The sequence below is a fragment of the Lactuca saligna genome, chromosome 5, assembly GCF_052625555.1.
Source record: "Lactuca saligna cultivar CGN05327 chromosome 5, ASM5262555v1, whole genome shotgun sequence".
In the NCBI taxonomy this organism is placed as follows: Eukaryota; Viridiplantae; Streptophyta; class Magnoliopsida; order Asterales; family Asteraceae; genus Lactuca; species Lactuca saligna.
The window spans coordinates 305969102-306030049 of record NC_136421.1 but is presented as its reverse complement, the minus strand read 5'-3'; the positions used below and the strand labels follow the sequence as shown (position 1 = coordinate 306030049).

At 39.0% G+C, this 60948-nt stretch overlaps 1 non-coding gene across 1 annotated transcript; it reads right to left on the bottom strand.

Moving 5' to 3' along the window:
• Nucleotides 1-11629: 11629 nt before the first annotated feature.
• LOC144999103 (small nucleolar RNA R71) lies at nucleotides 11630-11736 on the bottom strand. Its single transcript, XR_013660627.1, has one exon. It is a non-coding gene; the product is annotated as a small nucleolar RNA R71 (small nucleolar RNA).
• Between the last annotated feature and the right edge of the window lie 49212 nt (nucleotides 11737-60948).

The window sequence follows — 60948 nt, the reverse complement described above, 5'->3', positions numbered from 1 at the left end:
TTGTGAATCAGAGTATATTGCAGCTAGCGAGGCGTCAAAGGAGGCGATATGGCTGAAACTCTTCATTGGAGACCTTGGAGTTGTACCAGCTATTAAAGAGCCAATGGAAATTTTCTGTGATAATGAAAGTGTTGTTGCCTTAGCCAAGGAACCAAGGGATCACGGGAGATCCAGACACATCGACAGAAAATACCATTTCATCAGACATCGGATCGAAGAAGGACTCCTCGTGGCAAAGAGGTTATCATCAGATGAGAATCCGGCAGATCCCCTCACAAAGGGACTGACTCGGGTTAAGCATCTCCAGCATGCTTGGAGCATAGGGCTGAAGGATGATATTAGATTTAGTAGTTAGATAACCTCGAAATTTGTAAAGTGTAATTGACATTTGATGATGAATAAAAAATGTTTTATTTATGAGTAAAGTGTTGCTATCTCTTGTCGATCGTTTACTATATTTCTTTTGCATGTTTTGACTTCCAGAATAATTTTTGTTTGGTATAACATATTATTCAAACCTCCACAGTCAGTCATATGTCGGAAGTAGGTATGAATCAAGACTGTCATGTTTGGTTGTAGAGGTCTTGGACAAGGCTACAGCAATCATGAGTGCTCATAAGTTCTGAGCATTGGACTCAACCCACGCTCACTGGAATCACTTCATGGAATTCTATCTCGAGTGATCGTGAGACGGTAATATCGTATAAGTCTTCAAACCTAGAGATATGATTTGTTACTTACAAGTCGGTTATGCATTGATTATACGAAAACGCATTGGTAACTCGATGTTATAAATCGTGCTCTTGTGTGTAATTCAATGAGTGGTAGAACAAACATATGAGTCGAAGTTTATCTGTTCCTTCTTGGATTAGAAGCTGGTATCTGGGCCCCTCGATGATTTTGTTTTGACCCATGAACCGGGCCCGGTCAGAACTAAGTTGATGTGTTCAATTAAGTTCTTTGTCAAAGAAATCGGAAATCGGGAAACAAACTGTTGGACAATAAGTAAGACATTGTTCCATGTATTTGTCCGACTGATATCTAGAACAGAGTATTATATGATCACTTATCTTAAATGGTGTACCATCATCTTCTCAGTTCCGAGAAACCTTGAAAAGAGCTACGATTGCCGATCGGTTCCTAAAGTCATACTTGCAGTAATAGTTATTAGACTTATCCAAGTGGGAGACTGTTGGATAAGGTGTCTAAGTCCATAACTATTTCTGGTATGTACTTGACCCGACCCGGCATGGTCCATTTGGGTTGCATGGCACCATGCAATTGGATAGACTAAATGAGAGAAATAACACTTGGAGATTATTAATATATTATAAGTTCTAATATATTAATAATATTATTTGATTAGTTTGGTCAATAATTAATTTAGAATTAATTAAGTGGTCAAAAGAGAACTAATTAAATATATAGGTTGATTATGTAAATCATCCATATCTTGTATAGTGGGCTAAGAGGCTCCATGGATTATCAAGTTGGGTTCTACCCATAGGATGCTCCATGGGAGTTACAAACCCATGGGTCATGGAAATGAAGAGTCATGACACATTAGGGTTTACATGGTGTAACCCTAGATGTGTCAACACTATATAAGAATCATATTCTCCACCAAAATCGGCTACACTAAGGAAACAAGAGGGCTTGGCCGATTTCAAGAAGTGTGTGTTCTCTCATAAGTTTTTCCAAGAGCATTTGGTGTTGTGTGAAGCATTTGAGGCATCACACTTGGGGTGCTAGGCTAACAAGGTTTCAAGGAACACAAGCAACAACAAGGTAAGTTATTCTATTTATCATTCAAGTTAAAATTGTTCCCCATGTATGCTAGATAGGAATATAGCCTTGGAATTCAACTTTGCATGATAATTAGACAAACATAGATCCAAGGTTATTAGGGTTGCATGTACACTTAGGAAGTGTTAGAATGCTCAAAACCCATCAACGTACGCTTGGCGTACTCCCCCAAGGCAAATTTACGAAAATGCCACTAGGGCGCTTTTGCACTATTTCTTAAACTTATGGGCCAAAATGCAACATAATTAAATATAGGGTTAAAATTAGAAGTATCTCAGCATCAGAATGCTTCACAACACATAACATTTGGGTTCATCTTCACCAAATAGAAGTATGGAGTGGTTAGCTCATAACTAAAACATAAACAAAAATGAAATCAAAGTTAACTAGAAAAGACATGGTAACATATAGCAAACCGAATGATTTAATGATGATATTCCTTCAATTATATTCAAAGCTTGGGTCCCCAGTATATTGGGCCTTTTCGGGTGATTTCCAGGGTTGACAAGGTTGCTTATAGATTGGATCTTCCTGGGGAGCTCAGTCAGATTCACAATAATTTTCATGTTTCGCAGTTACAAAAGTGCATATTGGATAAGGATGTTGTGGTTTCCTAGGATGATATTCAAGTCGATAAACACCTAAACTATGTTGAGAGGCCGATAGCTATCCTGTATAGGAATATGAAGGTCTTGTATAGCAAGGAAGAACCATTGGTAAAGGTTCAGTGGCAGCACCAGAGGGGCTCCGAGTGGATGTGGGAGCCAGAGACTGAGATGCACGAGCACAATCCAGATTTGTTCGCTACGGAAGACTTTGAGGATGAAGTCAAGTTCAAGTAGGGGAGAATTGTAACATCCCGATATTTATGTACTTCTAAATTATTCCATATACTTCTATTTGATGTCAATTGGTCAGGTGGTAACACCCGTGGGTATAATTGAGGTTCAGACACGTCATGTTGGAGGCACCAACATGGGGTGTCTAGATATGACAAGGCGTGGGTATTTTTTGGGAAACACGATGTGTTCCTCTTGGAACACGGTGTGTTGACCACTAAAATGAAACCCTAATCCTCCACATTTTTATCCATATTTAAAGGAAAGTGGAGGCTAGAGTTTGTTCATACTCAGCCCCCATCAGCCCCTCATGCTCTGAAATAAAACCTAATCATTTTCTCTCCTGTTTGTGAAGCTAGTTAGTGTTTTGAAGGAAGAAGGTTAAAAAATAAACCAAAGATCTAGCAAGCAAGACCCATTCTTCAGTTTGACACTTTGTTGGACCTTTGTAAGTGTCCAAGACCCGATTTTTATCATTCAAGTTGTTAGATATTAAGTTTTGTCCCTTTTGTTCTTAGATGTTGCAATGGATGGATCACATAAAGTTTGCAACTTTATGAATCTCCATGTCAAGGTGACCTAGTAGTGACTTGCATCTGGTCTATAACCAAGTTTTGATGACATTCATAGAAATTAGGTCATAAATCCTCATTTTGACCTAATACTGACTCAAGACATACATTGGACATGCATGTCTAAAAAGCACCAACCTTTAGGATGGTTTAGGTGTTTGAACCACTTTTGGAAAGGATGGACTTTAGATCTTAAGGATTAAGAGTATTTTGGTTAATCCCTTGCTTTATGAACCTTATGAATTGGATTCTTAGGCCTTTGTGGTGGTCCTAATGAATGAAGTTAGAAGCCTTATCCTTTCTAATCACATTTTGGTCTAGATTTGTGATTTGGAGCTCTTGGAGTCGAAAAGGTAGTTGCATGTATTAAGTTGTTGGAACTCTAGCGAACACAATGTGTTTACAAGACAGCACGACATCATGGCTAAGGTTTTCCCGACGTTTTGGATGCTCGCGGAACATGGCGTGGCCAAGAGGAACCCGGCGTGTTGGGTCAACATGGACAGTTGGCCTTAACCATTGACTTTGACCAAGTTGTACATTAAGGGTATTTTGGGATCTTGATGGAAGTGGTCACTTGTTAGATAAAGGTATTGGTTAGAGAATTGAGATTTCAGAGCCGAACCTCATAAGTTCTATTCAGTTTGCGAGGTGAGTTTTCCTCACTGTTCTTGCGGGTCGAAGGCACCAATTCCGGACCACTGGATTGATATACTGTTATGCATGCTATTGCACTTTCGTGATCTGTTAGATCGGTATCTTGATATATAGGATGATGTTATGCTTAGTGATCTATAGATCTATTTGATTGGTTGTAGACTATTATATGATTATATGTTATATGTGCACATGTTTGGTTGGTGGCTGAGGCTTCACTGCTTTGTGCGTAAGCCAACAGGCCGAGGAATACCAACCTGATGGTTGAATGGGCCTGAGGGTATTCCATCCCGAGGATGATTGGACCCATAGTATGCAAGGTTGCAGAACTCGTTACTCGGTACCTGTTCGGCCGACTACCGAGTAGCGAGTACCCGGGAGTACTCGGGAGTACTCAGGGAGTACTCGGATTTGGTAATTCATGTAGAAATATTTTTAAGGAAATTATATATGTCAAAATCATAAGTTAAAATCATAAGTTGATTGAAATATATAACAAAATTAGATACATGTGAATACACAAAAGCTGAAAAATCACATAATGGTCTTACTTCGTGAATAATTACTGAAAATTTAAGATATATATGTAGTAATAATCACATGTATGTGTTAAATAATAAATCATTAAGTATATTATACATATTAACCACTGAGTTGACCATGTTTTACAACACTACTCAGTTTAGTAAATAGGCCGATTAGGGAGTACTCGGTATTTTGTAACTCGCCTCGGTAAGGGGCCGAGTAGCGAGTACTCGGAGGAGTAATCGGCCAACTCGGCGAGTTTTACAACACTGATAGTATGTTGGCATTCCAACCGATGGTTGAGGGCCTAGGGTATTCCAACCCTACAGTTGATTGGACCCATAGTATATTGGCTTTCCAACCCGATGTTTGAGGGGCCTGGGGTATTCCATCCCGATGGTTGATTGGACCCATAGTATGTTGTTATTGTATATGTGTTATTTGTTGTGTGTTAGTACTTTGGGCTTATAGTTTTGGGTTGTGTTTTAGGTACCTCAGAGGATCGCGAGAAGGCGAAGGTGTGATCGTGCACCTCCTTGTGTTTTGTTTTATGATTTTGGAAAAACTATGATGTTGAACATGTTTTGAAAAATATTCTGTAAACAATGATGATTTATGGGTTGGTTTTAAAAGTTTAAAATTTTCATAGATTTTATGGATGTTAAAAGTTGGTATCAGAGCCTTGGTTTGAGTGAATTAGAGGAACACTCACGTGAATCCAGTCTCAAACTAAGGAAAAAGATTTTTCAACAATTTTCAAAATAATCAAGGAGGATGTGATGTGTACGATCAGCTGAAGCCAATAAGTAGACCCCAAATTACCACATATATATATTTGAGATTATGCTTTAATACGTTAGAACAACATGCTAGTATTAGGATAGGGATATTCAGGAATTGTATGATAGAATTGCATGATATATGATGCCTTGTCTCTTATAGAATCCCTGGCTGATTGCAGTTTGACTCTTTCGCGTGTGAAGTAGCTATTGTATGAATATGCTAAGTAACATGCTACATGGTTTAAATGATCTTCAAGGGTAAAAGATTTGGACCTACTGCGTAGCTGTTGTCTAAGTCCAACCATTTTAGGATTGGGTCTTTTAGACTAAGATTGTTTAAACTGTGCGGCATGTGATTGTATTCATGCGATAGTTATCTGGCACCAATGGAGGGCCATGTGGCCGTTAGTGTTGGCATGAGTTATGTAGGGTTAGGCGGCTAGTCTCAAGATGTGTAGTCTTCCTCTAGGATGTGAGGATCTCATTTATGAGCATGCTTATGTGTATCATTACGCTTGTTGTGATGATCCTCTGAGACAAATACGGGTAGGTGTGGAAGGTAGTATGGGCCCATACTACTGGAAGCACAGGAGTCGTACGCGTATCAGGGAAATCACAACCCATAGGGCTTTATTGGGAGTCCCACAGTTGAAACAAGTTTGTCTTTTCATATGAATAATATTGTGACTTGGTCTCCAACTAAAGTTCGTTTCGAAGAACTTCCATAAGAACAAGCACATGAGCATTTGTTAGACTGCTTGAATGATTTTTTTGGTTGAGATATTTCAACAGCGTGAGTGTCATCATCATAGGCTTTTGAAACACTTTCAGTAGACTCATAATCGATTTTGTTCTGCTCACTCCCATCTTGCAGTGCTTCTTTATCTATACATGAAGTAGAAGCATTAGAATCGTTCACCTCAATATTCTCAGTTGGGCCAAATTGTTCACTCTCAACTGAAGTCGGTACATGTGTTTGGCCATACTGAGCAGGTATCTCTACATCATTGGTTTCAAGGGGTGGGGTATAATTGTCATTGAAGGGAGGTGGAACAATGTGATAACCTAGACCCTTATTCTTATTATCTTAAAATTTTAATTGTTTTTCAATCATAGTCTCAAATTTTAAAATTTTAATTGGAGTTCCAGGTTGGTGACCTCGTCATGTTGAAGGTCTCTCCATGGAAGGGCATGATAGGCTTTGGAAAGCATGACAAATTGAATCCAAGGTACATAGGACCATTCAAGATTCTTGCCAGAATAGGTCCTGTAGCTTACAAATTTCGACTACCCCAGGAACTAAGTAACATTCATCCTACCTTCTACGTTTCTAACTTGAAAAAGTGTCTATCCGATGAGACTCTTATGATCCCACTCGAAGAGATCGAGTCAAACGAGAGGCTCAACTTTGTGGAAGAACCCGTAGAGATTCTAGACAGGAAAGTTAAGAAAACCAAACAAAGCCGTATCCCGATAGTCAAGGTTCGTTGGAATGCAAAACGGGGACCTGAATTTACTTGGGAGTAGGAGGATCATATGTAACAAAAATATCCACATCTTTTTCCCTAGTCTTCCTGTAACGCTATAGTCGTAATTTCAGGACGAAATTCTCTCTGATGGGGGGGATAATGTAACAACCCGTTATTTTGAATTTATGTAATAGTATAGATCAATTTGTAATTCTTTTTAAAATAATAAAGAGAAATTTTCATATTCTATGTGCATTTACATAATCGAGCCTCAAAAAATGAAGTATTAAATAATCTTGATTGGTATAAATAAAGTAGTAGAGATTGTAACAAGGTTTCTAAAAATATAAATAACACTAAAACCGAGTTATAACGAAGAAGTTATGACAAATCGAAGATCCGCGACAAAAACCAGCAAAACATTACTCAGCGTAAAAAATGAATTTTCAATAAAATACTTTTTAGCCTTAACTATCTAAATGAAAGTTATAGCATGCGTTAAAACGAGAGTGTCCATAAAAAGAATGTCTAAATCTGACTTCGTATGAAGAAGTTATGATTTTTCTAAGTTTCGACACAGCAGTACACAGCCCGAAACTCGAAATTTCGTTTGATCAACTTTTGGTCAAAACAACCTAAACGAGAATCGGAGATCTTGTCAAAAGAAATCCAACGGTAAAAAGACAGACGAAAACGGACGTCGGATGAAGAAGTTATGAAATTTTAATGGACTTTTCTTGTCCCGGCATGTTAAAAATATAACTTTGAAAATAAAGTCAAAATTGGCCGACGGAGTCTAAACAAAAGATGTAGAGTAAAATCTCACCTACGCATGGATATAAAGAACGTAAAAAAATAGAACTTGCATGTGAGAGATAGGAATTTATGAAGTTCGGAGCACAAACTTCAAGGCCCACGACGTGAACAAAGAGCTTCACGACGTGAGCTAATTGATCGACACATTCCGAAGCTAGAAATACAGATGTCGAAGCTAAGAAGATGATCAAGATTGAGTTCACGACGTGAATCTCAAATTTTCACCCTATAAATAGAAACGAAGGTCTCCAGGCTTAGGTTCTAAAAACCTATTCTCTTACACTTCAAACTCTCGTTTAAGCCCCTTTACACTACCCCGATGCCTCGGTTAAATATCGAACACCCGAAGAAAGCCTGGAGCCCCGAAGTTCCGAAGAAAAATAACTCTTCCACTCGAGACGTTGCCCACGTGAAGCCCAGTTTTTCACCAAAAACTCGTAGTTACATAAGAATGTCATTCTTAAAAACGAAACGATACCCGAATCCCTACTTATCAAGTGAGTTCATACCCCCGTTATTTCATAGAATTTACTGTATTAAGGGGGGGGGGGGGGGGGGGGGATACAAGTCTAACACAAGGATTTTGTGTTACAAATAAATGATGATTTCAAATTATGATAAAATGACATCAAGTCATCAAAAGTATTTCAAAATGTTAAACTCTTTTATAAACTTATATTTTTTTTCCCTAAAATCATATGTGTGTATATATATATATATATATATATATATATATATATATATATATATATATATATATATATATAAGATTTAAAAGACTTAGGATTGATAACTCACTTTATTTCCTTTTCCTTGTTAGGATGTGGATTTAGAGTATCGATTATTTGGCCGACTGTCGTTTCAATTTTAATTTTATATATATATATATATATATATATATATATATATATATATATATATATATATATATATATATATATATATATATATATATATAAGGTTATTTCATTCATATTCAAATACCCTTTGCAACATGTCCAGCAAGGGGTTGCATTCATGAACAGTTAGTATCAATACAAAAAGTACATATAAACTATAATAGGTATAATTTATGATTCAAGAACACTAACTCACGAGTCAAGTATACTAGAGTACACTATTTTAAAAGAGCATAGGTTTATACTATTGTACAAGAACAAGGGTTTCATTCAAAACTAAGCAAGGGTATACAACTTTCAAGTACATTTAGAGTATACAGAACAAGGGAAACTACTATCAACCATTTATTTCAGAATGATTAGGTTTTCATGATACACATAATGTTTATATGCTTTTTATGAGACGATATGTTCAGGATGCTTATTCATCTGAACAATACAGATAAAGTCCTGACATTATAACTAGAGTCTCCATCCGGGGATCGAAACAAGTATGTATATATCTATATTGGGATTGACAACCCTGCACTTGGGCTGCTAGCTACAGTCGGGCATACAAGCATATGAGTGAAAATTGTTATCAACAGTTTAAACACCTTCAAAGAGTTTATTTCAGGCTTTCTAGTCATAGTATGGTTATAATAATTCATTAAAAAGATATTAACAATACGTTAGTGTATAATTAACTAAACATTATTACATTTTCAAAGTACTATTTACAGAGTTACAGTTTACAATAACAGTTGGTGGAGCCAGGCACATTCACTTTTACAAGTTTTACAAAAAGGATACAAACATAGAACAATGGTTTATAAATAGAACGGTTTTATGAGATTAAAACTACTTTTCGTATACAACATAAAATATAGGATTTTCTGGAACAGTTTACATATTCAAGGAACAGAAAACATACTTTTAAACATAAATACTTATGCACTCTGATATGTGCATAATTAGTTAATTATTTAGCATATATTCTTAGTTATTTTTAATTAATTATGTGAATAATGTGGACAAAAGGTACTTAAAATGTTGTGAATTTCGTTTTCAGTCCAGAAGATATGCTTGGAAGTAAAAGGGAGCAAGGGGAAGCAATTGAAGATTAAAGAGTGAAAAAAGACCATCTACTCGGCGAGTAGACGACTATACTCGGCGAGTACACGAGGATGTTCCAGAAGATAGCTACGATTCCTGATTCAAGACGGATAACTATGCATCTACTCGGCGAGTTGGTTCTGCTACTCGCCGAGTACACCCTGTTTTGGGATATCTATAAAAGACGAATCCTTATCTAATGGGACAACATTCCTGGCGATTTTTGAAGGTTAAGCTGCGACTAAGAGCCCTAGAAGACGCTAAGGAACCCTAAGCTTCAATCTTTTGAAGAATTCAAGCAATTAGGTTAATTCTACCACTTAGATTTAGGAATTGAATATGTTTGCTTTAGTAAACCTTGTTTTTATGTTTGTTTCTACTGCAAATATGAACTAAATTCGATTTTGTTTCTGTTTGGGGGATACCAAGGAACTCCTATGGTTTAATTATTAATTTTTGCTTAATTGTCTATTGGTGATATATTAAATTAAGTTTGTTAAAGAACCTTATGTATTAATCACTACTATTTTTTGTTAATTGGAAGACAATTAGGTTGCATGAACATCTCTTAATTGTCAACCTCATATGTCTATGTGAACACTAAACCATATGCTTAGAAGTAATGATTATGAAACTAAGATTAATAAGAAAATAGGAAGATTAATGTGTGAGCTTGTTTGAGAAACCATCAAACAAGAGGTTAATTGAATTAATAACTTAATTGACCATTACAAATCTTACTTAATCCAAATCATTAATCTAGGGAATTAATTAGTTTAAACACTTGATCACCGCTTAAATTAGTTAATTGTCTAATGGTTAGGAGTAATGAACATGAACCTAACTATTATAATTGGTAACCAATAGCAATTAATCTACCATAAACATAAATAACCATAGGAGTGAATTGGTTGAACCTAAATAGAAACATCTTTATCAAATTTGGTGAATAGTTGTTGCTTTAGTTAATTAGTTAATTTAGTGTGCCTAAGTTTCTAGTCTTGCAAAACTAGAGAAAACCCTTTACTTTTATTATTTGTTTTAGTTAAAATTAGTTATTAGTTTAATTTTCCGTTCCCTGAGTTCGACACCTTACTTACTAATCTATACCACTAAAAGACAGGTTCATTGCCTTTGTGTGTTCAATTTATTAATTAAAAGTGGGGATAAAACAAGTGCATTCTACACACATCAAGTTTTTGGTGCTGTTGCAGGGGAACGGTTCTAAATAATTAAGCTAATTCCTAATTTTTTCGATCCTTTGTGTGAGTTTACTTGCATAGAGTTCATTTATTGCAATTTCATAATTAGTAATTAGGTTTTAGTATCTGTTTTAGTTTAGTATTAAATTTAGAATTTTTTCAAAATATCATTGATACTCGCCGAGTGCAATCGCACCTACTCGACAAGTAGCAGTTTATTTAGCAGTAAATTTTATTTTTTTAGTACATTTTTTTGTTCTTTTTACGCTTTTATTCTATTTATTTCAGGACTTTCATGACCAGAGGATCAAACACACCACTGGTACCCCCGTTTGAAGATCCCGAATCCGCATTGAAAAGGAACAAAGGAAAGGACGTGGAGAGTTCAAGTACACCAAAGAAATCACCTTTGTCCAATTTGAACACCGTTTTTGGGAAAAAGAAGAGCAGTAAATCAGGAGCTTCTAGCGCTTCTTTGATAATCAAGGAACCAATTCAAGAAGATATCGGGTACGAGACCGAGGAAGAAGAGGAGGCAACGTACGAGCAAGAAACCGAGTCGGAGGAAGAGTTAGCGTTCACAATGGCTAACATTGATGAAATCCCCATGGGAGAATGGAAGAAGAGGATGCGCGACGACAATGGCCCGGGACTTGTGCAACCCGCAATTCCCGCGACTGCTACCTTCAAGCTAAAAGGTCATATCCTAGCTTCACTCAAAGAAATACCTTTTTATGGGAAAGATCATGAAGATGCCTACAAGCATTTGGATGAAGTCAATGATGTGGCTGATTACTTCAATATTCCAAATGTAACCCGCGAAACTCAACTACTTCGTATGCTTCCGGTAATCTTCAAGGGTGCTGCTAAAGACTGGCTCAAGTCACTTCCCCCCGGATCAGTCACTACTTGGGCCAAGATGAAGGAAGAATTCATTGATCAATTTTGCCCACCTTCCAAGATAGCCAAGCTGAAGAAGGCCATTGCAAACTTTGAACAACAAGCTGGAGAGTCGCTATATGAAGCATGGGAGAGGTACAAGAGTTTGCTAAGAAACTGCCCACACCATGATCTAAACAGCCAGCAAGAAGTCTCCATCTTCTATGATGGAGTCAATGTCACAACCCGGCAGTTACTAGACTCACAAGGCCTACTTACAAAGAAGCCACCCCCGGTGATTAAAGAACTGATTGCAGAATTATCTAAACACTCTAGAGAATACCATAACCCTAGACATGATGTCACCAGGGGAGCCGCTTATGCTGCTACTGAAGACTTATCCGCGGTCATGGCTATGCTAAAAACCATGGATAGGAGAATGGATAAAATGGATCAAACGATCCATGCTATTCGGGTGGGTTGTGGAAACTGCAATGGGCCTCACCTCACTAGAGACTGCGATTTGGATGAGAATGGCAACAAGAAGGCGCAAGCGTGTTACTCGAGCGGAGACCGATATGATGAAGACTGGCACAAATAAAAGAAAGAGTGGCTTCCTTACGAAGAATACAAGAAGGCCAAGGAGGAGAAGTATAGACAAAAAGGGAGAGGATTTTACCAAAAGGAGGAGCGGGTGCAAGAATGGAAGCCAAGCTTGGAAGATATGCTTACTAAATTTGTAGCTGCTTCCGAAAAAAGACATAGTGATCATGATGCTGCTATCCATGAAACAAGAACCATGCTCAGGAACCAGCAAGCATCCATCCACAATATAGAAACGCAGCTTAGGCAACTTGCTCAACAACTTAACCAAAGGTCACCGGGTGAACTTCCTAGCAAAACCGAAAACAACCCACGAGGCGCGCAAATAAACATTGTCATAACAAGAAGTGGGAAGATCATCACTCCCCTGGCCCCCATTCGAACTGAAGCAACCAAGGACTCACAGAAGGTAGGAGCGGAAGAACAAGCAGAAAACCAAAAATTACAATCTGAGAGTCCTACTCGCCGAGTAGGGCCGATCCGCAAGTACCAATTATCCTTGGAAGGCAGATCCGCAAGTACCAATTATCCTTGGAAGGCCTTTCCTCAACACAGCCAGCGCTATAGTAGACATGAGAGACTCCAAGCTCACCTTGCGGGTCGGGGATGATTCAGTAACATTCGGGGTAGACCAAGCTACGAAGTACTCTAGGAGCAGTGACGACACGGCGTTCTCAATCGACATGCTTGACGAACTATTGGAGGAAGACATACCTGAAAATTCCAGCAAGTTTGCAGCTTTAGATGAAGCATTTGATCCAGAAAAGGATTTATTACAAATTGAAAGACTATTGGAAGAAGCGGAGTATGAAGAAATAATGAAGCAATATGACAGCCCTACTCGCCGAGTAGGGATGATCTACTCGCCGAGTATATCTGAAGAGAAGACATAATTCGTGAATGCAGCCGAAAACTCGCCGAGTACCATACCTGCACTCGGCGAGTCCATCACTAAGAACCACCAAATAGAGCTTAAAACATTACCCGACCATCTGGAGTATGCTTTTCTGGAAGAAGGCAATCAAAAGCCAATGATCATAGCCTCGGATCTGTCCAAATCGGAAAAGGAGGAACTCGTGCACGTGTTGAAGAAACGGAAACGAGCCATAGCATGGAGCATCACCGACATCAAAGGAATAAGCTCATCCTATTGCTCTCACAAAATCAATCTAGAAGAAGGAGCAAGGCCGGTGGTGCAACACCAAAGAAGGTTGAACCCGAACATGCAAGAAGTAGTCAAGAAGGAGGTGGTCAAACTCTTAGATGCAGGAATCATTTACTCCATTTCCGATAGCCCATGGGTGAGTCCGGTCCAAGTGGTGCCCAAGAAAGGAGGAATGACGGTCATAACCAACGAAAAGAATGAGCTAATCCCGACGCGAACGGTAACCGGTTGGAGAGTGTGCATCGATTATCGAAAGCTAAATGATGCCACTCGTAAAGACCATTTTCCCCTACCTTTTATAGACCAAATGTTAGAGAGACTATCGGGCCATAGCTATTATTGCTTTCTAGATGGGTTTTCGGGTTATTTTCAAATACCCATAGACCCAATGGACCAAGAAAAGACCACATTCACATGCCCAAGTGGGACTTTCGCCTATAGATGCATGCCTTTTGGGCTATACAATGCACCTGCGACGTTTCAAAGGTGTATGACCGCCATATTCCACGATATGGTGGAAAAATTCATGGAAGTCTTTATAGATGACTTTTCTGTTTTCGGATCCTCTTTCCATGACTGTCTCACAAATCTTGACTCAATGCTTGCTAGGTGTGAGAAAACCGACTTGGTCCTAAATTGGGAAAATGCCACTTCATGGTCAAGGAGGGTATAGTTTTGGGACACAAAGTTTCCAAAAAGGGAATTGAGGTGGATCGGGCAAAGATTGACACTATTGCCAAATTACCCCCACCAACTAATGTGAAGGGCATTAGGAGTTTTTTAGGACACGCAGGTTTTTACCGGCGTTTTATAAAGGATTTTTCCAAAATAACTAAACCTCTAACACAATTATTACTCAAAGATGCACCAATTAATTTTACTAAAGAGTGTTTAGAGGCATTTGAATTTTTAAAGGAAAAATGAACTAATGCCCCGATCATTATTGCACCAAATTGGAACTTACCCTTTAAGATCATGTGCGATGCTAGTGACTATGCATTAGGAGCGGTCCTTGGTCAAAGGGTTGATAAGCACTTTCAACCCATCTACTATGCTAGTAAGACTTTAAAACCAGCCCAAGAGAATTACACCACCACTGAAAAAGAATTGTTAGCTGTGGTTTATGCTTTTGACAAATTTCGCCCTTACTTGGTTTTATCTAAAACTACTGTTTTTACTGACCACTCGGCTATCAAGTATTTGTTTTCCAAACAGGATGCTAAGCCAAGACTGATACGATGGGTGCTGCTTCTTCAAGAATTCGACATAGAAATACGAGACAAGAAAGGAATGGAGAATGTAGCGGTTGATCACTTGTCCAGGATAGAGAACCCGCAATTGCAAGAAGACAAAGATGGAGACGACTTTCCGGACGAATACATTATGGTGTCAGGGGGAGAAGAGCCATGGTTCGCAGACATAGCTAACTATTTAGCTACAAATTACATCCCGAAGGATTATAGCAGTCAACAAAAGAAGAAATTCTTTGCGGAAATCAAATATTACTTTTGGGACGACCCATACCTCTTCCGAAGCTATGCGGATGGTATCATACGAAGATGTGTGTTCGGGAAGGAGAGCCGAAGAATATTAGAACATTTCCATAGCGGGCCCACAGGAGGACATCATGGAGCACACTACACTGCAAAGAATATCTTTGACATTGGGTTTTATTGGCCTACAATCTTTAAAGATGCAGCCCAATTTGTCAAAGAATGTGATGCTTGTCAAAGAGTGAGAAACATTTTATCTCGTAATGAAATGCCACAACATAGTATCCAAGTGTGCGAGGTGTTTGACGTGTGGGGCATTGACTTCATGGGACCTTTTCCCATATCCAAAGGAAACAAGTACATACTAGTAGCGGTCGATTATGTCTCAAAATGGGCGGAGGCACAAGCTTTACCAACCAATGACGGACGGGTAGTGGTGCGATTCTTGAAGAATCTATTCTCACGCTTTGGTGTTCCGAAGGCTTTAATCAGTGACCGAGGCACACATTTTTCCAAAGACCAATTGGAAAAGGTGCTCAAGAAATATGGGGTTACCCATAAGTTCTCCACATCATACCATCCACAAACTAGTGGACAAACCGAAGTGACCAATCGAGCCTTGAAGCGAATTTTAGAGAAATCGGTGGGAAGCAACCGCAAGGAATGGTCGGATAAAATGGATGATGCGTTATGGGCATTTCGTACAGCTTTCAAAACACCTATTGGTACTACACCATATAGGTTAGTTTATGGAAAGCAATGCCATTTACCGGTCGAGATCGAGCATAAGGCGTATTGGGCTTTAAAGAGGTGCAACTTCGACATGGAAGAACTAAAGAGCAACCGGTTGATGCAAATGAATGCCCTTGAAGAGCTAAGGAATGATGCATATTCTAGTTCTTGGCTTTATAAAGAAAAGACCAAGAAATGGCATGATAAAAGGATCAAGAATAAAGACATCCATGAAGGCCAAAAAGTATTGCTTTTCAATTCCCGATTAAAACTTTTCTCGGGCAAACTCAAATCAAGGTGGGATGGTCCTTTTCTGGTCAAGACGGTGTTTCCACATGGGGCTATCGAGTTGTTATCAAGAGACGGCACACCATTCAAAGTCAATGGTCATAGAGTAAAAAAAATATGAAGAAGGAGTCCCCCGGAATGAAGGATTGGAGGAGTTGTTGTTGGGCGGGATTGCAACTACGTAGACGGGGAGGAGTCCAGCTAATGACTCCATAAAAAGAAGCGCTTCTCGGGAGGCAACCCGAGTCTCAAGTTTGCATTTTCTTTCCTTTTCTTTATTTTTAATTTTTTTTGTCATTCTTCTTCATCTATTTTATGCCTATAACTGCTTGAGGACAAGCCATGCTTAGAGTGTGGGGTGGATGGGCTAAAAACATGGATTGATACATTAATTTTTCTAAATACAAATTTTTTTTCAACCTATGACATATACTCGCTGAGTAGAGTCGTGTACTCGGCGAGTAAATGTCCGATTCAGTCAAAAGTCAATCGAAAGCACGTCTACTCGGCGAGTAGACCCATTCTACTCGGCGAGTAGCCAGTTCAAAACAAGTGAAACATAATCTGTAAAAACGTTATTTTTCACCACTTCATCCCATTACTCGCCGTGTACTCTCTCTCAGCCGTCTTTCAAAGAGTTTTCAAGATCTCTCCAGTTTTCTACTTAATTCTCTTCATTCAAGCAAAAAGGTAGCATGGCAAGAAGGGGCCAATCTTCACGTGGGGGAAACCATGGTGATATGCCTGTTGGATAAGGTGTCTAAGTCTATAACTATTTCTGGTATGTACTTGACCCGACCTGGCATGGTCCATTTGGGTTGCATGGCACCATGCAATTGGATAGACTAAATGAGAGAAATAACACTTGGAGATTATTAATATATTATAAGTTCTAATATATTAATAATATTATTTGATTAGTTTGGTCAATAATTAATTTAGAATTAATTAAGTGGTCAAAAGAGAACTAATTAAATATATGGGTTGATTATGTAAATCATCCATATCTTGTATAGTGGGCTAAGAGGCTCCATGGATTATCAAGTTGGGTTCTACCCATAGGATGCTCCATGGATGCTCCATGGGAGTTACAAACCCATGGGTCATGGAAATGAAGAGTCATGACACATTAGGGTTTACATGGTGTAACCCTAGATGTGTCAACACTATATAAGAATCATATTCTCCACCAAAATCGGCTACACTAAGGAAACAAGAGGGCTTGGCCGATTTCAAGAAGTGTGTGTTCTCTCATAAGTTTTTCCAAGAGCATTTGGTGTTGTGTGAAGCATTTGAGGCATCACACTTGGGGTGCTAGGCTAACAAGGTTTCAAGGAACACAAGCAACAACAAGGTAAGTTATTCTATTTATCATTCAAGTTAAAATTGTTCCCCATGTATGCTAGATAGGAATATAGCCTTGGAATTCAAATTTGCATGATAATTAGACAAACATAGATCCAAGGTTATTAGGGTTGCATGTACACTTAGGAAGTGTTAGAATGCTCAAAACCCATCAGTGGTATCAGAGCCTAGGCTTGTTTGCTTTTTATTTGTGCTTAAAAGTTTGAAAAAAAAAGTCGAAAATCTTGCTGTCTACGAATGGACTCGTCGAGTCCATAAGGGGGACTCGTCGAGTTCACGTGTATCTTCAACCAACTCGGCGAGTAAGTTCATGCACTCGGCGAGTAGGGTCGACAAGTTGCAGAATTTCGACTTTAGTTGCTGGAAATGAATTAGAAACATTACCCTAAACTTTTTGGTACTTGAAAACTTGTTTTAGATGGTGTAATGTCTTTGATAATTCATTTACAACAACTAGTTATCAAAATTACAAAGTTTTAAGTGTAATTTTTGATTTATGAATGAGTTCATATTCATGTTCTTGTTCTTATGATGTTTTAGATGATCATAGGAATTATTTGTAACCTATGTGGTAGATTAATTCTTGATCATAATGTGTTTTAATGGAGTCCATAACTTGTCCTCAAGTTATGGAAAACCAAGAGTCACACTTGAATTAAAACCATTAAAAAAAAACACAAGAGTTAGAAAAATGAAGAGTCTTCATTTTATTACTCTATTAAACTCATAAGTTACAAGAAATGAAAAGTTTTGAAAGTTACAAAACTTGCCCTCAAGTTTTGGAACAAGTAAAGTTAAGTTAAAACTTTAGTTCCAACCCCTAGAATTTTAAAAGTTAAAATTCAACCCTTATACTTATATTATGATGATTTAATAATTATATATATATATATATATATATATATATATATATATATATATATATATATATATATATATATATATATATGTATAAGAATAAAGTCGTCTTACCGCTAGTACGCCTCATTCACGAAGCCGGTCTATAAGGTGGGTATAAGGTTGTTGCCTATAAAATGGTGACTTAATGGGTGTCTACTCTCACCCACCGCTTGCTTGACTGGTGGAGGGTCGTTAGCCGAACGGGTAAGACAAGCACTTATAAATTGTCATTCAAAGTATGATGAATATAATAAAGTAACTAAATGTTTTATTAAATTCCCAATCTTAGTTACTTTAGGAAAATGTGAATAAGGTGCTAATCCATGAAATTACACTTTACACTTTGTCTAAGTCGTTGGTGGAGCGTGTGTGGTTAACCGGCACACTAACTTGGACTTAACAAGGTAGGTAAAGGGTGACTTAAGGTTTATTATAGTATCGGTGGAGCGTGTGTGGTTTACCGGCACATCGATTGAGTGATAAACTTTAAGGGTACCAAGTGATTTGCATGGTTACTTCACACCTCGTTTTGTGATCCTCGGTATCCCAGTCACAAAACTTGGAGGGCACACTCGAGATTGAAACATGCCATTGAAAAGCTCATTGAATCTCAAAGAATCTAGGAATTTCTAGGAGTCAAACAAAACCTTATACTTAAATGTTTCGGTTTTCGTGGTGGAAATTGGTGAATCGTCATTCACCTACCTTTCAAATATGGTATAGCTTAGACTACGGCATACCTCTTCTAAGCTATGTTATCTTGTGATTGGATCCTAGCCTTAATATGACATTTGGGTGTCTTATTAAGGACTCTCATAGATCTATACTAAACTTGTTCTCTTCTTTCAGATGTCTTCAAACAATGCTGCTTCTGGCTCGAATCCAAATGGCTCCTTTACTCTTATGAGCTTGTGTGGGAAAGTTACCTTTGATGGATCCAACTTCAATGAGTGGATCAGAAACATCAGGATGATAACCCGCTACGAGGACAAAGAATATGTCCTTGACAAGGAGCTTAAGGAAATTGATGAGTCCACTGCAACTCCCCAAGAGATCGCTGACTTTCATACTCATGAAAGAGATGCGACCAAGGTGGCTTGCATCATATTGGCCACAATGACAGCTGAACTCCAAAAGTCTTATGAAGATTTCTACCCTTATGAAATGCACCAAGATTTGATGGAAAGATACCATCAAAGTGCACGACAAGAGAGGTATGAGATCATCTGCTCCATGATAACAGCCATGATGAAGGACGGGGAATCCGTCACCAGCCACATGCAGAAAATGCAAAGGTATGTGGATCGTTTGCTGAAGCTTAATGTGAACTTCCCTGAGGAGCTTGCAATAGATATCATTTTGCACTCCTTACCATCGTGCTATGATCAATTCCGCATGACATATCACATGAACAAGGAAGAGGTCACCCTCAGCAAACTTCAGGGACTTCTCAAGACCGCAGAAACAGGTCTTAAGGGGAAGTCGGTTGCTATTACTCCTACTCCAGACTCAACTCCGGTCTTGGCAATCGGGCAAAGTCGAGGGAGGAAGAGAAAGAGATCTTCGAAGGGTACCAAGGCTCGGACCCTTGATGGCTCTTCTTCAAGTGGAACCAAGAAAGGTTTCATTACTCCTTCTTCTGACCCAAAAGAGGCTGAATGCTTCTATTGCCATGAAAAGGCTCATTGGAAGCGGAACTGTCCAAAATACCAGCAGGATGTGAAGGATGGGAAAGTCAAACCCAACCATGCAGGTATTTACACTATCATTTCTAATAACTCACCCCATTCTAAATCTTGGGTCCTTGATACCGGTTGTGGTATTCATATTTTGCAGGGACTAAGAAGAAGTGAGGATGTGGAGCATGGAAGAAAAAACGTGATCATGGGGAATAGGAAAGCTTCACCTTTCACCAAGATTGGAGTTTATAATTTATCGCTAAGTAGTGGGTTTAGTTTAGATTTGAATAAATGTTGTTACTCGCCAGGAATGGCAAGAAATATTATTTCCTTTCATGCTTTGTACAAACAAGGTTTTACCTTTTCGTTTAATAATGAAGTTGGTTCTATTGATGCTTTCTTTCATAATGTTCTTTATTTTAAAGCATTACCTTGTGATGGTGTGTATGAAGCTGTGTCTGTTGTAGATAACTTAGGAAATAATGTTTTGTGTATTGATTCTACTACTAATAATAACTTGGATAAAGCATCATTATGGCATTGTCGCCTTGGACATATAAGCAAGAAACGCATAGGCCAACTCCAAAAGGATGGAGTCTTGGAGTCGTTTGACCTAAAGTCAGATGATAGTTGCGAATCATGCTTACTTGGAAAAATGACAAAGTCACCCTTCATAGGATCGTGTGAAAGGGGTGAAGGTTTGTTGGACCTTATACACATGGATGTGTGTGGGCCATTCAACCATGCCACAAGGGATGCTAATCGTTATTATTTGACTTTTACTGATGATTACAGTAGATATGGATATGTCTACTTAATCAAACATAAGTCAGAGACTTTCGAGAGGTTTAAGGAATTTAAATAGGAAGTCGAGAATCAATTGGGCATGAACATTAAGATGCTTTGATCCGATCGAGGTGGTGAGTATCTTAGTTCAGAGTTCCTCGACTATCTAAGGGAATGTGGGATTGTCTCACAATTGACACCTCCCAGGACACCGCAGTTGAATGGTGTGGCTGAGAGGCGTAATCGAACCTTGTTAGACATGGTTCGTTCCATGATGAGTCGAGCTTCGCTACCAATCTCATTCTGGGGGTATGCCTTAGAGACTGCCACCCATATTCTTAATCTAGTCCCTACAAAGAAAGTTGCCAAAACTCCTCACGAGATGTGGACTGGTAAAGTACCTAAACTAGACCACATCAAGATTTGGGGTTGCGAGGCTTTCGTGAGACGCGAGACTCATGATAAGCTCAAACCTCCAAGCGAGAGGTGTATTTTCATCGGCTACCCACAACAATCCTTTGGTTACCTCTTCTACAGACCTAGTGAAAATGTGGTCTTTGTAGCAAGAAGAGGAGTCTTTCGAGAAAGAGAGTTTATAAGCCAAGGAGACAGTGGGAGGCAAATTGATCTTAAAGAAATTCAAGAGTCAAGTGGTGAAGGAACTTCAAACTCTAGCCCTCAACTTGAGGAGGAAACTCCTGTTGAGCCAATTGACGAATCTGTACCTCTGAGGCGTTCCACGAGAGTTAGGAGTGCACCTGAGCATTACTATGGATTCCATATTACTGCGGAAGGTGAGACACTTATTAGTGATGGGACACTAGTAAGTCAAGATGACCCTAACAGCTACGAGGAAGCCATGGCAGGCCCCGAGTCTGGTAAATGGAAAGAGGCTATGGATAGCGAGATACAATCCATGTATGACAATCAAGTTTGGAACTTGGTTGAAAATGTACCAGGTCGTAAGACAGTGGGGTGCAAATGGGTCTTCAAGAAGAAGACCGACATGGATGGTAAAGTACACACTTATAAGGCTAGACTGGTTGCAAAGGGCTTCTCTCAAATTCCTGGAGTGGATTATGATGAGACCTTTTCTCCGGTAGCCAAGATTAAGTCTATTCGGGTTCTGTTAGCCATAGCCGCATTTCATGACTATGAAATTTGGCAAATGGATGTCAAAACCGCTTTCCTTAATGGGAAGTTGGCTGAAGATGTTTACATGAGTCAGCCAGAGGGTTTTGTCAGCAACGAGTACCCTAACAGAGTGTGTAAGCTTGAGAAATCCATTTATGGATTAAAGCAAGCACCTCGCAGATGGAATCTTTGCTTTGATGAAAAGGTCAAGGAATTTGGCTTTTCTAGGAGTGAAGATGAATCTTGTGTATATGTCAAGGCTAGTGGGAGTATAGTTAGCTTTTTGGTATTGTATGTGGATGACATACTACTCATAGGAAACGACATTCCAACCTTGCAGGAAGTAAAGTCCTGGCTTGGAAAGTGTTTCGCTATGAAGGACCTTGGTGAAGCTGCCTATATTTTGGGGATAAGGATCTTGAGAGATCGGAGTAAAAGACTAATTGGACTTAGTCAAAGTACCTACTTGGAGAAGATTCTGAAGAGATTCAGAATGCAAGACTCCAAGAAAGGAGAGTTGCCCATCCAAAGTAACGCCAAACTGAGTAAGACACAAAGCCCTAGCACTGAGGCTGAGATAGCATAAATGAGTCGAATACCTTATGCTTCGGCTGTAGGTTCGATCATGTATGCTATGACGTGTACTCGACCTGATGTAGCCTTTGCCTTGAGCATGGTTAGCAGGTTTCAGGGGAACCCTGGCAAGGCTCACTGGATTGCGGTAAAGAATATTCTCAAGTACCTACGAAGGACTAAGGACTGGGTCCTTACCCTCGGTGGGAGTGATGACTTGAGAGTAGTAGGGTATAGTGATGCTAGCTTCCAGACTGATAGGGATAATTTCCACTCTCAGTCAGGCTGGGTCTTTACCCTAAATGGAGGAGCAATTTCTTGGAAGAGTTCCAAGCAAGAGACAGTGGCAGATTCTACTTGTGAATCAGAGTATATTGCAGTTAGCGAGGTGGCAAAGGAGGCGATATGGCTGAAGAACTTCATTGGAGACCTTGGAGTTATACCAACTATTAAAGAGCCAATGGAAATTTTATGTGATAGTGAAAGTGTTGTTGCCTTAGCCAAGGAACCAAGGGATCACGGGAGATCCAGACACATCGACAGAAAATACCATTTCATCAGACATCGGATCGAAGAAGGACTCCTCGTGGCAAAGAGGGTATCATTAGATGAGAATCCGGCAGATCCCCTCACAAAGGGACTGACTCGGGTTAAGCATCTCCAGCATGCTCGGAGCATAGGGCTGAAGGATGATATTAGATTTAGTAGTTAGATAACCTCGAAATTTGTAAAGTGTAATTGACATTTGATGATGAATAAAAAATGTTTTATTTATGAGTAAAGTGTTGCTATCTCTTGTCGATCGTTTACTATATTTCTTTTGCATGTTTTGACTTCCAGAATAATTTTTGTTTGGTATAACATATTATTCAAACCTCCACAGTCAGTCATATGTCGGAAGTAGGTATGAATCAAGACTGTCATGTTTGGTTGTAGAGGTCTTGGACAAGGCTACAGCAATCATGAGTGCTCATAAGTTCTGAGCATTGGACTCAACCCACGCTTACTGGAATCACTTCATGGAATTCTATCTCGAGTGATCGTGAGACGGTAATATCATATAAGTCTTCAAACCTAGAGATATGATTTGTTACTTACAAGTCGGTTATGCATTGATTGTACGAAAACGCATTGGTAACTCGATGTTATAACTCGTGCTCTTGTGTGTAATTCAATGAGTGCTAGAACAAACATATGAGTCGAAGTTTATCTGTTCCTTCTTGGATTAGAAGCTGGTATCTGGGCCCCTCGATGATTTTGTTTTGACCCATGAACCGGGCCCAATCAGAACTAAGTTGATGTGTTCAATTAAGTTATTTGTCAAACAAATCGGAAATCGGGAAACAAACTATCGGACAATAAGTAAGACATTGTTCCATGTATTTGTCCGATTGATATCTAGAACAGAGGATTATATGATCACTTATCTTAAATGGCGTACCATCATCTTCTCAGTTCCGAGAAACCTTGAAAAGAGCTACGATTGCCGCTCGGTTCCTGAAGTCATACTTGCAGTAATAGTTATTAGACTTATCCAAGTGGGAGACTGTTGGATAAGGTGTCTAAGTCCATAACTATTTCTGGTATGTACTTGACCCGACCTGGCATGGTCCATTTGGGTTGCATGGCACCATGCAATTGGATAGACTAAATGAGAGAAATAACACTTGGAGATTATTAATATATTATAAGTTCTAATATATTAATAATATTATTTGATTAGTTTGGTCAATAATTAATTTAGAATTAATTAAGTGGTCAAAAGAGAACTAATTAAATATATGGGTTGATTATGTAAATCATCCATATCTTGTATAGTGGGCTAAGAGGCTCCATGGATTATCAAGTTGGGTTCTACCCATAGGATGCTCCATGGATGCTCCATGGGAGTTACAAACCCATGGGTCATGGAAATGAAGAGTCATGACACATTATGGTTTACATGGTGTAACCCTAGATGTGTCAACACTATATAAGAATCATATTCTCCACCAAAATCGGCTACACTAAGGAAACAAGAGGGCTTGGCCGATTTCAAGAAGTGTGTGTTCTCTCATAAGTTTTTCCAAGAGCATTTGGTGTTGTGTGAAGCATTTGAGGCATCACACTTGGGGTGCTAGGCTAACAAGGTTTCAAGGAACACAAGCAACAACAAGGTAAGTTATTCTATTTATCATTCAAGTTAAAATTGTTCCCCATGTATGCTAGATAGGAATATAGCCTTGGAATTCAACTTTGCATGATAATTAGACAAACATAGATCCAAGGTTATTAGGGTTGCATGTACACTTAGGAAGTGTTAGAATGCTCAAACCCCATCAATGCCATGGCTATCTTTTCAACAAATTACCTCCAAATTATCAAAAACACGAGCTCTAAACAGATTGGAGGCACGTAGGCAGAAGGAAATTCACCTTCCAAATGCAGTGGATTGGGGATGGATGGGAAATGTTGGTTTGGAAGAAGAACTCACCCCGTACTTGGTAAAAGATTGCAATTTGGGATATGCCAACATCACTTGTGATGGTTGGTTGCAGTTGTTCAAAATCCAAGAGTCGGTGTACGCTGAGTTGTGCTGGGAATTCTTTGCTACCATCTCATTTCGAGGTGGTAGTGAGTTCTACAATCCTAACACAATCTCTTTCTCTTTGGGCGGGGAGCTGCGACAATGCAGCATGGTGGAGTTCTCATGGAGGTTGGGTGTTTATGACCAAGATATGGTGATGACGGATTATTTTGAAGCCTTCTTGGAAAATTGCTACAAAGAACTTCCCGAGGAGGTGGTGGCGTCTACATGGTGGAACACAATTGCCAACCGAGTCTACATTCCTTCCACCGCGCAAGAAGGTCACATTCGTTCTCCGATCCACCAACTCATTCACCGGTTTGTTGCAAGTACGATAAACATGCGGAAGGATGGGAACAAAGTTCCCACCCTTGACATCTTTTACTTGTGGAGCATCATCACTCCAGACGTTTTCTGCAACCTCCCTTACTGCATTGCCAAATTTCTTGCGGAAGGGGCGGTCAAGGAGAAGATAAATTCAAAGATAAATGGAGGCATGTTTATTACCCGACTTGCCAAGTCATTTGGGATCTTGGATTTGCCACAAGCTCAAGCCCTAACGGTTATCCACCCTCCTCCATTCAACACTGCACTTTATAGGAGGGCACGGATAGTTGAAAAGTTTGGTGATTCCTTCACTATTCCGAATGAAGATGAACCGGCGGTCCCCGAGGAGCCGGGAAGGCGGGTCCGACAAAGGAGCGAACGGGTGCGGGAAGATCCACCGGTTATTCCGGTGGAGGATAATGATGGTTGGAACCAAGTAGAGTACCGACACTACTTGGATGATATTGGGCAAGGGGTGAGCTACACTAATCAATCTTTTGAGTACCTCTTTCAACAAATGCAAATTGCCCCGAGACCTAGACCCGGCTACCCCTATATCATGAATTGGGATGAGAGGATGCGAAGAAGAGATGGAGAGGGAGGAAGTGGAGCAGGAAGAGCTGGAATGGAAGATGAAGATTGAAGACTTTGTTTTTTTTATTATTTATGATGTTTTGTTCTAAAACAATTGTTGACACTTTGGATTTTGTTTCTGGTGGTTGGATTATTAGTGTCACTGTTAGTTTTTTTTTTTTTTCAGGGATTGAAGATAGGGAAGCATACTAACTAGTAAGGGTCAAGAGAGGAATGAGAGACTTTTGAGCAATTATGGAGTCTTGTCCTTAGGATTGAGTCTGTGCGAGTCAAGAGTCATATGGAGTGTTGCTGCTTAGGAAATTCGAGTGAGAGTACATTTACATTTATGTTTCGACACCAAAGTCGAGAGATGCAGCCACTAGAAGAGTTCTGGAAAAATACTCACTACTTGCCAAGTGCACTAACTCTACTCGGCGAGTACATACGATTTTACACGATCTGGTTTTGCATCAAGTCCTACTCGCCGAGTCCACGAGCTTACTCGCCGAGTAGCCTGCTACTTGTAGAGTTACTGAATTGCTTTGGCTATTTTTAATGCAATATTCATACACTCTTTATGAAGGATTACTACTGGAGATTTTCTAACGACCCTGTTTCATGGAATTTTCGAGTTATCAACCACACGAGACGTATGACACCCGTGCCATGGATGAGTTGTTCCCATGGCTAAAGTCAATAGAAGAAGGAGCTGAAGAGGAGAGTGTCAACCTAGCGACTTCTACCCCAGGGGAGTTTGTTCCAATTTTCCCTTTATTTGCATTTTTATTTTGCATAATATGCAATGAGGGCATTGCATAAAATAAGTGTGGGGTAGGGGGTTAGTCACATATTAGAAAACTTAGAATCTTAATTTAGGCTAATTTTAAAAAATTGTTGCATACCAAAACACGCTTAGGATTTAATTTAGAAAATTTTGATAAAAGAAAAATTAGGATTCCATGTTAGAATTGTGTTGATAATTGCATGAAAACCCAAATGTTTAGTTGAGCCTATATACGTTCTAGTGTATTTGTGGCTTCCTTATTTCAGTGAAATCATGAGACAAAAACACAACCTTGCTCAGCCTGAGGGATGCAATATGTTTAGCAGCTTAAACCTGAAATGTATCCAGGAAAATTTTTATCGTTAGCCAATAAAGGTTGAGATTGACCGCCCCTGCTTAAGCATGTAGGGTTTTGAGAGAAAAAAAAAGTAAGGAATATATGTAAAAAAAAGAGAGAATTACTAGAAAAGTTGTAATAATTTTGGAGCAAATGAAGTAAAGATCTAAAGATCAAAATTCCAAGAAATCCAAAAAGTTGAAGATACCAAAACTCAATAAATACAAGGTGGTGAATTCAAAGAAATCAAAGATCAAATTATCAAGGAAGTGAAGAATTCAAAGAGCTCCATAGTGGTATCGAAAAGTTGTGATTCTAGAATATGTATGCTTGGGTTGCTCAATTAAAAATACCTTGGGGGTAAAGAGATTTTCTGAGGATGGATTCGGAGGGTTGCATAAAATGAGCATAGTTCGGGGTGAGTGGGCGAATGTTTATGAGGATTGTGAGTATTTGAAGTATGGGGGGTTTTTAGGAGATTTTAGACACAAATGCATGCGTTGCGGTCTTGGCATAATGGTTGGGTTAGATTGGAGTTATTATATGTGATTCTAATATGTTTAAAATTTAGTTTTGCTTGGGGGCAAGAAAAAGTCAAGTGTGGGGTATTTTGATATGTGCATAATTAGTTAATTATTTAGCATATATTCTTAGTTATTTTTAATTAATTATGTGAATAATGTGGACAAAAGGTACTTAAAATGTTGTGAATTTCGTTTTCAGTCTAGAAGATATGCTTGGAAGTAAAAGGGAGCAAGGGGAAGCAATTGAAGATTAAAGAGTGAAAAAAGACCATCTACTCGGCGAGTAGACGACTATACTCGGCGAGTACACGAGGATGTTCCAGAAGATAGCTACGATTCCTGATTCAAGACGGATAACTATGCATCTACTCGGCGAGTTGGTTCTGCTACTAGCCGAGTACACCCTGTTTTGGGATATCTATAAAAGACGAATCCTTATCTAATGGGACAACATTCCTGGCGATTTTTGAAGGTTAAGCTGCGACTAAGAGCTCTAGAAGACGCTAAGGAACCCTAAGCTTCAATCTTTTGAAGAATTCAAGCAACTAGGTTAATTCTACCACTTAGATTTAGGAATTGAATATGTTTGCTTTAGTAAACCTTGTTTTTATGTTTGTTTCTACTGCAATTATGAACTAAATTCGATTTTGTTTCTGTTTGGGGAATACCAAGGAACTCCTATGGTTTAATTATTAATTTTTGCTTAATTGTCTATTGGTGATATATTAAATTAAGTTTGTTAAAGAACCTTATGTATTAATCACTACTATTTTCTGTTAATTGGAAGACAATTAGGTTGCAGGAACATCTCTTAATTGTCAACCTCATATGTCTATGTGAACACTAAACCATATGCTTAGAAGTAATGATTATGAAACTAAGATTAATAAGAAAATAGGAAGATTAATGTGTGAGCTTGTTTGAGAAACCATCAAACAAGAGGTTAATTGAATTAATAACTTAATTGACCATTACAAATCTTACTTAATCCAAATCATTAATCTAGGGAATTAATTAGTTTAAACACTTGATCACCGCTTAAATTAGTTAATTGTCTAAGGGTTAGGAGTAATGAACATGAACCTAACTATTATAATTGGTAACCAATAGCAATTAATCTACCATAAACATAAATAACCATAGGAGTGAATTGGTTGAACCTAAATAGAAACATCTTTATCAAATTTGGTGAATAGTTGTTGCTTTAGTTAATTAGTTAATTTAGTGTGCCTAAGTTTCTAGTCTTGCAAAACTAGAGAAAACCCTTTACTTTTATTATTTGTTTTAGTTAAAATTAGTTATTAGTTTAATTTTCCGTTCCCTGAGTTCGACACCTTACTTACTAATCTATACCACTAAAAGACAGGTTCACTGCCTTTGTGTGTTCAATTTATTAATTAAAAGTAGGGATAAAACAAGTGCATTCTACACACATCACACTCACTCAACTTTATGTTGATACTCTCTTTTCAAATTACTTGTATTCTCAGGGAAACAATAGGCAGGTACTCCCTGAGCTTTTGAGAAGATAAAGTCGTTTTGAGTCATATCTTTTGTATTTTTTTGTAACTATTTTGGTGTCAATATACAAAGATTGAACACATGTAAATATTTATACTTTTTAAATACAATGGTTTTTTATACTTTGATTACTATGATGCATGTGTTATGATACTATAAATGAAGTCCTCCACCCCCGGACGTTTCTGTCGTCTGGTATGGGAGTGTGACACATATGGCTTGGAGTAGAGAAGAAAGGATCATGAGGTGATCAAGTTCCCCGTTTTTAAGCTAGTTGGGCTTTAATGGTTTTTTTTATGTATAAATTAAGCTAGTTATGTAATATTATAGTAAGAAAGCTTATTAGTAGTGTTAAATAAGGTGTTTAGACAAGATTTGTAAGTAATGCCCATGAGTGTGATCAATCCAATGATGGTTATGGATTGAAACCCTAATTAATGAATATGTGAATTGATGCCTTAGAGTAGATTATAATGAATTGAGTAGTATGGGATGCTTAATTCATGAATTGGATTAGATTAGGAGATATAGAATGAAAAGATAGATAAATTATCCATTAAGTAGTCACGTTGACCTTAAGAGCGATTAAGCTCTTAATAGGCTAAGACAATTATTAAGATGCTTGTATGTATTTATGAATAGGCCTAGGAGAAAAGAAGATGGATCCAGATGCCTTTATGGCAGGAAAATGGGACAGTTAGTCTTCACTAGCCGAAAAGGTGAGTTATTACTCTCACTCTCTATCTGTCTAGATTATATATATATATATATATATATATATATATATATGTGTGTGTGTGTGTGTGTGTATGTATGTATGTATGTATGTATGTTGTAACTTGGGGCACTAAGAGAATGTCCCCAAGTAATGAGATAAAGATAGATGATGAATAATATAACATGTAGCTGAGAATCTATGTATATTTAGAGTATGAAAGAGGTATATGCTAGAAGCATGTAGCAGAGCATGCAAATATACTAGATTTTGTTAAGAAGATCAGAAGGGTATTTGTTAATACCCAAGAGATACAGAGAAATTTTGAAGATGATTACATGTAGTGTAATCATAGAGTATATATGTATGTATAGAAATTATTGATATTGTGTAGGATACTAATATGTTATTAGACATGGATAGAGATTAAGTACTTAATGAGTTAAGTACTATAAGAGAAAGATTAGGTAGTATCTTGAAGAGAAAAATATATAGATTTTCCATAAGAGAAATGTTATTTGATGAGTCACATAACAAAGATAGAGATGTAAAGAAAGATGGTTCCTTTGGGGACAAAACATCATGGTTCCTTTAGGGCCAAGAGATAGAGGTTCCTTCAGGGATGAGAGAAAGAGGGGGAGAGAGAGAGAGAGAGAGAGAGAGAGAGAGATTCCTTTGATAACAAGAGATGAAGATTCCTTCAAAAATAAGAAATAGATATTCATATGGAATATGAGTATGGTTATACGAGAATAAGTGTATGGTTCCTACTGGGATAAAGAGTATGATTCATTTAAGAATGAGATGATAGTTACTTAGGAGACATAGATAGATGATCCTTTTGGTACAAGATAAAGACAGGTTCCTCAAGAGGTACAAGATAAGAGAGTTCTTTGTAAGAACTTAGTTGTAACCTACGAGGGATTAAGAGTAAGGAATCTGTGAGGAATTTAAGAGTAAGAAGAAAGATTAAGGATCCACAAGGGATCATAAGAGAGAGAAATAAGATTGGATGAGAATACCCAGTAGAGCTAGTGGGATGTTGTTTCCTTAGAAGATAGAGAAGATTAGAGTATGGTATGAGAAATGATCTTTAGGTCTTGATGAGAACAGAATGTTGAGGCACTAGAGATGGGAATAGAGAAGAGAAGGATTATAGAAGAGACAGAGAAGAGAAGAGAAAGAACAGAGTAGAGATAGAGTAGAGAATAAAAAAAAGTTAGAAACTGAGTTAGATTATGAGCAGAGTATAAAAAGAGTCTAAGAATAGACTAAGAAAAAAGTATAAGAAATAGAGTATATGACAAAGAAATAGATAGTTTAGACTGGAATGAGTAGAAAGATAGATTAGAGAATAGTAGAAGAGACATATAAAAAAGAAATAATAGTAGTGTATGCTATTAGAGAATGATTTAGATGATAAAGTATGAGATAGAGAAGAAAGAATAAAGATAAGAAAAGTAGAAAGAATAACTCACCAGACATGTTTAGCCTAAAAACCTCATTCCTTTAAGGTCCAAACTTCATCATTTAAAGACCAAAACCTTCTCTTGATTAAATTAAAGTTTGCCATTCCGAAATAAGAAACATCCCAAAACCGAATGTTACATCATTAGTATAATTAGTTGTCTTTATAAGATTATAGAAAAGGTTATTGCTATCCTTCTAAAGATGGTAATGAGATCAATCATTTCTGAGTCCCAAAATATTTTCATCAAAGGGACAAATCACAAGCGGTTTGCTTTTGTCACAAATTAATTGGTTGAACCAAAAGTGTTAAAAAATATCATGCTCCTTATAGCTGATTTCCAAAAAACTTACAACTTCGTCTCTTGGTCTTATCTTGACTTCATTCTCCAAAAACTTACAACTTCGTCTCTTGGTCTTATCTTGACTTCATTCTCCAAAAAAGAGGCTTCAGGGTTAGATAAAGAGCTTGGATTAGAGCCTGTGTTTCATGCTCCTTAAAACCAATTTTCAAAAAGCTTATGAGTTTGTATCTTGGTCTTATCTTCACTTCATTATATATAAAAAAAGGCTTTGGGGTTAAATGAAGAGCTTAGATTAGAGCTTGTGTTTCATCTGCTTCAGATTTCGTTCTTATAAATGGGTCCGCTGCCGACGAGTTCAAATTAAAGAAAGGATTAGACAAGGCGATCCATTATCCATGTTTTTCTTTCTTATTTTCATGGAATGATTGAATGTTTTGTGTAGTTGGGAAGATTGGAGTGTCTCACCTTTTATTTGATGTAATTGTAATTCATTTACTGTCTTCTCTATTTTCATGTACTTGGTTTGGGGCCTCTATTAGCTACTTGCTATTAAGGTGTTCCCTTTTTTATATCATTGCTGATTGCTGTTTCAAAAAAAAGAAAAAGATAATTGTCCTATATATAGGTTCAAATTCGGGAACAGTAAATGTGAAGTGTCTTTTCTATGTGAGCGACATAATGTTTGTTGGAAATTACGACAATGAAATTACCAAAAGCATTATCTATATTTTAATATGCTTTATTTAGCCTTAGGACTTCAAAGGAACCCAAATAAAAGTAAACTTCTTGGTGTTGGGTGCGATTTGAAGAAATTGATGAGATGGTCAACTCCATTCATTGCAAACCGAATAAATTAGCATGTATCTATCTTGAGTTGCCAATTTGGGACATTTGTATAGAATTAAATCTTGAGATCCTATGATAGATAGATTTAAAAGTAAACTCTCAAAGGTGAAAAGTCAAAGTCTTGTCGATTAGAGGAAGGCTTATATTAATTAAATTCGTTCTTGGAACTTTAGGCATAAATTTTTTTATTTAGATCCCAAAAATGATTATTAAGGCTCTTGAAAATAAAATAAAAAGAGATTTCTTATAGGGTGTGGAAAAAGACAAAAAGAAGATGGCATGGGTTAAATGGAAGGTTTCTCTTTTCAAGCACAGATGAAATAAGGTTGGACACCGATAAACTATTCGGAGCTAATCGAGGTCTACTTACCAAATGGTTGTGGAGGTTCCTTACCAAACAAAACTCGAAATGGGTCTTGAAAATAAAAGGAATCTATGGTCAAGGAAGAGGTTTTTTCAAGCAATAACTCTTCTAGAAATAACTCCATGTAGCAAATCATCCTTAGTCTTTTAATGCTCTAAACTCAATTAGGGTGAATATTGAACGCATATTGTTAAGAAAGTGGTAAATGACTTAAATACAAGTTTATGACTTAAATACAAGTTTTTGTGATGATTATTAGGTAGGTCGGCTATCTCTTTGATGAAAATTTATGCACATGTTTTCCCTTGACAAGAACCTAATGTTCGGATGTCATATATATATAATTACTCAAGAGGGATATATGCGGGAATGGAGAGAAGACTGATTAGAAGTGCGACAACAATACAAAACATGAGTAACTTTTGAATATGTTAAGAAATGTAATTTTGTCCAATCAAATAGATAGGTAGGGATGGATCTTGAATGGTTCTGGTGATTCTCGATATGATTTATAAGAAATATTGATTGATCTCGTGTATCTTCAAATCATAGGTTTTCTTACTTATTGCTACTCCCTTCTCCCTATCAAGATCAATATTTTTCGTTGTAGATTAGCTCACAATGGGGTCGCTGTGAAAGACAATTTAGACTATAAGGGTCGATGTCCATTCCTTTTATGTCCATTTTGTAATTTAGAACAAGAATCTATTCAACATTTGTTCCAAGCATATGATATCCTATCAGTTAAGGTGTAGAATTGCATTATGTATAATTATCGTGCTCTTGTGCATTTGTCCCTAACTATTTTCAAGAGCTAAGGTGTTGGATGTTGTTTACAACAGATTTGATTTTTTTAGAAGCAAAACAATCTTCTCTACTAATAAACCTAAAGTAGGAGAATTGTTTGATTGGATCATCAGTCATTTTACTGGATTCATGTAGAAACAAAGAATGTAATTTTAGTTGGACTTGGGTTAAAAGCTCTTTCCATTGTAAACTCTTTGTAGTCGTGTCTCTTCTCTAGCTTTGCTAGAGTTTTGGGTTTTGCTATAGATTTGTTGCTGTTCAAGAAAAAAAAAAAACATACTTATTAATTATTACACCTTGTTGAGAAATCGGTTTTTTTTTGAAATTAAATATCTTTTTATCTTTTCTTTCTATTTACTTTTTTATCCACATAAAATAATAACAAGTATCATATTTAGATAAAATTAATTATATTTTAGAGCACTTATCATATTTTTAAATGAATAGAATGATAATTATAAAGAAAAGTAGAAGGATATTTAATTTAATTTTTTTTTTTTTTTTACGAGTGAGCAATGTAAATTATGCATGTACGTAGATATATTCAACATGAAAAGACAGTAGGAATATCCAAGTAATTTACTCCAACCACGTGGCCATCTCCTTTCCAATATACGTCCATATATTTGAATGCTTTAATTACTAGTAGTTGTTTGCTTCTCATCAAATGTGTATTCAATTTCAAAACTTCTTTTCCATCCACTTTTCTTAACTCTCTCTCTCTCTCTCTCTCTCTCTCTCTCTCTCTCTCTCTCTCTCTCTCTCTCTCTCTCTCTCTTACTTTCTCCCTCTCTCTCTCTATCTCTCTCTCTCTCCTTCGGTGGTGCTCAAGTTTTAGCCATTGGGTGTATGCAATTGGTTAATGGATATTGATCTCTTGTGGTCTTTTGGGGGGTGGTTTCTTATTATATTACCTGAAACAATCAACTGCATGGCTAAATTGAGATCTTCTTCACAAATCTCTCTATTCTCAAACCCTAGTTCTTGTTTTTCACTTTTGTGTATTGCACTTTTGATCTTCATTTTCTTTATCATTTTCCTTCAATCCCCTACTTCCATGGCAGCTGCATCATTTCCAGCTGAAGCAACCACTTCTTCCTATGACGAATCCTCAAGAACATCAACAACCACCATGGATTTCCGTCCGAAAAGAACCCATCGTCAATCACATTCAAAGCCAACAAGGTCATTCGAAGCTGGTGCTCATGAAGTTCCTAGTGGGCCAAACCCAATTTCAAACAGGTAAGAATCAGATCGAAGGTTTGTTGAACCGTTGATCAAATGGATTGGTATACCCAATAAAAAAAATCAAGAAATGGTGGTAGCGGCAGCGGTGCTGGTAAAGATACAATCAAAAAGCTAGGTTGTTCGTATGGTTTTATGAATGGTATATGATCAATTGTAGCTCTTTTCTTTTGGTTTCACTTTCATGTTATTTTACCCTCATCGTCATCGTCATCTTCAAAATTCATCTTCAATCTTTATCAACTACCGAGACTATATGTTTTATTTGAGAAACAATGTATAGCAAGAGATACTTTTTATATTTTCTATATATCTATGTATATGTACTCCTTTTCCCGATATATCTACATATCAAGAAGATGATGAAGACGATGATTCTAGCTAGTTCTTAGTTATTTTCTTCTTTCTAGTTAAGTTTTTTTTGGAGAGGTGGGGCCAATTATATACTTGTATTTTTTAATTTAAGCGATTGGTTTGTGTTTAATTGATGTTTCTTACCCTTTCTTTGTTTAATATACTTTACATTTCAATGATTTTAAAGATCGTGATCAAGTACATATACCGACACAATATGTTCATTCTTTTACACGTATATTTACATCGAACAACCACATGAAGCGGGAGGCGGGTATAGAGGTTTTGTTATGAGAGATTATTAGAACATGATAAAATCCTGAAAACTACTCTATTTTTCAAGAAAGAGGTGTGTGTGGTCATTGTGGGTGGGGGGATTAGGGTTTCTCATGAGGTGAGCGATGATTAGAAAAGGATCTTAGGTACTTGAAGGAAAAGGACAATGTAGTCATTTACACGCTATTTGTTGAATACAGAGAAAGGGATAAATAACTATAAAAGGGTCGTTTTCAAAATTTGACCAACACCTTTTGGTTTTTGCAAGAACACAAAATCCGATAAAGCTCTTTCACAATCAGAAACGATCATCATCGTTTCATGATTTGGTAATTACAATAGTTACCTTTGATATTTATTTGAATTATTGCTTTATTTTAAGTTCGCTGTTAATTTAAAAAATAAATGATTAATTGTTTTAATCATAATGTTAGTTTTCTTTTTTCCTTTTTCTTAAATGAGTAATCTTCTTTTATAAAACAATTATATTTTGTAGTAATTAATCAATGATTTTAAATAAAAAGATAATCACAACTACATGGTTATGACAATTACAGAGAAATAACCCAAATTTTATCACTTTAACAAAAAGAACACCAAGTTTCGAAAGATGATATTTGGAATTTCAAATACCTGGAATTTTTCCCTCGTTTGCAGAAAATACCTCTATAAATTTGTCAATTAAATCCGGAGTGTTATTATTATCGTTTTTCAACTAAATGTAGGGGTGAACATTGATTGGATTATGTTGGTTTTGGCCTAAATCGGTTTTAGAAGATTAGAACTTAATCCAACGTACCCAAAACCGATGGGTTCTTTTTTCAATTGGTCAGTTTTAGGTTTAAACTCAAACCATTTGAAAATTTAACTTATGAGAATGATAAGGTGGTGTCTCATATATAAAAGATGAATAGGAACTATGTTTTATTTTCTCGCCACGATTGGGACAATTTTATAATTATAAGAAACAAGTTGGAAAGGGATATAGGATACACAACTGATAAACAAAATAAAACACATATATATCAAGGGAAAGATAGAGAACTCGTTACTTGTGTCTTTTGTTCACAATATCATAATATAATACATATAAAATCAATAGAATGCTATATATAGGTGCAAAATTAAAATACACAAGTCAGAACTAACCATTTCTTTTGGGACATAATGATAATTTTGCTTAAATGTGAAACTGCTAAGTTATATCTTTTTTTTTAAACGGTCCTAAACTACTCATTAAATCTACCTATATCTATGATGAGACTTGAACCATCAACATCAAGGAGGAAGAACGATATCAGATATCGCTAGACTAGAAGCCTTTTGATTGCTAAGTTATATCATATCTCTAAATTAATGTCGAAAACTTTGTATCATATTGTGTAATTATCTATTTGTATACGTATATAAGAATATGTGTTTGGAATGAAATATGAAAGTATCGTATAAAAGATATAAAGATATAAAATATATAAAGGTGTTTGTGGTTGAAGTTGTTGATTTAAAATGTTTATTAGTTTATTAAAATTTTATATAGTTGACAAGCATTAATAAGATATCTTAAGTGTTTGGCGATTAAAAAGAAAAATGTTTTTTTACGTAAATAAACATTTTTCATAAGCTGTTTCCTTTAAACTTATTTGATAAGCTAGCCGTACATGCCATGTACGCATGCAGTAGGTCAAATGTGGTTTTTGGGCCTTAGGATTTTAGGCATGGATTCATTAGGCATCAAGCCCACCTGTGGATTAAGGCCTCTGTGCCTAGGCTTTGTATTTATGGTATCGAGCCTTATTGGACCTTAATGCTTAGTTGGATGGACTTGGACATTTTAATTTGAAAGTTTGGCCTCGGAAGGAAGATGCCCAATAGGGAAAAGATTAGGGAACCTTTGCCTTATGTCATGAATCAGGGTCTGGGCCTCGTGGACAGGTTTATATCCAATGTCTAACTAGGAGGTTTGTTATGTTAAGTAGATGAGTTCTGAGTCGCCCAAGGAGTACGATTTGACATTCGAATTTGAGGTGAGTCTCCCTTAGTGAATGTTACGGGCCGAAGGCACCTAGGCCCACCCTTTATTTATTGTATTGTACGATGGTTGTTTGTGTGATAATTATCATGGTTCACGTATTGCTCGATGATTATGTGATTTATGTGTGATATTACATGCTAGTGGCAGGGGTGAAATAAACCCCGTAACCAGTTGATCGCGATGCATCACACTATGATTTTCCGTAGTATGGATTTTGGGACTTATGCTCTGATAATGTTTTTCCAAGAATTGTCTTGTTTACACACCGTAACTATTTTATGTTTTCCTGATATTGGAATCAATGATGCTTTATGTTTGTGATTTGGTAAAGTTAAAAATGAAAATTTTGAGTCGTATTTTTTGGGATGTTACAAGTTGGTATCAGAGCCTTGGTTTGAGGGATTCAGACACACTCTTGGTGTGTTTGAACTCAAATCGAGGGTTTGATAGATTGTTGTAAGAATAACAATTTTAATTTAGAACTTTAATAAAAGACAAGACGTGTGATGTGTGCAATCAGCCAGACTCAAGTAAGTTTCCCCAAGATACCCATATATGTTATCTGCTATGAAGTGATTATGAATATGTGAATTGCATGCTAGCTAGGGCTAGGGATCTGCTCAATTTTTTCATGATAGAATTCTAGGATAGATTCCTTAAATGCCTGTTGTATGAGCTTATAAGAATTGTATGCTAGCATTTAGCTTTTATTGATAGGATGGCCTGATTAGGGTTTTTTTGCTTTGTTACCTGAAGCCCGAATGTTGCTTGATTTGTGCTTCTAGGGGTTCTAACTAACCTCAGCTAACTAGTGGGTGAATGCGCCAAGTTACATGTTATGCGAACCAAATAATTTCAGAATGTTAGGTTTAGCTCTACTACGCGACTCTTTTTTAGTCCAACCGTTGTAAAGTAAGACCTCTCATTCAAAGAATTATCTGGTTTTAGTAATATGCAACTGTATTTTTGCTCTAGTTAGAGGAAGTTCGTGGGAAATCCTTTCGGCAGTTGAGGGCAGTGTGTGGAGAGAGTTGTGTCCTAGAGGGTGTCTAGGAAGAGATTAGTGCCAGGAGTCTCATCTGGTTTTAATTGTATGTTGGATAGGAAGTGACCTGGAATATCCAAAGCAATCCTCGAGGAAAGTATGGATAGATGTGGAAGGTCGTATGGTTCCATACTACTGAAAGCAGAGGATCCGTACTCGATTAGAGGAGTGCCACGAGGAAGGCAAGGGAGCTTATAGAATGTGAATTCTCGCAATTTGTATTCATGATCCTGATGGTTGTATGGTTTGTTTAAAAATGGTGAAGACACGTCAGGGAGCAGGAGGTTATGTGTATGGGTCTGATTTGGATACGGGTTCCGAGCTGTTTGATGATGGTCTGGGGGAGTTCATTGCATCTAAGAATTAGTAGAGGCATCCTTGACGTGACCTTAGTGATTTTCGGGTCGATCAAAGAGGGTATTATCGAGCTGATGGAGGATCGCCTTAGGGATTTCAGGAGTGATATGGCGCATGTCCAGTATGGAGCTCGCACACTCGCCTTCAAGCATTTCGGGGGTGTGGAGCACCAGACTTCTTTGGGTGAAGGACCTCATCGCGGCTAAACGGTGGATAGAAGACATCGAGTCTGCTCAGCTGAACAACTTCTGCTCAGAGGGGTCAAAGCTCTGATTTGTTGTAGGTTGCTTGAGGAAGTGGGCTAGGGACTGGTGGGTGGAGGTTGGTTATGCTTTGGGAGGTCCGGCCATTGAGGCAATGACCTGGCCAGATTTTGTGACCAAGTTCCTGTTGGATAAGGTGTCTAAGTCCATAACTATTTCTGGTATGTACTTGACCCGACCCGGCATGGTCCATTTGGGTTGCATGGCACCATGCAATTGGATAGACTAAATGAGAGAAATAACACTTGGAGATTATTAATATATTATAAGTTCTAATATATTAATAATATTATTTGATTAGTTTGATCAAGAATTAATTTAGAATTAATTAAGTGATCAAAAGATAACTAATTAAATATATGGGTTGATTAAGTAAATCATCCATATCTTGTATAGTGGGCTAAAAGGCTCCATGGACCATCAAGTTGGGTTCCACCCATAGGATGCTCCATGGATGCTCCATGGGAGTTACAAACCCATGGGTCATGGAAATGAAGAGTCATGACACATTAGGGTTTAACCCTAGATGTGTCAGCACTATATAAGTAACATATTCTCCACCCAAAATGTGCTACACTAAGAAATAAGAGGGCTTGGCCGATTTTGAAGAAGTGAGTATTCTCTCATAAGTTCTTCCAAGAACATTTGGTGTTGTGTGAAGCATTTGAGGCATCACACTTGGGGTGCTAGGCTCACAAGGTTTCAAGGAACACAAACAACAACAAGGTAAGTTATTCTATCTATACTTTATGTTAAAATTGTTCCCCATGTATGCTAGATAGGAATATAACCTTGGAATTCAACTTTGCATGACAAATTAGACAAACATAGATCCAAGGTTATTAGGGTTGCATGTACACTTAGGAAGTGTTAGAGTGCTCAAAACCCATCAGTGGTATCAGAGACTAGGATTGTTTGTTCTTATTTGTGTTTAAAAGTTGAAAACAGAATCGGAAATTTTGCTGTCTGCGAATGGACTCGTCGAGTCTATAGGGGGACTCGTCGAGTCCATGAGTATCTTCAACCAACTCGGCGAGTCAGTTTATGCACTCGGCGAGTAGGGTCGAATGAGTGCAGAATTTCGATTCAGTTGCTGGAAAATGAATTAGAAACATTACCCTAAACTGTTTTGGTAATTGAAAACTTGTTTTTGGTGGAGTAATGTCTTTGCTAATTCATTTACAACAACTAGTTATCAAAATTACAAAGTTTTATGTAATTTTTGATTGTGTTCATATTCATGTTCTTGTTCTTATGATGTTTTAGATGATCATAGGAATTATTTGTAACCTATTTGGTAGTTTAATTCTTGATCATAATGTGTTTTAATGGAGTCCATAACTTGTCCTTAAGTTATGGAAAACCAAGAGTCACACTTGAGTTAAAACCATTAAGAAAACACAAGAGTTAGAAAAATGAAGAGTCTTCATTTTATTACTCTATTAAACTCATAAGTTACAAGAAATGAAAAGTTTTGAAAGTTACAAAACTTGCCCTCAAGTTTTGGAACAAGTAAAGTTAAGTTAAAACTTTAAGTTCCAACCCCTAGAATTTTAAAAGTTAAAATTCAACCCTTATACTTATATTATGATGATTTAATAATTATATATATATATATATATATATATATATATATATATATATATATATATATATATATATGTATAAGAATAAAGTCGTCTTACCGCTAGTACGCCTCATTCACGAAGCCGGTCTATAAGGTGGGTATAAGGTTGTTGCCTATAAAATGGTGACTTAATGGGTGTATATTCTCACCCACCGCTTGCTTGATTGGTGGAGGGTCGTTAGCCGAACGGGTAAGACAAGGACTTATAAATTCTCATTCAAAGTATGATGAATATAATAAAGTAACTAAATGTTTATTAAATTCCCAATCTTAGTTACTTTAGGAAAAATGTGAATAAGGTGCTAATCCATGAAATTACACTTTATACTTTGTCTAAGTCGTTGGTGGAGCGTGTGTGGTTAACCGGCACACTAACTTGGACTTAACAAGGTAGGTAAAGGGTGACTTAAGGTTTATTATAGTATCGGTGGAGCGTGTGTGGTTTACCGGCACATCGATTGAGTGATAAACTTTAAGGGTACCAAGTGATTTGCATGGTTACTTCACACCTCGTTTTGTGATCCTCGGCATCCCAGTCACAAAACCTGGAGGGCACTCCCGAGATTGAAACATGCCTTTGAAAAGTTCATTGGATCTCAAAGAATCTAGGAATTTCTAAAACCAATAAAAACTAAATATCTAATATTTCGGTTTTCGTGGTGGAAATTGGTGAATCGTCATTCACCTACCTTTCAAATATGGTATAGCTTAGATTACGGCATACCTCTTCTAAGTCATATTATATTGTGATTGGATCCTAGCCTTAATATTACATTTGGGTGTTTTATTAAGGACTCTCTTAAATCTAAACTAAACTTGTTCTTCTCTTTCAGATGTCTTCAAACAATGCTTCTGGCTCGAATCCTAATGGCTCCTTTACTCTTATGAGTTTGTGCGGGAAAGTCACCTTTGATGGATCCAACTTCAATAAATGGATCAGAAACATCAGGATGATTACCCGCTACAAGGACAAAGAATATGTCCTTGACAAGGAGCTTAAGGAAATTGACGAGTCCACTACAACTCCCCAGGAGATCGCTGACTTTCATACTCATGAAAGAGATGCAACCAAGGTGGCTTGCATCATGTTGGCCACCATGACAGCTGAACTCCAAAAGTCTTATGAAGATTTCTACCCTTATGAAATGCACCAAGATTTGATGGAAAGATACCATCAAAGTGCACGACAAGAGAGGTACGAAGTCATCTGCTCCATGATAACAACCATGATGAAGGACGGAGAGTCCGTCACGAGCCACATGCAGAAAATGCAAAGGTATGTGGATCGTTTGCTGAAGCTTAATGTGAACTTCCCTGAGGAGCTTGCAATAGATATCATTTTGCACTCCTTACCATCGTTCTATGATCAATTCCGCATGACATATCACATGAACAAGGAAGAGGTCACCCTCAGCAAACTTCAGGGACTTCTCAAGACCGCAGAAACAGGTCTTAAGGGGAAGTCGGTTGCTATTACTCCTACTCCAGACTCAACTCCGGTCTTGGCAATCGGGCAAAGTCGAGGGAGGAAGAGAAAGAGATCTTCGAAGGGTACCAAGGCTCGGACCCTTGATGGCTCTTCTTCAAGTGGAACCAAGAAAGGTTTCATTACTCCTTCTTCTGACCCAAAAGAGGCTTAATGCTTCTATTGCCATGAAAAAGCTCATTGGAAGCGGAACTGCCCAAAGTACCAGCAAGATGTGAAGGATGGGAAAGTCAAACCCAACCATGCAGGTATTTACACTATCATTTCTAATAACTCACCCCATTCGAAATCTTGGGTCCTTGATACCGGTTGCGGTATTCATATTTGTTGTGACTTGCAGGGACTAGGAAGAAGTGAGAATGTGGAGCAAGGAAGAATAAACTTAATCATGGGGAATAGGAAAGTTACACCTGTCACCAAGATTGGAGTTTATACTTTATCGCTAAGTAGTGGGTTAAATTTAGATTTGAATAAATGTTGTTATTCGCCAGAAATGGCAAGAAATATTATTTCCTTTCATGCATTGTACAAACAAGGTTTCACCTTTTCGTTTGATAATGAAGTTGGTTCGATTAATGCTTTCTTTAATAATGTACTTTATTTTAAAGCATTACCTTGTGATGGTGTGTATGAAGCTGTATCTATTGTAGATAACTTAAGAAATAATGTTTTGTGTATTGATTCTCCTAATAATAATAACTTGGATAAAGCATCATTATGGCATTGTCGTCTTGGACATATAAGCAAGAAACGCATAGGCCAACTCCAAAAGGATGGAGTCTTGGAGTCGTTTGACCTAAAGTCAAATGATAGTTGCGAATCATGCTTACTTGGAAAAATGACAAAGTCACCCTTCACAGGCTCGTGTGAAAGGGGTGAAGGTTTGTTGGACCTTATACACACGGATGTGTGTAGACCATTCAAACATGCCACAAGGGATGCTAATCGTTATTATTTGACTTTTACCGATGATTACAGTAGATATGGATATGTCTACTTAATCAAGCATAAGTCAGAGACTTTCGAGAAGTTTAAGGAATTTAAACAGGAAGTCGAGAATCAATTGGGCAGGAACATTAAGATGCTTCGATCCGATCGAGGTGGTGAGTATCTTAGTTCAGAGTTCCTCGACTATCTAAAGGAATGTGGGATTGTCTCACAATTGACACCTCCCAGGACACCGCAGTTGAATGGTGTGGCTGAGAGGCGTAATCGAACCTTGTTGGACATGGTTCGTTCCATGATGAGTCGAGCTTCGCTACCAATCTCATTCTGGGGGTATGCCTTAGAGACTGCCACCCATATCCTTAATCTAGTCCCTACAAAGAAAGTTGCCAAAACTCCTCACGAGATGTGGACTGGTAAAGTACCTAAACTAGACCACATCAAGATTTGGGGTTGCGAGGCTTTCGTGAGACGCGAGACTCATGATAAGCTCGAACCCCGAAGCGAGAGGTGTATTTTCATCGGCTACCCACAGCAATCCTTTGGTTACCTCTTCTAAAGACCTAGTGACAATGTGGTCTTTGTAGCAAGAAGAGGAGTCTTTCGAGAAAGAGAGTTTATAAGCCAAGGAGACAGTGGGAGGCAAGTTGTTCTTGAAGAAATTCAAGAGTCAAGTGGTGAAGGAACTTCAAACTCTAGCCCTCAACTTGAGGAGGAAACTCCTGTTGAGCCAATTGACGAATCTGTACCTCTGAGGCGTTCCACGAGAGTTAGGAGTGCACCTGAGCATTACTATGGATTCCATATTACTGCAGAAGGTGAGACACTTATTAGTGATGAGACACTAGTAAGTCAAGATGACCCTAACAGCTACGAGGAAGCCATGGCAGGCCCCGAGTCTGCTAAATGGAAAGAGGCTATGGATAGCGAGATACAATCCATGTATGACAATCAAGTTTGGAACTTGGTTGAGAATGTACCAGGTCGAAAGACTGTAGGGTGCAAATGGGTCTTCAAGAAGAAGACCGACATGGATGGTAAAGTACACACTTATAAGGCTAGACTGGTTGCAAAGGGCTTCTCTCAAATTCCTGGAGTGGATTATGATGAGACCTTTTCTCCGGTAGCCAAGATTAAGTCTATTCGGGTTTTGTTAGCCATAGCCGCATTTCATGACTATGAAATTTGGCAAATGGATGTCAAAACCGCTTTCCTTAATGGGAAGTTGGCTGAAGATGTTTACATGAGTCAGCCAGAGGGTTTTGTCAGCAACGAGTACCCTAATAGAGTGTGTAAGCTTGAGAAATCCATTTATGGATTAAAGCAAGCACCTCGCAGATGGAATCTTTGCTTTGATGAAAAGGTCAAGGAATTTGGCTTTTCTAGGAGTGAAGATGAATCTTGTGTATATGTCAAGGCTAGTGGGAGTATAGTTAGCTTTTTGGTATTGTATGTGGATGACATACTACTCATAGGAAACGACATTCCAACCTTGCAGGAAGTAAAGTCCTGGCTTGGAAAGTGTTTCGCTATGAAGGACCTTGGTGAAGCTGCCTATATTTTGGGGATAAGGATCTTGAGAGATCGGAGTAAAAGACTAATTGGACTTAGTCAAAGTACCTACTTGGAGAAGATTCTGAAGAGATTCAGAATGCAAGACTCCAAGAAAGGAGAGTTGCCCATCCAAAGTAACGCCAAACTGAGTAAGACACAAAGCCCTAGCACTGAGGCTGAGATAGCAGAAATGAGTCGAATACCTTATGCTTCGGCTGTAGGTTCGATCATGTATGCTATGACGTGTACTCGACCTGATGTAGCCTTTGCCTTGAGCATGGTTAGCGGGTTTCAGGGGAACCCTGGCAAGGCACACTGGACTGCGGTAAAGAATATTCTCAAGTACCTACGAAGGACTAAGGACTGGGTCCTTACCCTCGGTGGGAGTGATGACTTGAGAGTTGTAGGGTATAGTGATGCTAGCTTCCAGACTGATAGGGATAACTTCCGCTCTCAATCGGGCTGGGTCTTTACCCTAAATGGAGGAGCAATTTCTTGGAAGAGTTCCAAGCAAGAGACAGTGGCAGATTCTACTTGTGAATCAGAGTATATTGCAGCTAGCGAGGCGGCAAAGGAGGCTTTATGGCTGAGGAACTTCATTGGAGACCTTGGAGTTGTACCAGCTATTAAAGAACCAATGGAAATTTTCTGTGATAGTGAAAGTGTTGTTGCCTTAGCCAAGGAACCAAGGGATCATAGGAGATCCAGACACATCGACAGAAAATACCATTTCATCAGACATCGGATCGAAGAAGGACTCCTCGTGGCAAAGAGGGTATCATCAGATGAGAATCCGGCAGATCCCCTCACGAAGGGACTGACTCGGGTTAAGCATCTCCAGCATGCTCGGAGCATAGGGCTGAAGGATGATATTAGATTTAGTAGTTAGATAACCTCGAAATTTGTAAAGTGTAATTGACATTTGATGATGAATAAAAGTGTTTTATTTATGAGTAAAGTGTTACTATCTCTTGTCGATCGTTTACTATATTTCTTTTGCATGTTTTGACTTCCAGAATAATTTTGTTTGGTATAACATATTATTCAAACCTCCACAGTCGGTCATATGTCGGAAGTAGGTATGAATTAAGACTGTCATGTTTGGTTGTAGAGGTCTGGGACAAGGCTACAACAATCATGAGTGCTCATAAGTTCTGAGCATTGGACCCAACCCACGCTCACTGGAATCACTTCATGGAATTCTATCTCGAGTGATCGTGAGACGGTAATATCATATAAGTCTTTAAACCTAGAGATATGATTTGTTACTTACAAGTTGATTATGCATTGATTGTACGAAAAACGCATTGGTAACTCGATGTTATAAAATCGTGCTCTTGTGTGTAATTCAATGAGTAGTAGAACAAACATATGAGTCGAAGATTATCTGTTCCTTCTTGGATTAGAAGCTGATATCTGGGCCCCTCGATGATTTTGTTTTGACCTATGTACCGGGCCCGGTCAGAACTAAGTTGATGTGTTCAATTAAGTTCTTTGTCAAACAAATCAGAAATCGGGAAACAAATTGTTGGACAATAAGTAAGACATTGTTCCATGTATTTGTCCGACTGATATCTAGAACAGAGGATTATATGATCACTTATCTTAAATGGCGTACCATCATTTTTCTCAGTTTCGAGAAACCTTGTAAAGAGCTACGATTGCCGATCGGTTCCTGAAGTCATACTTGCAGCAATAGTTATTAGACTTATCCAAGTGGGAGACTGTTGGATAAGGTGTCTAAGTCCATAACTATTTCTGGTATGTACTTGACCCGACTCAGCATGGTCCATTTGGGTTGCATGGCACCATGCAATTGGATAGACTAAATGAGAGAAATAACACTTAGAGATTATTAATATATTATAAGTTCTAATATATTAATAATATTATTTGATTAGTTTGATCAAGAATTAATTTAGAATTAATTAAGTGATCAAAAGATAACTAATTAAATATATGGGTTGATTAAGTAAATCATCCATATCTTGTATAGTGGGCTAAAAGGCTCCATGGACCATCAAGTTGGGTTCCACCCATAGGATGCTCCATGGATGCTCCGTGGGAGTTACAAACCCATGGGTCATGGAAATGAAGAGTCATGACACATTAGGGTTTAACCCTAGATGTGTCAACACTATATAAGTAACATATTCTCCACCCAAAATGTGCTACACTAAGAAATAAGAGGGCTTGGCCGATTTTGAAGAAGTGAGTATTCTCTCATAAGTTCTTCCAAGAGCATTTGGTGTTGTGTGAAGCATTTGAGGCATCACACTTTGGGTGCTAGGCTCACAAGGTTTCAAGGAACACAAACAACAACAAGGTAAGTTATTCTATCTATACTTTATGTTAAAATTGTTCCCCATGTATGCTAGATAGGAATATAACCTTGGAATTCAACTTTGCATGACAAATTAGACAAACATAGATCCAAGGTTATTAGGGTTGCATGTACACTTAGGAAGTGTTAGAATGCTCAAAACCCATCAGTTCCGAGTAGAGTTCACGCCAACAATAGAGATTCAGCAGTTGGCCAAGCAGTTTTTGGACATGAGACACACGACACACATTGTGGCGGAGATTACCGCCAAGTTCAGGGAGAGGGACTTGTTGGTGCCCCAGTATGCAGCTGATGAGGATATGAAGAAAACCCGATATCTCGACATGTTGAGAGCAGACATCAAGGAGTTTGTTAGTTATTCGACGTGCCCGACTCTGGAAGATATGATTTCCAGGGCACGAGAGCGAGAGATTGATATGAAGCACATTGCAAAGAGGAAAGCAGAGCCTGGTCAGACTGTCGGGGTTTCAGCGAAGAAACCCAAGGGATTCGACCTGAGTTCGAAGGGCTAGCAGGGTCGGAGCCGTTGTGGGAAATGCGGAAAGCCTCGGGAGGGAGCTTGTAGGTTAGGGCGCTCAGGCTGATATAAGGGCTGCAAGACTGGACACTTCAGCAGGGATTGTACTGCCCCTACTCCCACCCTTCAGACATCAAACCTGATTTGCTTTCATTGCAATCAGAGGGGCCACAAGAAGGCCCATTGCCTGAGTCTAGCATCAGGAGCACCAGTGGTGGCGCCATCTCCAGCGACCCTACGGATCATAGATGGCCATCAAGGTAAGGCGGATGCTCTATTGGTGATGAGTCGAGCCTTTCAGTTGACCGCCGAGGAGGCGCGGGCCACACCAGATGTGGTGACGAATATGTTTCTTTACTTTAACTTTTATTTTATGTCAATTTAGTTACTTATATTCTATGTGTTTTGTTTTAGGATCGCTCCATATAAACGATATTCGTATTTTGTTATTGTTCGAATCGGGGGCCACCCGATCTTTCATATCTCTTGCGCTCAACAGGAGGTTTGCCAGATCTCCGATATTGTGTGACATCCCCAAAATCACGGCCAGAAAAGACCGATTTCATTAATGCTTTTTAAAATAATTTCAGAGTAAATCCTTTTGATTTAAAAGAGTTGCGGAATTTGTTCCTAAAAACAAAATATGATAAGATAATATTTATCAAAGCATTTCATCAAGAGATGCATTTTCATTATATAATCAAAACTCGGGATGTCATGTTCTGATACAGACCATAAAGCATAAACGATAACATTACAAGTCATTCAACAAATATATACATATAAAGACTTGTAAACAAAACAACTTGATGATTCATCCATCTTATGCCCTTGCGCCACTTCCTGTAATACAAATAAACTGACTGGGTTAGGCTTGGGAGCCTGGTGAGCATTTAGGGTTTTCAACCCACAATAAATAATTATAGTTAATTTTATCAACCAACAATAACCCGATTACCCATTCCCGTTATCCTCACTTTATGTCCCTAAAACAACATCTATCTCAAGGGACCAAATCTAGGATTTTCATCGGGACAGACATTACTGCTAAAGGGTTTCCTCAACAATAGATATCCTAAAGACCATGAGGGGGATAGAGTACACCGGTGAACACATCATTCACAACACCTACAGGTTATGAACCTACTAGCGTTCCATTGGACTGTCTAGAAAGAGTCCGTGGTCGTCATCCATACTCCGCTAGATGACTAGGTCAACATCAACAACATTGAGGCCTCTCATCTGTTTATCACACATCAACTATCTACCCATGTTCTACCCAACATATTAGTAGATAAAAATATATATTTTTATACATAGTTTAAAACCTGTATAACATGTTTAATCAATACATATTCCACATAACATATGAGGCGCACACATATAACATGTATTTCATAGAGAATAAATCAGATCTATGAAATAGAAGAAAGTGAATATACATTCACACATATAACAAAAAAATATACACATAACACGTATTTTATATAAAATACTTCATAATTATGCGTTAGAAGAAAGTAACCACACACTCACTTGATCAAAAGATGATCGGACAGCACTACGACTTGTAGAAGTAGTATTCTTCGGTAGTTCTGGAAGATCTTCACAAAAAACGGGCTCCTCGCGGGCAGAGCTTCGGCTCAGGAATCACACTTCTCGGGATCTTCGGGGCTTCAGGACTTGCTTCGGGGCTCGGGGTTGATACCGGGGCTTCGGGATATTTCTTGCACGTAAATCGATGCAAAAATGCGAGAGAAAGGGAAGAAATGAACAAAGAAATATGGTAGCCTCGCATCCCTTTTATAGGGGCTAGATTCACGATTTACGTTGGGCGTAAATATATTTACGCTGGGCGTAATGGGGATAAGGCTGGTGACTCCCCCCTCTATCGGATAATATCGGATTTATATTTAAATTTAATATTTTAATTATTTAATAAACTTCAAAAATTCATATCTTCCTCATACGAACTCCGTTTTAGACGTTCTTTATATCCACGCGTAGGTGAGACTACGCTCTACAACTTTCGTTTGGACTTCGTTGGCTAATTTTGAATTTATTTTTATTATATTATTTTAGTAGGTCGGGACAGGAAAAACTCCGTTATAAATTCATAACTTCTTCATCCGACGTCCGTTTTCGCCTATCTTTTCATCGTTTCACTAAAATTAACAAGATATTCGATTCTCATTTAGATTGTTTCGGCTAAAAACCGCTCGATCTCAAATCGAGTATTCGGGTTGCATACTGCTAAGTCGAAACTTCGAAAAATCATAACTTCCTCATATGAAGTCCGATTTGGGCGTTCTTTTTATGCACACTCTCGGTTTAACGAACTCTACGACTTTCATTTAGATCACTAAGGCTAAATATCTCTCTAACGTAAATTTCACTTTTTACGTCGTTCAGCGTTGCCGGTTTTGTCGCGAAACTTCAACAGATCATAACTTCTTCGTTATAACTCGGATTTCGGCATTCTTTATATATTCAGAAACCTCATTTCAACTACTACAACATTATCCATAGATATTGAGCTTATATAACATCTCATTTTAACGCTTATTTTTATCCTTAATTCATTTAAGTCACACAACTAAGCACAAAACACATAATACTCAAATAATACATTTCTTTTATTTCAAAATGGGTTACTAAGGTTAACCTATACTATTATATCAACATTAATGACAAGCCCAGAAACACGGGCGTTACATATTGCATACGAGCGGTTCGTATGAACATCGAGGGTCCATCAGGATTGTGTTTTGGGGATGTACGGTAAGCGTTATGCTATTGACTTGGTTCCCATCCCTCTATGCGGGAACAAGGTCATGTTTTGGATGGATTAGTTGAGCCCCAATGGGGCAGTGATTGATTCCGAGCACCAGCTAGTACGTGTGTGGACCTTAAGTGGGGGAGAGTTGGTGGTCCAAGGAGAGGGGGGTCTATACGGCCCCATTTTACGTTTAGATGCAAGGTCCAGACGTTATCTCCATCAGGGTTGATATGGTTTGTCACTTACATTATGAATACTCGAGAGCATGATAGAGCGACGGTTGATGGAGTGCCAATTATGCGAGAGTACCCGAACATGTTTTCGGATTATTTACCTGGAGTGCCTTTGGAGAGGCAGGTGGAGTTCTGGATCGATCTGGTTCCTGGTGCGGCCCCTATAGCCACGGCGCCATATCGATTGGCCCCACCATAGATGCAGGAGTTATCTACGCAACTGCAAGAGCTACTAGACAAGGAATTTATCATGTCGAGTAGTTCACCTTGTGATGCACTGATCCTGTTTGTGAAGAAGAAGGATGGGTCGCACCAGATGTGTATTAACTACCGAGAGATGAACAAGCTAGCAGTGAAGAACTGTTATCTACTCCTGAGGATCGATGATTTGTTTGACCAGCTTCAGGGGCGTCTTGGTTTTCCAAGATTGATCTGCGCTCGGGATACCACCAAATGAGGTTCAGGGAGGATGATGTGCAGAAGACAACCTTTCTGACTCGATATGGCCATTATGAGTTCGTGGTGATGCCTTTTGGGCTCCCCAATGCCCCTGCCGCGTTCATGGACCTAATGAACCGCGTGTGCAGACTGATGTTGGATCGGTTGCCAATAGTATTTATTGATGATATCCTGGTCTATTTCAAGACCTAGGAGCAACAAGAGGAGCATCTGTGAGAGGTGTTTGATACCCTTAGGATGGATAGGTTGTACACGAAGTTCTCCAAGTGTGATTTATGGATGGGCGAGATGCAGTTTCTGGCACACCATGTCAACCAGGATGGTATTCTGATCGATCCGGCCAAAGTGGAGGCCGTGATGAGATGGGAGGTCTCGAAGTCTCCATTTGAGATTCGGAGCTTCCTTAGGCTAGCTGGATATTATCAGAGATTTATCTAGGATTTCTCCAAGACAGCAGTACCCCTGACCCGATTGATGAAGAAGACTATCGTTTTCCGCTGGGGGCCTAAGTAGTAGGAAACATTTGAAACTTTGAGGTAGAAGTTATATGAGGTACCGATTTTGACTCTACTTGTAGGTGTCGAAAATTTCGTAGTTTATTGTGATGCATCTATTTCGGGATTAGGCGCGGTCTTGATGTAGAGGGGGCATGCCATCGCATACGCCTCGAAGCAGTTGAAGCCTCATGAGCCAAATTACATGATGCATGATCTAGAGTTGGGGGCAGTGGTTTTCACCCTCAAGATTTGGCGACACTACCTTTTGGGGTCCATTGCACTATTTATATGGATCATAAGTCTGAGGTACCTGATGGATCAGCAAAATCTAAACATGAGGCAGCGTCGGTGGTTGGATGTGGTGAATGACTATGATTGCGAGATCCTTTACCACCCAAAGAAGGCGAATGTAGTGGTCGATGCTCTTAGCCACCAGGCATTCATGGCTCTAATCAGGGACATCCGTCTGAGGATGAAAGTGGTGACTCCGCTTTTGGAGCGGATTCAAAAGGCTCAGCAAAAGGCTATGAAATAGGAGCACATGAAGAGTGATTGCACCGTGGATCATATTCCCTCTTTCGATTATGACATTTGTTGGTTATTGACACTCTATCGTAGAGTGTGAGTTCCGTACTCAGGCGGTGTGTGCCAAATCGTGATAGGGGAGGCACATAAATCTAGATTTTCCATCCATCCCAAGGCGACGAAGATGTAAAGAGATCTTCTTCCTAACTACTAGTGGCCCTACATGAAGCAGGATGTAGCTTGGTATGTCAAGATATGCTTAACCTGCAGGAAGGTCAACGTTGAGTACCAGATACCTCATGGAAAGATGCAGCCGTTGGACATCCCTGTGTGGAAGTGGGTGGAGATTACCATGGATTTCAACACTAAGTTGCCAGAGACGGCGCGGGGAGTCGATGCGATATGGGTCATCGTTGATCGATTGACCAAGAGTGACCATTTCATTCCGATCCAGGAGAGTATTTCTGCCGAGAGGTTGACATATATCTATATCCAAGAGGTCGTGGCTCGGAACGGGGTATTGGTCTCTGTGATTTCCGATAGAGATGTGCGGTTCACTTCCAGGTTCTGGAAGAAATTTCATTATGATCTGGGTAATCGTCTACACTACAACACATCCTTCCATCTATAGACAGATGGTCAGAGCGAGCGGACCATCCAAACATTGTAGGATATGTTGCAGGTGTGCGTTTCGGATTTTGGTGGTAGTTGGGATACATAACTCCCGCTAATTGAGTTCTCTTATAACAATAGCTACCACGCCATCATTGACTGGCCTCCATTTGAGATGCTTTATGGGAGGAAGTGTAGGACCCAGATATGTTGGGGTGAGGTCGGTCAGCGAGTCATGGGGAGTACTGAGGTGGTACCCAATATGACCAAGTTCATTCAACAGGTCCACAGTAGACTCCAGACGACTCAGAGTCAACAGAAGAGCTACACGGACAGGCGCTGGTCGGACCTAGAGTTCCAGGTCGGGGATATGGTCCTCCTAAAGGTGTCACCTTGGAAAGGTGTCATCTACTTCAGGAAGCAGGGCACATTGGGCCACGGGTATATCGTACCCTTCAGGATTATAACCCGAGTAGACAAGGTGGCATACCGACTAGACCTCCCCCATAGGAGCTCAGTCCGATCCATAACACTTTTCATGTCTCGCAGCTACGAAAGTGCTTAGTTGATGATTTCACGGTGGTTCAATTGGAGAACATTCAAGTGGACGACTGCCTGAACTACATAGAGAGGCCAGTAGCGATTTCTCGATAGGAAGACGAAGCATCTGAGGAACAGAAGGGTTGAGCTGGTGAAGGTGTAATGGCAGTATTGTAAGGGCTCAAAATGGATGTGGGAGCCAGAGGACAAGATAAGGGAGCATTACCCGGAGCTATTTCCAACAGTAGAAGACTTCGAGGACAAAGTCAAATTCAAGTGGGGGAGATTTGTATTGCCTAAGTTTCCAGGTATTTCCTTTTGTTGCTTATTTAAGTAACAATATTATATTTTTTGGAGGAAGGTCGTACACTAGATGTACATAATGTACGCATGGCGTACAAAGGTGAGATGCGAAGCAGGGGAAGCCCCTGTGTACGTTGGGCGTAAGCTAGCCAGATGCAAACCCTAAACTTTAGGGTTTGCACCTTATATAAACACCTTAAGTTCGTCCCAACCTTCATTCTCTTAGCCTCCACTATCCCTAAAGTGCTAAACTCGAACCCTAATCCTCTTGCATGCATTTTGAGCTAATCTTGTGCATTTTTGGTGATATTTGGTGATTTTGAAGAATAAGGAGTTTGAAGAAGGAATAAGGACGTGAAGAGGGCTTGTAGATCCAGAAGTTTGGCATCATTTCTTACTCATTTGAGGTATAAAGCTTTAACATGACCATTGCATTCTTAGATCTAGTTTTGGGGTGTTTTATATTGCTTGTTTTTCTCCATAGTTAAGGTTTCTTGAGTTTTAGAGGTTACATTCCATATGAACTATCCTTTTAGGCTCTTGCAAGTGTTTGGAGCCATTAAAATCGGGACTTGATGGTTTAGCATCAACCATGCAAGTGTTAGACGGCCAAAAAGTGTGTTTATGGACTTAAATCATGTCTTAATCCCCATCCATGCATGCAACAACTTAAAGTTTATAACTTTATGGTTTAGAACGTCTTTAAGGGCCTGGATCTATGTTTTGGATGTTAGGACTTAACTGATTAAGTCACAATGAAGCTTTTAAGGCAGTTGGCCAGTACGTTGCGTGTATTGGGTCAACTTCTTGTATCAGGTCAAGGCCAGCGTAAGCTAGCCGTACGTTCCAAGCACGCATACAGTAGGTCAAATGTCATTTCTAGGCCTTAGGATTTTAGGCATGGATTCGTTAGGCATCAAGCCCACCTGTGGATTAAGGCCTCTGTGCCTAGGATTTGTATTTATGCTATCGAGCCTTATTGGGCATTAATTCTTAGTTGGATGGACTTGGACATTTTAATTTGAAAGTTTGGCCTTGGAAGGAAGATGCCCAATAGGGAAAAGATTAAGGAACCTTTGCCTTATGTCATGAATCAGGGTCTGGGCCTAGTGGACAAGTTTATATCCAATGTCTAACTAGGAGGTTTGTTATGTTAAGTAGAGGAGTTCTGAGTCGCCCAAGGAGTACGATTTGACATTCGAATTTGAGGTGAGTCTCCCTTAGTGAATGTTACGGGCCGAAGGCACCAAGGCCCAACCTTTATTTATTGTATTGTATGATGGTTGTTTGTGTGATAATTATCATGGTTCACGTATTGCTCGATGATTATGTGATTTATGTGTGATATTACATGCTAGTGGCAGGGGTGAAATAAACCCCGTAACCGGTTGATCGCGATGCATCACACTATGATTTTCCGTAGTATGGATTTTGGGACTTATGCTCTGATAATGTTTTTCCAAGAATTGTCTTGATTACACACCGTAACTATTTTATGTTTTCCTGATATTGGAATCAATGATGCTTTATGTTTGTGATTTGGTAAAGTTAAAAATGAAAATTTTGAGTCGTATTTTTTGGATGCTACAAGTTGGTATCAGAGCCTTGGTTTGAGGGATTCGGACACACTCTTGGTGTGTTTGAACTCAAATCGAGGGTTTGATAGATTTTTATAAGAATAACAATTTTAATTTAGAACTTTAATAAAAGACAAGACGTGTGATGCGTGCAATCAGCCGGACTCAAGTAAGTTTTCCCCAAGATACCCATATATGTTATCTGCTATGAATTGATTATGAATATGTGAATTGCATGCTAGCTAGGGCTAGGGATCTGCTCAATTTTTGCATGATAGAATTCTAGGATAGATGCCTTAAATGCCTGTTGTATGAGCTTGTAAGACTTATATGCTAGTATTTAGCTTTTAGTGACAGGATGGCCTTATTAGGGTTTTTTTTCTTTGTTATCTGAAGCTCGAATGTTGCTTGATTTGTGATTCTAGGGGTTCTAACTAACCTCAGCTAACTAGTGGGAGAATGCGCCAAGTTACATGTTATGCGAACCAAATAATTTCAGAAGGTTAGGTTTGGCTCTACTACGCGACTCTTTTTGAGTCCAATCGTTGTAAAGTAAGGCCTCTCATTCAAAGAATTGTCTGATTTTACTAATATGTGATTGTATTTGTGCGCTAGTTAGAGGAAGTTCGTGGGAAATCCTTTCGACAGCTGAGGGTAGTGAGTGGAGAGAGTTGCATCCTAGAGGGTGTCTAGGAAGAGATTAGTGCCAGGAGACTCATCTGGTTTCAATTGTATGTTAGATAGGAAGTGACCTGGAATATCCAAAGCAATCCTCGAGGAAAGTATGGATAGATGTGGAAGGTCATATGGGCCCATACTACTGAAAGCAGAGGATTTGTACTCGATTTAAGGAGTGCCACGAGGAAGCTTGGATCTATATTATGGACGTTAGGACTTTACTGATTAAGTCACAATGAAGCTTCTATGGTGGTTGGCCAGTACGGTGCGCGTATTGGGTCAACTTCTCATATCAAGTCAAGGCCAATGTACATTGGGCGTACGTGCCAAGTACGCTACGCATACGCATTCAGTGGGTCAAATGTGGTTTTTTGGGCCATATGATTTTAGGCCTGTATTTGTTAGGCCTCAAGCCCATCTGTAGATTAAGGCCTCTGGGCCTAGGCTTAGTATTTATGGTATCGGGCCTTAGTAGGATGGACTTGGACATTTTAATTTGAAAGTTGGGCCTTGGAAGGTAGAGGCCCAATAGGGCAAAGATTAGGGAACCTTTGCCTTATGTCATAAATCAAGGTTTGGGCCTCGGGGACAGGTTTAGATCCAACATTTGCGGTTGAGGTGAGTCTCCCTTCGTGAATGTTACGGGTCGAAGGCACCAAGGTCGGCCCTTTATTTATTGTATTGTATGATGGTGGTATGTGTGATAATTATCATGGTTCACGTGTTGCTCGATGATTATGTGATTTATGTGTGATATTACTCTGTAGTGGTACGGGGCAAAATAGACCATGTAACCGGTTGAAATATGAACATAAGGCACCGCCGGTGGTTAGATGTGGTGAAGGATTATGATTATGAGATCCTTTATCACCCAGGGAAGGCCAATGTGGTAGCTGATGCTCTCAACCACAAGGCTATCGCTACTCTGATTAGGGATATATATTTGAGGATGACCATGATTACTCTGCTTTTTAGCGGATTCGTGAGGCTCATGTCAAGGATATGATGGAAGAGCACCGTAAGAGTGAACGTATTGTGGGTCAGGTGGCTTCTTTCGATCATGATATTCGTGGGTTGTTGAATCTTCATCGACAGGTTTGGGTTCCGTATTTGAGTGGTGTGCATCGGGTTTTGATGGAGGAGGCGCACAATTCTAGGTTCTCCATTCATCCTGGGGTGACGAAGATGTATAGGGATCTTCGTCCTGATTATTGGTGGCCTTGTATAAAGTGGGATGTAGCTTGGTATGTTGAGTGGTGCTTGACTTGTAGAAAAGTCAAGGCTGAGCATCAACTACCTCACGACAATATGCAGCCGTTAGAGATTCTCGTATGGAAATAGAAGGATATTATCATGGATTTCAATACAAAGTTGCATTGGACTGTACACGGAACAGATTCGATTTGGGTTATCGTGGATCGATTAACCAAGAGCACGCATTTCATTCTGATCCAGCAGAGTATCTCTACGGAGAAATTGGCAGAGGTTTACATCAGGGAGGTTGTGGCACGGAACAGGGTGTCGGTTTCTATGGTTTTAGATAGGGATGTCAGGTTTACTTCTAGGATTTATAAGAGGTTCCATGATGAGTTGGGTACTCGTCTCCATTTCAGCACAACCTTCCATCCACATACTGATGTTCAGAGCGAGCGGACCATTCAGACTCTAGAGGATATGTTGCGGGTGTGTCTTTTGGACTTTGATGTTCAGAGCGAGCGGACCATACTGATGATCGACCTCCTTTTGAGATGCTCAATGGGAGGAAATGTAGGACCCTGATTTGTTGGGGTGAGGCTAGTCAGCAGGTTATGGGGAGTACCGAGGTGGTACTCAATACCACTTAGTTGATCTGGTAGTTTTGGAGTAGGCTTCAGGCAGCTCGGAGTAAGAGTCGGCAGAAAAGTTGTGCCAACAGACATCGATTAGATCTAGAGTTCCAAGTGGGGGATATGGTTCTCCTGAAAGTGTGAGCTTGGAAAGGTGTCATCCGGTTTAGAAAGAGGGGAAAATTGGAACCCAGGTATATCGTTCCTTTCAGGGTTTTGGCCCGGGTGGGCCGAGTTGCATATCGTTTGGATCTTCCGGATGAGCTCAGTCAGATTCATAGCATGTTCCATGTCTCTCAACTACGGAAGTGCTTGGTGGATGATTTTGAAGTCGTTTCATTGTAATATATTCAGGTGGATGACCGCATGAATTATATTGAGAGACCGGTGGTTGTTGAGTTGGTAAAGGTGCAATGGCAGCACCGCAAAGGTTCGGAGTAAACGTGGGAGCCGAAGGAGGAGATAAGGAAGCACTACCCATAGTTATTTAAGGCAGCGGACTTCGAGGATGAAGTCTGATTCAAGTGGGGGAGAGTTGTAACACTCGATTCCAGTTACAAATTTATTTCGTTTACATATGATTTTTCCTTTTGAAGGCCATGACATGGTGAAGCCTCACTACGATGTGGCAATGAGTTTTAGGTCACGGGGTTTAATCAGCCACCACGACGTCGTGACTGTGCCACGACGTGGTGAGTGTGCCATGACGTGGTGGTGGCTATTGGGGAAAACCCTAAAGTTTAAGGGTTGAGCCCTATTTGAAGATCCTTAACCCCTCTTAGCCTCCCTCCCATCAGCCTCCATCTCTCCCAAATCATACCCTACAACCCTAGATCCCTTGTGTGAGGTTTTTGCCTTAAAGTGTGTGTTTTTGGTGTTTGTGAAAGAAGAAGGTGGTCGAAGATCATATTAGGAGTCCAAAGAAAAGAAGATCCAAGAGTTTACCTTCTTCTAGAATCTCAAGGAGGTATAAAGTCTTTATCTTGATGAGTTAATGGATAGATCCTTGGATTTTGCCCCCTTTTTCTCTATGTCTTATTGCCTTGGATGGTTGAACCTCGTAAAGCTTGCAACTTTATGAGTCTCCAAGCCATTTTGAGCATTTGGCTATTTGGATCTAATTTGGAATTGAGTTTTGAGGCCATGCATGGAATCTTGGCCTTTTCCCTACCGTGACCTAATCAGAGCTTAAGACATACGTTGGACATGCATGTATGAAAAGCATCGATTTTTATGGTTTGTTTGGTGTTAAAGACTCTTATGAAACTTTTGGTCAAGAAACATTATGAATTAGATGGCTAATTCTTAAGCCATGAAGTGTTTTGGATCTTAAAGTTGAGATCTATACATTTTGGAGGGTTCTATTGGATAAAGTTGGAAACTTTATCCATCTAGACCTTATTTTAGATCAGATCTGAGTTTGAGACCCTTGGAATCGAAGAAAGTAGTTGAATGCATTAAGTTACTGAAAACCATGTTACCAAGACGTGGCAAGGGTACCACAACGTGGTGGCGGGGTTGGTTGTGAATATTTTGTCATATTCGATACTACGACGTGATACAAGGATACCACGGCGTGGCGGTCAGATGAGTTGACTTTTCACGACCTTTTTGACCATTTGGCTTATTTGGACCCAAAGCAGTATTTTGGGTGTTCTGGTTTATATTGAGAATTGGTCTTTTACCCTAGTTTGGACTCTTAGTGTGAGTCGGGATCCAATTATTAATTGGATGTTATTTTGTGATTAAAGCATTAGTTATTTATAGTGGGCCAGCAATCAAAGATTTATCTATGAGATTCAGCAGTCTAAGGTGAGCTTCCTTGTGTTTAGTGGGTCGAAGACACCAATGTCGGCCCATGATTATTATGATAGGATGCTAGATGTCTGCATGACTCTTGCATATGTTATGTGTTGTTATGTATTGTAACATCCCATTTAAAATAGAATAATTAAATAATAAACTCGAAACCACGTGAAGTAATTATTATTATTATTTTATTTTATTATCGTCCAAAATCAAATAATAATTAGTGGGGTGTTGATTTTGGTGAGCCAAATGATATATTTTAGATTTTTGGGGGTCAAAGTGTAATTTCAGGATGTATTTTGTAAAGATTTTAAGAAGTTAGTGTGTGTTTGGTAAGTATTGGACTTAAAATGAAAGAATTTATGGAAACAGGGGCTAGAGGATAAATTTTGGACTTCAGTTGAAAATAATTGTAGGAGGGGCTGATTGGTAAAATTACGGATTGGATTTGAAAGGAATTTTCGAAGTCAGGGTAGAAACAGTAAAATATGGACCTATCTTAAAATAAATAAAGAAAGGAAGGGCTAATATTGTAATTATGGACCAAATTTTATATGGATCGGGGTTTATAAGTTGACATCCCTCCGCAACCCTAACCCTAGTAGCATTTCAGCCGCCACCCTCTTTCCTATGACCTCCGGCGCCGCTAATCGCTAATGTCGAAGTCGCAACCCACCGTTGAAGCGCTTGTTGTCGGCGACAATGAGGACCCCGGGGATACGAAGTTACATGGTTTGTTGCCATTGTTTGCTCGCTAAACTGCCCTACAGTCTTTGCCGTCACCTCCTCCCACTGTTGCATTTCTGCTCCCGTTGCCATCGCCGACGACGAAGAACCGCAAGTTGTCACCATCACGTTACGGAGGCCAGAGGAACATAACTGTGGTTGTCACTGTTTCTGTTCTCGGGTGAAGACGCATGGACCTTCCTCTTCTCCTCTCCATTTATGTTGCTGCTATGACCACCGAAACCCATCCATCGCCGCTCCTACAACCATTGAAGACGAAGACCGTCTTAGGGACAATAGGGTTGTCGTCGAACAGAAGAACCACCTGTTGTTTTGTCGTGGTTCTCCGGTGCCATGTTTCAGTTCTTCCTCCGCAAGCACCGTCGCTCCTCCCTCCGTTCTGTGTCATTTCTACGCTGTCATTATCCATCACTGCACCGCTAGAGCTGTTGTTGTTGTCACCATGAACCGCTAGGTGGGTGGTGGTGTTATTGTTCTGGGCTCATGTGTGTGTGTATCCTTGAGTGTGTTCCAGTCAATCTCATGTACGGTGTTTTGTCTAGCTGGTAAATCATGAATACACTGCCACCACCACGAGGTGGTGGTTGCCACCATCTACCACTCCCGGTTACCACAAGGTGGTTGTGTGTGTGTGTGTTTAGCCTAGTGTGTGTGTTATTTGAGATTGCATTGTAAAACTGTAATAGGGTAGGAATAATCAAAAGAAAACTCAAAAACCGCCACCGTAGGGTGGTGGTTGCCGCCACCAGCCGTCGTGTTGGGTGGCGGAGTGCTTTTGCTTGTGATTAGTTGCTTAGACAAAAAATGGACTGCAATCATAACCACCACCACGAGGTGGTGGCCGTCGCCATGAACTGCCATTGACCACCACTACCCGAGGGGCCCAATGAAACCCTAGTGGTCCCAATGAAGCCCTAATT